The sequence below is a fragment of the Nelusetta ayraudi genome, unplaced genomic scaffold (assembly GCF_046127955.1).
Source record: "Nelusetta ayraudi isolate G7.1 ecotype Tasmania unplaced genomic scaffold, CSIRO-AGI_Nayr_v1 ptg000033l, whole genome shotgun sequence".
Taxonomy (NCBI): domain Eukaryota; kingdom Metazoa; phylum Chordata; class Actinopteri; order Tetraodontiformes; family Monacanthidae; genus Nelusetta; species Nelusetta ayraudi.
In genome coordinates, this window is record NW_027466083.1 from 5,686,492 (window position 1) to 5,756,857 (window position 70,366).

Sequence of the window (70,366 nt, forward strand, 5' to 3'; positions counted from 1 at the left end):
TACTTTCAAACATTGTAATACAAATGTAAATAATCTACAATACAAAATGTTTTTGTAATCTTTGCTTTGGCACTGGAGTTACTAAATATAGGCTTTAAATGCAACACGTAAATTGTTATGTGTTTAAATTGTTGATTTGTTGTTTCGAAACGTTAAACTGCGCATTCGTACAAGCACGTCAACGCAACATCTCGACCCGACACACAAGCGCGCTCCCGAGGCGTACGTGGCTACTCCCCCCGTCGTGCGTACGTGCGCGCGCCCCTCTATCGCGTGGTGGGGATCATCCATGTTGCTAGTGGTAGGGTTAAGGTTGTAATCCCGAGAGCCCTCCTGGACACAATTCTCAAGTTTTATCTATGTTTTAACTCGGCGTCGGCTGCTCTGCGTCTTAGACCGAAGCCGTGTTGATCGAAGGAGCGACGGAGGCGGTAAAAACCCTCAACATTTCTTCGACACTGAGAGCGAATTCGGGCCGGAGGGAGGACTGGTAATCCTAAAGGGGGGAAGAAAGACGGTGGTGGGGAAATGGCCACTCAGGTGGAGACTCGCCTGCCCGGCAACCCGCTCGCCAAGGTGGAGGAGCACGGTAAAGTGATCCACGCTGAGCCGGATGAGGAGGAGGGCGGCCGGGACGACGGGGCCAGGCAGCAGACGGGTGTCGGCGACCAGGGGAGTAGCAGCAGCAGTAGCAGCGGCAGCAACAGCAGCCTCGGCGTTGGGCAAGGAGGGACCCCCGTGACGGAGACCTCCGAGCGGGCGAGCGTGGAGGAGCGAGCGGGCGGTGACAGCGACGACAAGCCGAACGAGGAGAGTACCAAGAGCTGCGACAGAAAGGAGTTTGCCGAGGCTCCCCCGCCCAAGGTGAACCCGTGGACTAGGAAGATGAACGCGGTGACCGTGGTCAGCGTGAACGGACAGACACATCACGGTTCGTACACTCCCTTTCCTTCCCTACGTGTTAATTTCACTCGGCTGACCAGTTGTTTTTGTGGCCGCCTTGGCGTCCAGGTGCAGTCACACCAGACGTACTGGCTATTATCGTTGCTGGTTGTTACCGAGGTGAAGACGCCGAGTAGGGGCATAAGCACGCCGGTTTCACGCTCGTCCCCGTCTTGCACCCTTACGCTTTGGATATAATTGGAGTGAAACCCCTCGCTCCACTCCCCCCTCTCGGTGAACGCTATTCTTGGGCGTTCAGGGTGGCACAGTGGACCCATGGGTGGTTCATTTCACCAGGGATCACGCCCTTACGAGCAGCGACAGCGCAGTTGATGATCATTCACCGTAGCTTATTTTCAAAAGAACAAGACTTAAAGTTTCCCTTTGCCTTCACTGTTAATGACCAGGGTGCATTTACCCCCCCGCTGTTTTGAATTTATATGATCGGCTCTATCACTTTTACCTTATTTAATGTCTCTTATCACGTTTAATCTTGTACTGGATGAGCACAGGGTGCAATAAAGACGGGATTCCTTTCATGTCCAACACCGTGCTTGCACGTTAAAGCACACTTTGTGTTGTTGCGCTACGCCCGTAAAAGTGCGGTGCTGTGCAAATCTAATCACAGCAGATTATGTGCGTTTGTCCAACTTGTTCGTTTTTGGACGGCAGGAGGGATGTGACATTTCGGGTAGGCGAGTGTTAGCATTGAGGGCGTGCGTTAGCCTTAAAGCTAAAAGAAAACCGTGGTCGTCGCTTGAACGTTCCCGCATTCAATCTGCACCACCGTCGTGTCCATCATCTCCCTCGTGTGCTCAAGTCTCTTGTTAGCCACATATTAAAGCGACAACGTAGCCGACACACGTCATGTCGTGTGTTTGTACCGGCGGCGGCGGTCAGTTTTGGACTTTCACGTCTAGCGTCTGGGAGTTCAGCATATGCAACCACGTTAGCCATTAACAAACACATCCGCCCAGTGTCAATTAGAAGAAGTGGCACACGGTTGGCCGACTCCGTAGCTGCTTAGCCGGCTAACAATAGTGCTCAGTCTTTTTTTGGCCTAGTGCGTCGCCAAGCCCGTCCCATCCCTGCTGTTAGCCTAGCACCCAGGTTGCTACTGTTCTGTTGCAGTCGTCCGCTGCATAAATACGTCAGCTCTACATATTTGTTCGCCCAGTGGTCAACGCTGTGCTCCCCGCGCCCGATATAATGTTTGTGCTCCTTTATCCTTCAAAAGGGAGCAGGTTTGTTATGAGACATCACGTGTTCACTCCACGTGTTCCCAGAGCGAAAAGCATGGACGCCGCTAGCTCGGAGGCTAGTGGGTTAGCCAGCTTTTCCATTTCGGGGGTGAGCTGGGCCAGCGTAGCCATTTATCGCCGAGTTAAATTATGCTTTCTCTGGGTTTTGCTGTTAATAATACTGCTGTCAAGCAAGTTGCCCAACAGCGTCACAGAAAGCACTCTAGTCTTGCTAGTTTTCAATTAGCATAAAAGCTACCGGGTGAACCAGCAATATTTCAGTCTTTTTACGCTGATCATGGATTTTTAAAGGAGTTTTGTTCCTTCGTGTAAACTGATCACATGGAGGATATCATTACAACATATCAGCCGCATGGTTTCGGTGATTCATATGTATATACAAGATAACAAACTGTGCTCTATGGTCTTCACCTTACGGGCTTGTCTGCTTCAATTTGGCCTGTATTCTGTATTTCCCGTGTCTGGTCATCGTGATACTGCCACATGGTCTGACAGCAATTTGTATTGACTTTTTATTTGCCATCTGGTGTGTTTGCGTTTTTCAGGCACCTATTAGTACGTCCTGTACCCTTGATCTGCAGCTGCTTGGGTGAACTGGCTGGATGAGCCCCAGAAGCTGTCAGATCGGCACTAAATCTAACTTTGTGCTGAAGGCTTGGACCAATTGGCACTCCCCCTCCCCAGCATAGAAACTGTTTCAATAATAGAAATACAGTAAAGTACAATACAATGAGGATATTACGACACAAGAAACTAAACCATGTAGAATTTAACGAGGGTGGAGTGGTCATGGTGGTGTGGGGGTAGTGTGAGTGCATCATGTGGAAACATGGTTGACCTTCTCCTAAAGGCAGGCAGAAGAACACTTTTTTGTTTTTAGAGAAGCTGGTGAAATAAACTACATTACTACGGGCCCTGGTGTACTCACCATTCTCTGTGTTTTATTTGCTTTGATAGATCCTTTAGTAGAGCAGAAATTGCTGATGCTCCAGTGAGTTTTAAAACTGCACAGGGGACTATTTTGGTTTCCTCATGTCAGGCAGTGAGAAAGGAGAAAAAGGCAACTGACAGGTAAAACAACAAGTAAACACTGCCGAAGTGTTACAAATACACACCTACAACACCTTTTGCACACGTTTCATGTATTATTCAAATTTAAGTCATTAAATAAAAACAGGTTTCACTCAAATATTAAATACTGAATCTCAAATTTCATGTCCTGGGAAAAAAAATGGGTCTAGTACCAGATATTAACCTCAGAAATAGTTTTCCCTTAGTTGAAGGAGCTACCAAGACTCTCCAAGTTGCACTGCACTGTAAATGTAGCTTTTAATAAAGAAACTCCCTAAACAAGTTTTTGATATGTTGTAATCCTACTGTACACATCATAAATGGAAGAACAATGCTAGCAGTAAGACTTAAGGGATGTTAGTTCCTTGAATGAGTTAGTAGTAGTAATCAAGTGTTGTTTGTGAAGCTTTATATTGCGTCTTTTTCATAGCAGACCTTTAGGACCTGGGAAGCGCAAGATTAACAAGCTATTTTGCATTATAGTCAAGGTGTTGCACTGCTAAGGTTGGAAGGAGCCTTTGTGTGGCTTTTGTACGTCTTGGCTCTCTGAAAGGGCTGAACTAGAATGTTGCCTTGATGGATAATAGTTGTATCGGTATACAGAGGAAAGATCTTATCTATTTGGCCATCATGAATAGGTCTAACTATTTAATGATTGTTCTGATTATCTCACCTTGACATCCCTGTTCTTTGTCCCCACTTTGGTCCAAGACTGTTCTCCAGAAGACAATGATGTTGCAGTGTTGTTTACCAGATATTTGCAAAACATACAGAATGAACGTCTGTGTTTGTCTTCACCATAAGCCTTTACACTTTCCTTAAAAATATATATTTTATTATCACTCTGTGTTGCATTGCATGGTTCGTGTGCAAACGTAATTTTTCTGCCAGGCTTCTCAAAAGTTGTTGCCTTAAATCCAAAGGCATTTTGTTTTCCTCTACGTATGTTGTCATTTGCAGAAGTATTACAGATTCAGGTAGTCATTCACTCTGTCCATGGTATTTTTGTTGGTGTGAGGTCACATAAATACTCCATGGAAGTTCTTGAGGCTGTTGGAATTGCTCACTTAACTCAAGGATCTGCTGATTGTTTGCAGCACCTTCCTACTGTGAAGAATTGAAGTTCACCTCTTGTATTCTCTTTCAAAACAGTTTGGCACGTTGCGTTTACTCTGAGGGCTTTGAATGATTTTGCAACATTTAAGAGTTGTCTAATATTTGTGGTTAAGGCATGCAGTCCTTGGCAAATATTTTTGGCCAATGATAATAAAAAAAAAAAAGTAAAATTTTCTGAACTTGTGAAGTAAAAATGATGAAACCTTGAGAGTGACTGAGACAGGGAGTGTAATGTTTGTGCTGTATCTTTGAAACAGTGTTCCAGATGGTGAGAGAACGATATCTATGATTGGTTTGATACACTGACGCATCATTAACTTTAACTAAGTTTCTTATTTGGTCATATTGTTTTGTCTTGGCTTTACAAGAGGGAAAACTTTTTTTTTCATCGAGGAAGATTATACTGCCACAAATTAGGCCTCACAGTTTAAAAACCTCTCATACATGCTACACTAGACCCTTGCACAACAAAACCTATTTTAGGGGGAAATACTGTGACATCAATTCTTACCAAAACCCTCCCTGCTTTGTTGTAAAATATCTCCTGACACTCATCAGGGAGTCAGGACTGACTCGCCTGTCCATTGTGTGAATTCAAACTGAAGGTTTGGTGCAGAGCATTTGCATTCTGGAGGCCTGGAGGCCTTGGTCACACTTGCAAATGAAGTAGTTGGTGTCTCAAACTCAACCGAGTTGCTAAATGAAGCAGCCTCTTGTGAGTTAAAATGTTAAAGTTAAACATGAAAAATATTTTGTCCGTAGTTTTGAGTGTGTTTTAAAGCACAAAAGATTTTTGTTTGTTTGGCGTGTTTGTGTGTGTTGCTGCTTTACAATTAGCATCGCTGTCTCACCCCTCGAGCAGCTTTGTCTCTGCAGGCTGATCCTTCTCTGGCTTTGCTCACAAGGTGTTGGGACGCAGCATTGCCTTTTCTTTTTTTGTGTCAGCCGCTTATTTGTATATTGTCATAGGTTGACACATTTGCTGTCAAACGTTTTTACGGTAGCCTACATTTTAATTTCCTCCACATTCAGGCAGAGATAGTCAAAGTTTTTTTTAATTTCGTACAACTGAAAGAAAGTTAAGTTTCACCTGATTGTTGTGCCCTGAGGGGAAGGTGCTTTTGCATCACAATAAAAGTTGCCGCTATGCTAACTAGTGCAGCACAGGGCGGCCACCCTCTCTGCGAGGCGGCTCTGCGTATTTATCAGCCTGAATGTTGCGTCTGCTCTCGGTGATAGTGGCTCGTCCCTGCTGCAGGGTGTGGGCTGTTTGCATCTAGGATGTGTCTTGTTTGATGGATTAGCGTCCTGCTTGAACAATCCCACACCTCATGCTTGTCTAAAGGAGTCATGGTGAGCGCAGTGCTGTTGGACGGGGTGGGCAGAGGTGGGGTGGGCGTTTGATCCACGACTGAGCGACCAAGGTGTGAATGGATAAACACACCACAGACGTTTAGTAGAGTTATTTCAGTCTGGAATTTTAATTGGCCCAGTTTGTTGGTGGGATGACGTGCAAGCTGGCAGCAGTAGTTGAGTCATTGTTAACGGATTCAGATCATTAGCAAACAGGGGGGACCGGCTGTGCAAAGAAACTTCTATATATAAATAAAATAATGCTTTTTACTGTCAAAATCCCATTGAGTTGAGTGTGTGCGCATACAGCCAGTATTATGTGATAACAGCTTAACTTCAAATAAAAAGGAAGCTGCGCTAAGAATGAACATGTCAAGTATCAAGAGCATTTTAAATAAAACTGAAAGCATCATCAGCAGTTCAGCGTGGCGGCCCGTGTCTGGGGGAGGGGTTTTTCTTCTGAAGGCCCCACCCACTGACGCTGCATAAGCCGGACTTGACCAATGTGTGTCTGCAGTGTGGGGTGTCTGCGCACGCAGGGAAGACTCCTCCCAGTCTGTCCCATCTCGCTCCCGTCTGAGCGCCGACTGTGCCTGAGGGAATGTCACCACGCTGATCATGTGACACCATCAGGCAGCGGCCCTCTGCTGACTCGCACACTTCCCTCCTTCACCTTTGACCAACCAACGGCGTGCCATCAATTCAAGTTTTACACCAATCGAAACACACATTTCATTTTAGAAATGTGGGAGGACGGCGGGGGGTCAAGTAAGTAGAACACCTGGTCATTGTTTTTCCTTCTTTGGTCTGTTACTGGTTCTTCCAAGTCAGTTTTTGCTGTTACTTACAATTGCAGATGACTTTGTTCTGGATTCCAAGAGGGTCTGCTTGTGTTTTTGCCATTTAGTGTTGTGTCGTAGGAGGAAATGACATGGTGCAACAGACACAGCCGAGTCATTAGAAAAATCATGTTGCCTTGCTACCCACAGAAAGTACTAGCATCTGGCAGCGCACCAGGCCTGTTTCCCAATGCCGCAGCCTTGTTTGTGTAAGAGTGCTCAGCCGACGTGGCACTGAGTTTATTTTTAGGGTTCCCCAGCGATACCCTGTGGGATCAGAGCAGGTACCGTCACCGGTTTGCGCCGGAGCGGCCCTGTGGGAATCTGTCGTTGGAGACCACCTGAGGCAGAAACACCGCTGAGGCGTCACCAGGAGGAGGCGGAGAGGCTCCTCTGCCAAACTGTACTGCAGTGGAGGATTTCCAGCCAGGGGTCGTTTCATCCTAACCGGTCGGCGAGCACCGTGGTTTGCGACACTGAAAGAGCAATGTCCAGCGGTTGGTGTGACCACCTGCCCTGGTTTGCGGTTGCTCGGTTGCCACTGAAAGGCAAGTTGTTGAGAGGGCTCTAGACAGACCGCTGTTCACTCACAAACACGTGCTAAGATGTTGTGTTCTTGTGGGGGCTTCAGCCCCGGAAAGCAGAAATTGTCTTTGTTGTGCCGTCTTGACCTAAATTAATTGAAAGCCACCAGACAAGCACAACATGAACCAAGTCACAATTTCCACATTAGCAAGTCCAAACGTAACCTTAACATTGTTGAAAGTGTCCAACATCCCCACCGAGCAGTGATCAGGGTTTCGGCAAACTTTGTTGGCTGTCAACGGCTGCACTGTAATCCGTCAATCACAATTTTTCATCTCAATCATTTAGATTGTGTGTCCTTGTGGCAGAAAATCCTGCATCATGACATTTTCCATGCCAACCAGGTTCACTAGTTCATCGTGAGTATTTGTTTTGTCTCGGTGTATCTTGGACTAGATTCAAACGGCGAAAGTCCGAAGCTGGCCGTCCAATTTCTGGCCAACTCTGCCTCGCGAGGCCGAACACTTCGGGTATCAGATTATAGTCCAGTCCTGACCACACAGGGTCTTCCTGCTCATGCAACTTGTTGTGAGTCATTTGTGGTCAATTGTGGTCCTTTCCTTCTTCTCCTCTTGCTCGTGTACTCGTCCATGTTCTTCTCCAGCGCATATGCCGGCCTGCAGCTCACCTGATGCGTCCTTGAGCCCAAGAGACTGAAATGGTCGTATCAACGTTCTGCCGCAGTCCAGAACATTACGCTGTGATAACGCCGTTACAGTGAGAGCGACACGCTTGTCAGGCTCCTCTCATGCTGTTGCTGTGAGTTTCAAACAAACAATTAACTGGTGGTGTTTGTTTTGCAATTCTGGTGAGACGTGGACTGGAGCAGTAATGTCAACTTGCTAACAGTCCGAATAGATGCTGCACATGTTGCTGTTGTTGTTGCATGGTTTGAATTTGGATGAGTGACCACGTCAGGTGACGGTCACAGGAAGCCAATGTAGAAATTGTCTCAATACAGTTTATGTATGTACGTAGTTAAACTAGGCGTGGTTTATAAAGGCCCAGGCCGTAGACTGACATGTAAGCAAGAACAGATGCAGATACAGATACAGAACATTAGAATATCCTGAAAAGGTTGTTTTATTTCTGCAATTCAACTTAAAAGGTGAATTTGACATATTATATAAACAAATAATATGCAAATCAATATATTTCAAGTTTTTATTTCTTTGGATTTTGCTGATCAGGTCTTGCAGCTTAAAAAAAACCCTCAAATTTTTATAATAATTCTGAGTTTGTGGGTTTGTGGTTTTAATAAGCTGTGAAAATCTTAATCAGCAAAGTTACAACAAGGAACTGCTCGAGATGTCAATTTGCGTGTAATGGCTCAATAAAATGTGTTGGTTTCATCTTTTATGTTAAATTGCCAAAATAAAACAACTTTTACTTGATATTCAAAATTTTTTCTGGTAGTACCTGTATAACGGTGCACTTAAAGACGGGAGACTCCCATGAAACATGTTTAATCTCCATCAGTCACCATCCAAGAGTAAACAACAGTCAACAACAGTGCCCAGAGAGATCAAGGCAGGACCAGATGACCTGGTCAAAAAACAAACAAGCAAACTAACAAAACCAATAACAGGTGAAGAAGAGGAGTGGCAAAGAAAAGGGGGAAGGGAGGAAAGATCAGATGAGAGAAGGAGGGAGGGTGTGCAGAAAGTGGAGGTACACTTGAAAAAGAGCAGAATTTGTCTGTGTAAAGTGTTGTATCTTTAGACACAGAACGCAATGAGTTCTGGTGGGTTAAACCTTTGTCTAAAAGTTGTCCAGTAGAAATCAAAGTCAGCTCAGAGTTTCTGTGTCATAGTTGAGACGGAGAGGTTTTATTATCCATTGAATGGTGTGAAGCGCATACACTATAATTCTCCTAGAATCTCGTCCCGCGAGAGCCCGCCTTGAGGAGGATGGCGGTACTGCACACATCTGCATTTCAATGTTGTTCGCTGTCAAGAATGGTTGTTATATTTTTCTCTTTGATTACTTGTAAAAAAAAATATTCTGTCTCCTCCGCCATCCAAACGTAACGCACCATTTGTCTTGAGGCGAACTGGTCACGTGACCCTGTAAGTCACGTCCGGTGACGTGTAAATGCAAAAAAAAGTGTTTCCATGGCATTTTTGCGATATTCCTCTACACCGATACGTCTGAAAAACCACCTCATGAGAGAGTGAAAACCTTTTAGTGGTATTTGAGGTGTGAAGTTACAACGTTCATCTGTTCACCCGTCTTCTCATCACAATCATTGAAATTTATCTTCCAAGATGGATGCTTTTTTGTGCTAAAAATTGGAACTACTCCTTTTAAAAGCCCAGTGTTTTAAGACAAATTCTCTTCCAAGTGAAACCCTTTCATTCACGTGATGGGGACGTTCGTGGTCACTGTGTGGCCTCCCCAACCTCAAACGCTTCACCCAGCTGCATGATGAAGGACTTTCTGTCTCTGTTCTGACGACTTGGTAGATTTTTTTTTTTTTTTTTTGCCATTTCTTGAAAAACCATATAAAAAAAAGCTACAATGCAGCATTAAAATTTCAGCAGACAATGGCAGTTTTGACAATTTAAGTAAATATACATACAATAGTGTTTCATCAATCGCCCGGCTTCACCTGGTGAGTTAGAAATCTTAGAAAATTGGCTGCCAGGATCGGATACAAAGCTGCTCATGCGCTCGCTAATGAGACGTCAGTGACCACTGCCGCTGCCGTGAATCCCACAGTCACGACACTGCATTTGCATGTCAAACATGCTCTGTCATGCACCGTCAGCAGCAGCTGCAGCAGTAGCAACAGCAGCAGGGTGATTTTCATTTTTCTTTTCACGCCACTGCTGCTCGCGCTAAGCAGATAAGCGTGGATTATGACTGGAGGAATTCTACTGAGTCCTTGACTTGATTTACTAAACCACCGAGCTGGGACCGACCAGACCTCTACGTCGGGCTGCTGTTCTTTGCCTTAGTTGTGAAACTACGGCTCAGATGACGCTGCCTGTTTAGGATAATCTCCCTTCCTGCGCCATGAATAGCGCAAGTCAGAAAAGTGGACTACTGTGTGAACTTTTCAATGTGGGATTTTTGATGACGCTGTTTGGTTTGAGTTCAGGATTGTTTTTTGACAGCCTTTGTGTTTGTGATATATTACAGCGGAAAAGTCTCAGAAGCAGAGTCGATGCCAGTCTTGAAAACTCGGAGGTCCCAAATCGACTCGTTCTGCTTGATTCACTGCACCTTGGATGCATTTGTTGTATTTGTTTCTCCCCTCCTCCGCAAATGATCAACTCATTCACTAATCGTTTGTAGATTGACCGTATCAATCGATTAACGATTATTGATAAGCAGCAATTTTTCCTAAGAACCAAAATTTCACAATTAAAAATGTGTCAGAAGTGTTACAGAAGGCCAAAGTGCAAGGGAAGAATTCCACAAACTGCCTGTGGGTCACAAAATAAAAGAGCTTCGCTGTTCTTGGAAACTGATGCTGCGCTCGCTGCGTAATAAAAACCTGGAACACGTGGTTGTAAACAAACAGGAAGCAGAATTCCTCTCGTCACCTTGAGGAAAACTGGTTCTGGATGAAAAAAAAAACAAGCCCGCCCCCCGTCGACTGTAAATACTCGGCCTGCTTCCTGTTTTGCCGTCACTCTGCTCTGCTCTGCCTCAGCACGGCAGCTTTTTGAGGACATGATCTCATGTTGGCGAGGCCAATATTCAAACTCTCTCTCTTTGTGTCACTTCGGGGAGGAAACTCCCCGAAGGATACATGACTGCGGCACACAGCAAGCGGCTGTGTTAAGTTCTTGTATTTTTATAGGGCTGTGTGCTAGGAAGCTGCATGTAAGACCAAACATTCTGCTAATTCATTGCAGACAAACCAGTTATTATTTTAGTAGACAAATACATTTTGTGTCTGAGCTGGTGAGGTTTTTTTTCCATATCATCGAGTTGCTGGCGTTATTTTCATTCCACGTGATTCACACGCGCACACACACACACACACACACATAAAACATTTGAATGGATTAATGGAGCTTGGTCTCAACTGTAAATGTTTGCGGACAGGACAGTTTCCAGCACTGACGGCTCATCCAGTGTCTGTGTGGTGAAAACCTGCTGGAGGAAGTGAATTCTCCTGTTCTGCGTTCCTCTCTCTGTGTGTGTGTGTGTGTGTGTGTGTGTGTGTGTGTGTGTGTGTGTGTGTGTGTGTGTGTGTGTGTGTGTGTGTGTGTGTGTGTGTGTGTGTGTGTGTGTGTGTGTGTGTGTGTGTGTGTGTGTGTGTGTGTGTGTGACCCGCAAGCCAAGTGGCTTCAGATCAGATGATGTGCCACTGAAAAGCCTTGTGCTTTCACAAACATGCTTTTTTTTTTCTTCTTTTTTTTTGGATTCTTTCTATCCTTCCATCCTGGTCCGGCTTTTTAAAATCGTTTTACATCTTTACTTCAACTTTTAATACAGAGATCTTTAAAAGTGTTGAATTTTCCTTGGTGAGCGCTGTCACTCATTTCCAGTAATGATGAAAAGTAGGGATGCAAATTATCGATTCATTAATTAATCGGCAGTTGATTGACCACATCAATCAATTTTTCCTGAGAACCTAAATTTCACAATGAAAAATGTGTAGGGAAGAAAATGTTCAATTAATTCTGACTAATTCAACAATTAAATTCTTAATTGACAATCAATTGATAATCGATTCATTGTTAACGTCCCTAATAAAAAGTTCTGACCGCGACACAGCTGTTGTCTGTCGGCTCCAAGTGATTAGACTGTAGCAGTAACTCGAGCGAAACTGATCTGAGACAAAACATTTGAGTTTGCTCCCTTGGCTTTTTGAAGATTATTTGTCTGAGTTTTCTGTCTACAGTGTTGCAAATAATCTCATGCGGTGGTGTTTAATATCTGAATGTGTTTCCACAGAGTCTACCGGACCTGCCAAAGTGGTGAGAGCTGGGAACCCCCCAAAGACCAGACGTGGAGGGAAGGTGAGTGTCAGTCTGAGAAAATGATCCACACAGACTAGGGATGAATTCAGTGGACATCACTCACTGTGTCTGTTGCTCAAATGTTCTAAATCACTCCGTACTTTTGACACTTGAAAAAAACTGAATTATTTGCTTCGTCCAACTACAGCGAGACAACCGAAGTGCATGTGAACACGTTACTTATGTAACATATGAGCAAATTCTCCAGCTCCGATTGAGACGCATGGCTAAGGCCATTGGAACGCACGCGCGCTGGCGTACGCCCTCGCAACAAAAACACCCACCACGTCACCCAGTGGTACGAGCTTCTTCTGTGGTGACGTTTGAGGCGGTTGGATAAATATGTAGCGTTTCCTTGCCGTGCTGCGATTAAACAAAAAACACTTGATGCGTGTAACATTCATTCGACGTTGGTCGTCTTCTCCGAAACCGAAAAGCTTCCAGACCTCGGAATGTGATCTGAATTTCGGTACCAGGACAGTTTATTTTGTTCTCCCCAGGGGCCGACGCGTTTTCTTCTAAATCAATCTTGTTGACTGTACAAGTCTTCCTTTTAAAAAGCATTTCACGCGTTGACGTCGTCGGTAAAACAGAGCTTCTCACACAGCAGATGGTTTTCCCACCTGACGCCAGATTGGCTGGGCCTCCTCACGAGGTACATTTGCTGAGTGAGAAAGTAGGAGCGCTTGTTTTCGTGCGGGTGATGTGCCGAATGAAAATGTCGCAGGAGAAATTAGGAGCGCTTATCTTTTTTCAGCAGATGTCCCGAATGAAAAACACATGACGGAATCATCCCAATTCAGAAATGAGATCGCTGCAAGTACGAATCGGGATCACCTTTTTTTTTTTTCACAATAAATCGTGCAGCCCTACACTACACGTTGCTTATTGCTTTTTACGCGGCTGAACAGTTCGCAACCATCACTTCCTGAGTGTCAGTCCGCCCTCCCCTCATCCTTCAAGCCTTTGTTGGCCGAGCTCTGCTTCAGAGTTGTGTAGTCACACCTCTCCCATAAACCTGAAGGTTTGTTATTTCCTGTGATGCATTGTTAATGATAGATATTTATTACACAAGCGTTTGTGTCGTGGTGGCTAATTGCCCTGAGTGACGCTGCATATCATTTGCTGTGTGTGTTTGCTTTGCTCAGGTCGGAGACTTCGCCGACGCCAACAGCTGGCCCACACCCGGAGAGATTGCGACCAAAGACATGCAGGTAGGTGTCGGTGCCCGTTTTGAGAAGAGGCGTCTCATCGAAACTGTGCCTACGCTCACCAAGCGGCAGAACTTGGAATCTGCGGTGCGGAGACAGTTTTTAGTTCGGAATTCTACGTTGAACTATTTTACAAAACGTCGCAAGCGTCAAACCTTAAAATCACACCAGTCACAGGTAGAAGTGGCCCAGCAGGGAAGAGCAACAGATGTGATCGGGTTTTATTCCCTCTTTCAGTTGAAAGTGACGGACATGAGGTGCGTCTGGAGATGACCTGCTGGAGTAAAGAATAATTAGCTTTATTGTAGCATCTGGAGTAACCCTGTAATTTACCGTCACAGATGATAATAATTAAGCCATCAGGGGGAGCAGCCCACCGTCACATCCTCCCCGAGTAGAAGTCATCCATTCTTCTTGTTCTTCGTCTTCTTCCTTTTTTCCCCTTACAATAAGTATTTTGGTTTTGGTGGCTGTAATTACACATCAGCTAAAGGGCACTTCCAGTCAGCCAGTGGTTCTCTCCCGGCTTGACTGTTTTCAGGACCGACTCTTTCTATTTTTGCAGGCTAGTGTTAGTGCACACTTGCCACTATCTCAGCCATTTTTGTTTTTTTTACACGGACTGTTGGACTGAAGAAAAATGGCTGACCTTTGGCAACCGACCAAAAACCAAAAATTGGTTAGTCCTGTGTTGGGGTTTGTTCCTTCTAAACATAGATTCAATAGTTTTGAAAGCAAGTTGGAGAAAAATTGGCCGAAAATCTCGAATCTGCAACTTTGTGATTAAGTGATGAGCTGAAGACTCAAGTTTATTTATTATCTATTAAAGAACATTGTTTTTGTTAAAACACTGTAAACATTTTTACATTTATGAAGCCAAATTAAAGGCCAGACAGCACGACTTGCAGTATTTTACACTGTAATATTTTTGACTTGTTAAAGTGAAAATCACCCATATACGGATAATTTTCTTTTTCATTCTCTAATAAATTGTTAGTAAAGAGGTAAAATTCATTAGAACATTTTAAAACCTCAGTTTACTAAAAAAAAAAAAAAAAACAACAACAAAAAGAATTCCTTGTAAAGATCCTACACAATTTCCTAATGAAGCTGTGGTCCCACCGGGGTCAGACGCGGACCTCCACCTCCTGACCCCTACCCTCATTCCTCCGCTGCCTCGCTCAGCCTTCGGTCTGGGATGCGTCCAATGTGTGTCACCTTACAGTAGCCTCAGCGGTCAGTCGGGCCCTCGGCAACGCTGGCTATTCCTGGCCGGCAGTGTGTCAGTGGGGGAGCGACCCCTCTCACCTCCCCTGCTTTGGGCAGCTGGCTCTGGGCGGACATGACGGAAGGCGCCCGGGGCTGGGAAATGTGGGTCACATCATCAGCGCAGCCAGGAATAAACGGGCGGGTCGGGTGGCAGCAGTCGTAGGTGTGGTGCCCGGGGCGCTGCGAGGCCTGGGAGGGGGAAGGGGGGAAGAGGGAAGGGATGTCCTTTTAGGGATCCCCGTCAGTGAAGCACCTCTGGATGTGTGCGCAGGCTATTCCTGGGGAGCCCGAGCATTATGCAACGCCACAGATGATGCAGATGGAGGGTGGGGGGGGTGGAGAGCAGGCAGGCAGGCCTCACTTTGGAGGTTTTCACCGCTAACATGCACTGAGGAGTCGATCCCGAGACTGAATTTATATCTAATTGAGTTTCAAACTGAAGAATGTTTGCAGTCACCACATTTGCTACATTTTCTGCAGCGTTTCTCTGTATACACAGCTGCTGCACACATGCTTAGTATTTTAAACCTGTAAGAAGTTTGATTGAGCCCTGATGAGGTTCCATCCCCTTGGAAACCTTGTAAATGAGTCAATCATTCTTTTTATTTTTTATTTTTCCCTCATCTTCACAATAAGAAACGACAATCATACACATTTATTCCTCTCTCGTCGCCTCAAAGTGCTTTAAGGACTCGAATCCAGGCCTCGTGTCTCCATGTCCCACTCGCAGAATGCGTGCGTGGGCGGCTTGCGTCGCTGTGTGTGCATGTGCGCGCTCGTGTGTGTGTGAGCATCACATTCCACCTCATTGTCTCCTCTAAACTGCTCTTCCCTCCTTCTGTTCAGATGGAGGCAGTGACACGGACCGTGTCCTGCCCGCCGACTGTCAGGCAGGTCAGAGACACGTGGAAGCCCACTGTAAGTTCAACCCGGAGCCTGTCCAACCTGCAGCCGGCCTACCCGCTTGTCAAACCTCTTAATAAGTTACAGGCACCACGACAGACGCCCACCAGGGTGGATACGTTAGTCTCTGTCATCCTTTGGCGACTGCGAGGTCGTCCAGATTGGCACTTTTACTTTCAAATTCCTTTTTTATTCCAAAAAAATCCCCAAAACTTCCACGTTGTATCGTGTCTGCTGCTGACCTCCCGTCTGGTCCAGACCACTTCCCATGGAGGGAAGGCTCATTTCATCTCATCCTCTGTCACCTTTTTTCACACTTGTTCTCGTTGAGACGACGCCGTCGTGCTATTCTGTTCCGTTTACTTCCCCCTGCAGGATAGAAGCTGCGAAGAACAATCGCTCTCTTTGTGTTTGGGATCTGGGAATTGAACTTTAATTCTGGCCTTAATATTGAAGCCAAAATATTCCTTCCCAAAGGCCATGCTGAAGACATAACGGCAAATCGCTAACTAGGATGATCATTTTGCCCCGATTCTCCTTTGAGCTGGTTCCTCACTGGTTCTTCACTGGTTCCTCACTGGTTCCTCGACCGCTGTAGCCGTTCATTTGCCTGTTCTTTTCCAATGCCTTGGATGCAATAAAGGTGCAACAAACCAGCCTTTAGTGTGGAAAGGGGCAAATGAGGAGGTTTGTCTGTATCTTGCATTGATGTCAGAAGTTGAGTTTCTTTTTGAAGAGGATTGTCTTGAACGTTACAACATATGGATTTTGCCAAAGCCAGAAAAAGCTGCAGTTGCACAATCATAACGTTAAAAATATATTCATTAAATTGCTACACGCAGTAGGTTGACACTGGGTCGATAACTATTTCTTCTTTTTGAATTAGAAAATGAAAGTAATATTAAAAGCTATGATGCAAGAACGCAAAAAGAGAAATTGAAGAAAGAAGTGCGATGAGCGGAGGAAAGAGACACATTTGAATGAGTGCATTTCCTTTTCAAGTAACCCTAACATTTTAAAACGGCTGTGCTTGAATCCTTTCAGGTTTCGGTTGTGCAACACACAAAGGGCCTGTGCCTCTGTTTTCATGCATGTGTGTGTGTGTGTGGTGCTGCATTTGGGTTCACTGTGATTAGATTAGCGGGCCATGTGATACTCTGACCGATGATCTCATCAAGGTGTGTGTGTGTGTGTGTGTGTGTGTGTGTGTGTGTGTGTGTGTGTGTGTGTGTGTGTGTGTGTGTGTGTGTGTGTGTGTGTGTGTGTGTGTGTGTGTGTGTGTGTGTGTGTGTGTGTGGGGTCCGGTTTTGGAGCCTCATGTTGCTCTTCTCTTGGAGCCCAGAGTTGCTGATGTGGTCCTCAAGAGGGTCCAAACGGACTAAACCAATGAGGGGCTGGGCATTGATCAGCAGTCTGGACTCTAATACACAACAACGATAGTCGCTGTTTTGATAAGGACACAATGAGCCGCAGGTTTGAAACGAGCTGCTTCAGCGACAACCGGACTGTGATACATTTAATAAGAGCGTAGAAGGATGGCGTACTCTGCTATTAAAAGAGAATACTGTAACCACCACCTGATGCTACTGTGCCTACAAGGTTGGCTGCAATGCTAAAATTGAATCCCCATTTTTTTTCTTTTTTTGATCTACTGCCTGCCTTCCGCCGTGTGCATGTGATAACCGAGACAAAATTGTTTTCATGTCAAAAAAAACTTGCTCATTTCTTCTTCTTTTGACCGGAATTCAGAATCTCCCTCCTTTTTCCCCCTTTATAAATTAAATTCAGGATTGACAGGCAGCACCTCCCTGATTGTCTCATTTTTTACCATCCCCCCCCCAGGGCCACAAGAAGGCGATGGTGATGACCAAGAAGGAGTCGAAGGAGAAAAGGGAGATCATCGAGGAGAGCAAGGAGAACCTGAAGGCCAAGTCGGACGACTCTGGAGAGGAGAAGAATGGCGACGACGACTCCCAGAAGAACGGGCCCAAGAAGAAAGGTGAGGGTGGCACTCGCAGCTTTTTTTTACTGAGAGCCTCGTTGTATGAGGTTGTCCAGCGGAGGACATCACAGCGTATCATCTCGATAGGACAATTCAAACAAACTAACAAAACAATAACCTGTTGACCTGCTGCAGAAGTGATGAGCTTTTCATGTCTCTTCTCTGAATGAACTTCAATGAGGAGAACTTTCACAACTCTGATCTCAGCTTTAAGACCACTGAAAAAAGCACCTAAGAGGATTGTCACTGTTAAATATCCTAAACTACAGGCACCTTCTGCTCAGCTGTTCCTTCCTTTTCCCAGTTCACAGATTCACCAGAATAAAGGAAATTTAGCAAATACTGTCGCTTGTTGTGACTCATACCTCATTCCTCTGTCAGCTGACTCACACGGAAAACACAGACACAGACACAGAAATCTCTCTTGCCACCTAGACACCTGTGCAATAGGCCATAAGCAACAGTTTATTAATGCACCCTGCTGGCCAGCGACTGTACTGCAATAGATGTGTGCTAAATTAAAAACCTTACGCTGGCTGTGTTTATTTTGCAAAGGTTTCCCTTTTGCTCACGTTAAACAGCCAAATGCTGCTTTATTTTATTTTTTTCATTCATTCATTCATTCATTCATTCATTCATTCATTTACCCCGTGAGCTCAGGAATAAGCATGTATTGAAAATGGATTAATTCATTCATTTTAGAATATATTCCCCTTTGATTACTGAGCCCAACTGCTCAGTAATCCAGCAGACGTTTTTAAGACTCGCTGGTCACTGGGCGTCCGCCACCAACTGTCTCGCCTCTCTGTGTCCGTCAGGTAACAAGCAGAAGTGGGTTCCCCTGATGATCGAGGTGAAGTCGGAGGGTCCCAGGGAGCGCTCGGCCTCCAGGAACAACAGCAGACAGAACGAGAACCCCCGCCTGCCGCCCAACGCCAGGAACGACCTCCGAGGTCAGTGTCATCCTGCACCGCGGCAGCTGAGACATCCTGCTGCAGCTGCCACACTCAAACGTCTTAAAATAGGTTTTTATAGGAGCTGTAAATGCTGCAAGCTACGACTTTTTGACCTGAACAATGGAACAACTGATATCCTGTGAAATAAAGTTAAATAACAGTCTTTTTCTTTTGGTCATATAATATGTTGGTCAGTTGCACATCCGTCTGAAGAGCAGAACATCAAACTGGCCTGCGTGCACGTTCAAAATCAGCTACTACTGCTCTGCTCGTCCTTTTATAACAACCCGACTTCCTTCCATGCGCCACCGCTCGCACGCACGCACGCACGTGTTGCATCTGCGTTGACGTCAAGTGTGTGTCGTGTTGTGTCTCCCCGCTGCAGACTGGCACAGTCAGAGGTACGAGCGGGAGTGGCGTGACGACCACGACGAGGTGTCGAGCGTGAAGAGCGAGGGGGCGCCGTTCCGCGGAGGCTTCAGAGGACGTGGCCGTGGAAGAGGAAGGGGCCGCGGCCGGGGCAGAGGCGGCGCCAGGGGTACGTGCACGGACGCCGGCTCAGTTCAGAAAACGCCTTCCACCACCACCACCACATTTTTTTTCTCGAGAGCAGGCGTTTCCTCTCGGTGCTATATTTTACTCGGCACCGTGCTGTGCTACGAGTGCAGAAGTGAAGTTTCCGTCGCCGCGGCGTGAGAGGCTTTCATTTAGCAACACTTGACTCACATTCCAGCCCGACAGACTGGAGCTGAGCTTGGCCCGCTGACATGCTGCAGAAGTGATGAGCTCTTACATGTCTCTTCTCTGACAAAACACTGCTGAAGAGAACTTTCACAACTCTGATCTCAGCATTGACATTGCAAAGAAAAAAAAAAATTCCCTGTGTTTCGCCGCTCTGCGGCGAAACAAAGCGGAGGCAGACACTTCCTGAAACACACTTCTTTTCTTACTATGTTTTGTCTGGATTGGGGTGTTTGGGTTGAATGTAGGCTTTGGGTGGGGAAGGAGGGGAATGGTTGGTGTCCCTGAGGCAGCTTCAGTAAAAAAAAAAAAAGAAAAAGAAAAAAAAAGTGGAGGTAGTGTAGTAGCAAGCAGGCCGTACAGGGATGAGGAGGAGCCTCCAGTTTAGCAGGAGAGGCCTGTTGGTTTTGGCAGGATTCTCAGGGTCCCTCCCCCTCAGAGCCGTTTTGCACACAGTGCCCCCCCTCTTTCTTTCTGTCCCTCCCTCTACCTCCTCTTCTCGCTTTTTCAAATTGTTGCCTCTTTCTTAACTTCTCTACTGACTGAGAACGAGGAAGTTCCCCTTTTCGAAGGCACTTTTTCAGCTGCCTTGAATGATTGTTTCGAGCTTCGATGATCCTCCTTTCACACAGACGGCAACAACACAACGACCCACTCACATTATACGCAAAGAGACTCAAACTAAATTGGTTAAATGGTACAAATACATTTGCTGAACCCGAAAAAAAAAGTGGTTTACCTAAATGTTTCTAAAAATGACCTTTCCTCTCTTCCAAAGGCCACTTTGACTACAACTACGGCTACAAGTCCTATGACATGAAAGACGGGTCGTACGGCCAGAAGTTCTCCAACACAGTGACCTACTACTACGACAACATGAGCAGCAATGACCTTTACACGGTGGACCAGGACCTGCTGAAGGACTACATCAAGAGGCAGATGTAAGTTCTGCAACAAGCACAGACGTGGTGAAGTGTGAAACAGCCCCGGTGAACGTGATGTTCAGTCGAGTGGAGGTGCATTTCACCTCGGTTTAATTGACGGTCGTCACTCGCCGTTGTCGGCTCACTCCGCTGCTTCTCCTCCTCCTGCAGCGAGTACTACTTCAGCCTGGACAACTTGGAGCGGGACTTCTTCCTGCGGAGGAAGATGGACCAGGAGGGCTTCCTGCCCATCTTCCTCATCGCCAGTTTCCACAGGGTGCAGGCCCTCACCACCGACCTCGACCTCATCGTGGAGGTAAGCAGCCTGCTGTGCTGATTGTAGGCTTGTTACGATAATCAATAAGTCGATTCATTGTACCATATTTAATAAGGAACTTGGTCATTTTGCCTAAAACTTGGGCAAAAAAGTAGAGACGGGTAAAAAGCCGGAGAGACTGGCAGTCCAGTTTACTTATTGTTATTTACATTTCACTGTTGAATATTCTTGAGCAATGAAGTTTTGTTTTTGTTTTTTTAATGGGTGCACTTGCATTATTAGGCCATATTTATTATATTTGTGAAAACTGATCTTAGAACAGCGTTGGTGGAGAAATATCAATTATATCAATAATTTCTGGGACAATATATCTTCCGGCAAAATTTCCCATCGCGACAGGCCTTGTTGATTGGCTCAGACCTGAACATCTGGAAGTCGTCAGCGAGTGTGCGTGTGTGTGTGATTCAACCCTGAGCGAGCTGTGGCCCCTCCCCTCAGGCTCTGAAGGACAGCAAGGAGGTGGAGGTGATTGACATGAAGATCCGGCGGAAGGTAGACCCGGAGAAGTGGCCCCTGCCGGGCCTGGGCCTGCTCAACCAGACCCACACCGACTTCTCTCAGCTCATCAACTGCCCCGAGTTTGTCCCCCGACAAATGAGCGAGGAGCCCATGGGTAAACTTATTCTCCCAGACTGCTGCATTCACACAAACACGCTCATTAAAAATCACAGCTTTTCGCTCGGTTATGTAAACCAGTCGTCTTGTCTCGCCACCCGCCGCAGGTTCTCCAGGCGTCTCCACGCCCATAAAGCAGAAGACCAAGACCGACTCTGAAGTGTCAAACCTCAAGACCATGCCCAAGGGCCTCTCGGCCAGCCTCCCCGACCTGGACTCCGAGTCCTGGATTGAGGTGAAGAAGAGGCCGAGACCCTCGCCAGCCAGGCCCAAGGGCAGCGCAGAGAAGGTGAAGTCCACACTCATTCATTCAGCTTTTAATTATTTTTATCCGATTCAGCGGTTTTTCATGTTGTTTGAGTTTGTTTGTCTAAAATCATTCAGTTAATCATTTAATCCATAAAAAGTGATTTATTCATTAGAACTAAAAAATCAAATTGTCCTCATCTGTACAACAAAATATTAGTTGGACCAAGCCGTCTGTTTTACTGCAACATGCTGCACCAACTTCATGGCATCGTTTTTTTTGTTCTTGTCTTGTCATCTTCCATTCATCTTCCCTTTTTTTTTCTCCTCCTCCTGTGTGCTTGACTGACGCAGGCCCCCTTGTTGCAGGAGCAAAAGGAGAAGGACGACGTGATTCGCTCCCTGATGCCCCAGCTCAGCTTCTCACCCGCCGCTGCTACCTCAGGAAACAAGGTGAGCGCCACCAAGTGTTGAAACTGGCCAAGCAGCCTCTAATCTTTAGCGAACCAAGGGGGAGGAAAAAAACTAAGGATTTTTGACCGGACGCCTCCGACTTATCTCAGGACGGAGCCGAGCAGGACGAGCCGGAGGAGCTGGACTTCATGTTCGACGAGGAGATGGTGCAGATGGACGGCCGGCGGAACACGTTCACCGACTGGTCGGACGAGGAGACGGACGGCGAGATCGACGACCACGACGTCAACAAGATCCTGATCGTGACGCAGACGCCACCCTACCTGAGGAAGCACCCGGGTGGCGACCGCACAGGCCAGCACACGTCGCGCTCCAAGCTGAGCACCGAGCTGGTGAAGGTCATCAACGACGGGCTCTTCTACTACGAGCAGGACCTGTGGGACGACAAGTACGAGCCCGAGTACGCCACCATCAAGGTGAGAAACTACTTTTATTTCCATTTTTATTTAAACAAACGCGAGTTGTCTAGTTTGTTGTCGCTCAGCCGAGACGCGTGTCAGCGACGTGTGGCCGGCCGCCTTTTGTAGCGTCACAAAGGCTCGACTTCCAGAACGATGCGTTTCACACATCATTCTGAACAGAGGTGAAACAAAGAGAACACTGACGGACTTTTCTTATGATGCGATGGGTCAAAGTATTGGCTCGGCTGTCATTGTCTCCTTTGACAAACACGTTTGCGGTGTCGGACGACTTTGCTGGCTCTCCTCCTCAATGTACATCCTGCAGGTTCCTCGTTAGCCTCCTATACTTGTCTAGTATAGTTGACTAGTCCTCTCCACAGAGCCCCTCACCTGGTCTTGTGCAGAAATCACTCCGACGTGCCGGTGATGTAACGTGGAATCCATTGGAAGAGAAACTGGTGGCTGGTGTTTGTAAATCTCACTGTCTGGTTACTATTTTGGCCAGTTCCAGCCGTTTTTGTTGAAACTACTGAACTACTGAAAATTTTGCCCATTTTGAAAAGATAACCGGCGGCAAAAAATGAATCAAAATATGAATTTAAATTTGGGCAAGAAAAAGCTACTTTTTGCCAGTATGGAACACGGAGGCCTTGCAGGCCTTACAACTGAGCCCTGCAATGTCCTAAATAGTTGTCATCTTCCCCACAAGAGGGCCTTCTGTTCTGTGCCCCATACTGGTAAAAAGTAGCTTTTTCTTGCACAAAATTAAAGTAAATTTAAGTAATAAGTACATTTTGATTCATTTATTGCTGCCAGTCCTTTTTACAATGGGCAAACTCTATCATTTTTAAAACAAAGTCCAGTAGGTTGCAACAAAAACACCTGAAATTGTTGAGAATAAGCACTTTAACCAGAAAGTGAAATTTACAAACAGCCACCAGTTTCTCTTCCGACAGCTTCCACGTTACATCACCGGCAGTTTGGAGGAAGTTCTGCTCAAGACCAGGTGACGGGCGGGTTTGGAGCTGTTTCTGGATATGGAAAACCCAGCACACAACAGAGAGCGCAGAGGGCTTTTGTTGTTGTTGGGTTTTCTCTTTTTTTTTGTCGGCCCCTGAATCATTGTTGAGCTCATTGTGGCACCTTCACGCGGTGGCCAGCTCACGTCCAGCTGCGCGTGGAACAGAGGAGGCTTGTTTAAAAATAAACACGGGCGGCCCCGCGGCGAGGCCTGGGCCCGGTGGCCGGAGACCAGGATGGACTCTGGGAGACCTGAGGACACTTGGTTCAGCGCCAGGATGAGTGTGAGTCCCACCGCGGCGACCTCGGTGACGTGATTGAACTCTCAGGGAGATTTTGTTTTTTCTTCCTTTTTTTTAATGATTGTTTAAGCAGGATTTTCGCTCCATGAAGCTGCTGCTGCTGCAGCCACTGATGCAGCTGTAGGAGGAGCTCTGGCTGTTTTTGTTGTTCGGAGGTTTCCACCGGTAGAAACTTCAGGGGTCGGTGTTGTTGCGTGACTCACCGGCTGCTCTTTTAGTTGAGGTAGAGGGACGAGAATGAGGGTGAAAAGGGTTTTTATTGCAGCCATGTTTTGCTGCTACATCTCTATCTCCAGGTTACTGCAGATAAGGTCGGTCGGTGAAGTTGTTCATATTTGTTTTCTGTCTGATTCTATCAAGTTTTTCTCTTGAACTGTGTGTCGAGGTGTGTAAGCTGCCCAGAGGGTTTGGCTTTGGAGCAGAGGTGTTGGTCATTAAGAGATGCACATTGTGAGATTGGAGTGATGTGAAGCATTCCGCTAAATGTGGGAGGAGAAAAAAAACAGCTTCTCCTGAATCTTTACGGTCTGTTTGATTACAGACTGGGCAGAATAAGGAAAGAGCAGTCACTGACTTAATACCTGTGTTCTCCTTGGTGTCACAGCAAGAGGTGGAGAACTTCAAGAAGGTCCACCTGATCAGCCGCGAGGAGTTTGACTGCCTGACGCCGGAGCCCCCCGTCGACCCCAACCAGGAAGTTCCCCCCGGACCCCCCAAACCCCACCAGAGTGAGTACAGCACAAACACACACACACACACAGACCATATCTTTATGATAATTATGAGTTGGTTTCTATTTATTTCCTCTATGTCTTTTGGCCTGAACAGCTCTTGTTTTTTTTTCATTATTATTATTACCGCCCCTCTGTTTGACACCTCCTGCTGCGTCTTGTCCTCAGTCCCCACAGACGCTTTGGCGAACAAGCTCTTCGGCGCCCCCGAGCCGTCCTCGATAGCTCGCTCGCTGCCCACTACTGTGCCTGACTCGCCCAACTACCGCACGCCCCGCACTCCTCGCACGCCTCACCGGAAGGACCAGACCATGACGCCGCGCTTCTACCCGGTGGTGAAGGAGAGCCGGCCGGTCGACGCAAAGGTGAGATTTTCTTTTCCCCATGGTCGGGCATTGTTGTTGTTTTTTGTTTTTTTTAAGTTTGTTTTTCATTCCTGACAATCCCACACGTGGCTCGGTTTGCTTGTTGTGCCTTCTCAAATCTTCCCCTCTGACCCTGCAGACGCCGAGGAAGAGGAAGACCCGACACAGCTCCAACCCTCCCATGGAGTGTCACGTGGGCTGGGTGATGGACTCCAGAGAGCATCGCTCCCGAACCGCGTCTGTCAGGTGACGGTCGCGACGTTCAGCTCTCGGCTTCGACCTCAAGTTGCAGAAATAGCAGGAAAGTCACTTTTCTTCTCTCTGTGCGTCCCTCAGCTCCAACGCCAGCCCGTCCGAAGGCACCCCGGTCCTCAGCAACATCGGCTGCACGCCGCAGTCCCTCCCCAAGTTCCAGCACCCCTCACACGAGCTGCTCAAGGAGAACGGCTTCACGCAACATGTCTACCACAAGTACCGCCGACGCTGCCTAAACGGTACCCATCTCGTCAGCGTCCTCTTCTCAATCTGGTTTTCTGTGGTCGACTGCATCCAAATTCTCTTTTCTGCCACCAATCAGAGCGAAAGCGGCTCGGAATTGGCCAATCGCAGGAGATGAACACGCTCTTCCGCTTCTGGTCGTTCTTCCTGCGAGATCACTTCAACAGGAAGATGTATGAGGAGTTCAGGCAGCTGGTGGTGGAGGACGGAAAGGAAGGATACAGGTGAGAGAACCTGAGCCGAGCCCGAGCATGCCGGGTCGCCTTCCCTCTGGAGCCGCCCCTCACTGTTGCTGTGCTCTGCAGGTATGGACTGGAGTGCCTGTTCAGGTACTACAGCTACGGCCTGGAGAAGAAGTTCAGGCCGGACATCTTTAAGGACTTCCAAGAAGAAACCTCGAAAGACTACGAAGCTGGTGAGCGATCCGGGATTGAAGTCGTGATCAGGTTACGCACTTCAACTCATCCAGTGCAGCTAATGTTTCTGCTGCTTTCTGCCGACCTCAGGCCAGCTGTACGGACTGGAGAAGTTCTGGGCCTTCCTCAAGTACTCCAAAGCCAAGACCTTGGAGATCGACCCCAAGCTGCAGGAGTACCTGGGCAAGTTCAAACGCCTGGAAGATTTCAGGATCGACGTAAGTGGCATCTCCTCTGGTACTTTGGTGCTTTCTTTATTTTTAAATGTAGGAAAATTGTAAAGACAAAAGGTGTTTTTCATGAATGAACTCGACGTTCGGCCTTCTGACCTGCATTCGCTCCTCTTCTCCTCTTCCTCCCGCAGCCCCCCATGGAGGAAGGCGGCCGCAGGAGACACTCGTCCAGTGGGGACGGCCGCCGCCGACACCCCTCCCTGCCCTCCAGCCGGCCCCACAGCCAGGCTGGCTTCAACCCAAGCTCCGCCCCCAACGCCCAGGGCCCAGCAGCCAAGGATGATGCCAAACCCAGCAGCCAGAGAGCCGCCGCCGACGCCAAGACACTGAAGTAACGTCTGTGCGTCTCAGCCGGAACGACACTCAACAACGTTGCTGGTTCTGTCTGCGCCACTGGAGGAGGGTGGCGGGGTGCAGGGGGAGGGGCTTCTGTTTCTCTTTTGTTTGCAGAAAAAAAAGATAAGAGACAGATTATTATATGGCTTATTTTTAAGTTGTGCTTAAAAAAAAGAGACCTTTTGTCTTAACGAGGCAAGGCGCGGATGAGTCGGACACGATGGTTGCCAGTCCAACCTCTGGATGCTTGGGCAATATCAGTCTTTTTTTTTTTTCTCCTTTTCTTTAACCCCATTTTCTGTCAGCGTGATTGGAGTCTTTCACCTCAGTGGCTGCTGGCTGAAAAGATACTTGGTTCCTCGTTCCGATCTCAAATCTTTTCGTTTTGTTGCCACGTGTTGAGACTCGGATGACAGACTGAATTAAATGCCGACCATCTGAAAAAGCCCCGCTCAAGGGGAGCCTGCCGCTTCAGACATCCAACCGGACCAAAGTGGTTTGAACCGTTACGGCGACAGACATTTCCATCCACAGGACCCCGGTGAAGGGCAAAAAGAACAAAAAAAACAAAAACAACAAACGACAACAAAAAAAAAAAGAAATACACATATTTGATTTATGTTGTGGCTGGACAATGGGAGCGCAAAATATCCAAGCAACCAAATGATACAGACAGACTGGTACCAATCCCTCGGCCTGGGCACGATTAGTGCACGTTGCCTTATTTGGATGCTTTGACTTCCTCCTCACATGCAGACGCCGCCTTCAACTCCCCGTCAATCTGGGTGTCATTTCCCAGCAGTTGACCACCAGGTGGCGGCGGTGCTGCTGCCGCCGCCGCTGCTGCTGCTGCTGCCGCCGCTGCCTCCGCTGCTGCCAAACTATCCTCCACCCCACCCTGCCCCTCCCCCATTTCACGTCCATCTTGTCCAGTTTTTTCCGAAGCGTCTTCCAGCTGTCACTCTGTCTGTTACAAGTCCTGTATTTCCTCCCTGTTGCGTACACGTCGTGGCTTCTTGTGCTGAAATGCGTTGAACTGGTGAAAGTTTTATTGCCTATGAACCGCCCGCTCCCCTGCCTCCTCTTCCTGCTCCATCTCCCCCTTCCTACTCCCTCATCTCATCCTCCATAAGAAGAAGAAAAAAGAAACAAACTTATTTGCAGTGGAGAGTCCCTTCCTGTTTTTGGTGCTTCCTGGTTTATTCCTCCCTGGCAGACGGCCTACATCCATACCTCTGTCAGGTGACCCTGCTGGCGATTTGGACTGGAATCATCCATCTCGATTACTTGAAGAAGCGATGATTATTATTTTATTTTTCATCCTGGACCGAAATGCTAATCTGGCTAAAACCTTTGGGCCTGCGTGGTGGCGCCGTGCTGCGCGAACGTCTCCGTCAGGCCTACGGTGCTCGCCGCCACCTCCTCCTGTTTCTCTTCACCTGCAGGCACAAACGTTGACACTGCTACAGATGTAGCAGCGAGAGCCAAGCTGGATACAGGGGAAAAAAAACAACACACACACCAGATGTCTTTTTTCCCCACCCGCTGCAGAGAGAGAAAAGCAGGCCGAGTCGTTGGCCGTCACACTACCTACAGCCGGCAGCGCACATCATCAAAGCCTTTTTCTTCCAACAATGTAAATGTGAATTGGACAGATGAAGAAAAACCATTCTCACGGCTCCCTGCTACGTATTTTTGTTTATAGAACAGAATATATATTTGCCTTAAATGTATGTACTTTTTTTTTAAATGTCTCCTAATTGTGTTTATTTTTATTTTTAAGTTCCATTTACAGTGTTTTTAGCGATGTTATGACGGAGGATGGATGGATGGAGGTTTGTGTCAGGCTGTTTAGGCATCTGTGGATTTCAGAGGCTCATAATTCACAACTCCAAAAGGGAACGTTGACAGTTCACCGTCAACAGCTATTCCAGTGCAACCGTGGTTTTAATCTTACAGTATTTCATGTTGAAGTGAAACTTAATTTTGCTCTTTTTTGCAAAGAAGACTCAGTTGGATCAGCGGCTCTCGGGGTTTCTGAAAGCCTTCTCTCACTGAGGTCTATAAAATTGAAATTATTTAAGTTTTGGGGGGATTTTTTTTTTTCCTTTCAACAAAGAGGTCCTTGTCACGGCTTGACTCGCTTCACCTCACCGCATTTGTAAATCCGTTTATTTCAAAAGTTTTAAGTTGGAAGTTGGTTAAACTCGATCCATCAATATTTTTTCCTTTTCAACTCATAATCGGTATGATTGTCCCTCTGATGGTTCAGCTTATTGGTGGATTTCACTTTGTCTCGTGACCATTTCTGTTCTTCACTTTCTTGTAGTCCACAGTTGTTTAAAAACACACAAATGCAAATGATTGGTTTATCTTCAGGGAGACTTTGGATCAGTTTGGGAAGCAGGCAGTCGATGCTTCACGTTTACTGGAGCTACAGAGAAGACAAAAAGTCAACGTGCCGGGGGTTAAAAAAAAAAAAAGGAGTCATACAAGACCTAGTTTCATTTTTCAAAACCAGCAAACAAAAAAAGTTGCCACCACGGCTGGTGCGTTTGTCTGCAAACAAGGCAGATTGCCACTAGAGGGCCCTTCGCTTGTGACAGTCCCACAGTCTCCTGTGTTTAACTTTAATAATCACCTGGTACTGGACCTTGAAGGGGACTTCAGGTGTTGTGAGGGGTTCTTTCCCTGTCATCATGGATCTGGTAGCGGTCTAGATTCACTCTGGGTTCTTCACCCAGAGTTCCTCAGTCTTACACGGACTTGGCCGACTGGCCCCACACTGACAATGGAGGAAGGATGGAGGAAATAATAATTAAAAAAAAGAGCCTGAGTGGGACAGAGGATTATGGCGAGTTGTGATGCCTGGAGACTGAAAAAAGGACAAAAAAATTCCATAAAGCCATATGAATTAAAAACTGTATGAACCATTCAGAATGTTCATTACATCACAATATCCTAGGCTTGTCATGAGAAAAAAAGTTGAAATTGAGGAAAAAAGGAACAAAAAAATATATAAAATGGAAAAATGTAAAATACTTGAATGAGATCTTGTATAATAACATTTAATATTCATAATATCTGCTTTGTAGGCTGACGTGATTCGCTATTAGTGTTATTTGTAATTTGTAGTAATTATGCTTTTCCTTTAATAAAGAAAAAAAAACACAAAACGGACAAAAAAACCCTTAAAAACAAAAAAACCTGACTCCATGGTGATTATTTCATGTCTGAGAAGATGACTCTCCAACTGCACTCTACTTTACAGGCCTCTCTGAGCTGTGTGTTTAATGTTTAACGTGTAAATTAAGAAAATAAGTTGCGCAAGTGAGACGTTAATGCAGATTTATTTAACTTTCATACAGGATCTACGTTGATTTCAGTATGTAAATGTGTGTTAGACAATCCATTTAAGTCAGTTGAAAGTCAAAAGTCAAACTTAACAGAAGTCACTCAGAGAGAGCCTCAAGTAGGTTGCTCTCTAATCTTTCAGTTGAACTCTGATTGGCCATATTGTGACTGTGCCACCTATGATGACTTTATAATAGAGTGGATGGAGTAGAAACAGGTTATGGTTCTGGGTGAATTATGACCGAACAATTTCATTGAGAACTTCATCTTTATTTTGTTTCCTGTACAACCATCTCTGAGGCATTTCGTCAGTTACACACACACAATGACACTAAAAGATGTTTGCTGCAGCCACATGAAAAGTGCAAACAAACTTTCTCTCTTGAGCAGCAAGTGATTATAGACACAACATTTGAAAACATGACAGCGTTTTTCGCAGCACGTCCTTTAAAATAAATTACACACAGTCTTAAATCAATAAACCACAAGAAAATAATTCAACCATGTCACATACAACTTAATGTTTCATTCACTCTAAAATCGGAATTATTTGTACAGACCACTGCTGTATCTCCCACATAGAAATGGTTGCATTGTTTTGAGGTGCAGCTGTTTCCAGCTGCAAGATTCTGTAGAATAACAACACTTCCCAAAACGGATACGTCAAAATGTTTTTCTGGTTAAGGCAAAAACGTGGAATAAATATATTTATTTATATATGGTTTATCTCCAACCCACAAAGAAATAAAAACAATTAAAAAGCAGCTTCTCTTCGACACATCCATGAACTCAATTATGAGGTTATTGAGATAAAACCATGAGAGGAGAGACAAATTAAAAAACGTCGGTGGGAGGAGACCCAGCAACCACATCGGGGGGAATTGTAGGGACACCTTTGGCCGTCTGACCCTGGATTGTTGGCAGGTTTATCACAGGCCCTTCTTGGGAATGTCGGGAATACTTTCGGTGAGGGGAGTGAGGCTGGTGAGCAGCGTGTGGCGCTCGTACTGCTTGGTCTGCCGGAACTTGGCATCGGTGCCGTGGAGTCTGTCCAGGACGCCCAGCACACCGAAACACTGGTTGAACCTGCAACAAGGAAACAGTTAGTTAAGAGTTATCTTTGCATTGCAGGAAAATAGTTGCATGGATCTGGGAGGCTGCTTTTGTTTTTGTAGGTAGCTTTGGAGTTAGAGGGATCTAAGGCCCTGTTTTCACTTGGTCACTTGTAACCGTTTTGGGTGATTGGATCACAAGAACGGATCTCGCAGCATCTGTTCGCACTTAGCCATTAACATGCGTCTCTAGCGTGCCATTTGTGATCGCATCACACCCCCACTGCCGAACCTATGCAAATGCCACATGCGTCATTTCCGTTTTTAACGACTGGGGGCAGTAAAGCGCAAAACCACGGCGAGTTTTACATGACAGCGAATAAGAATCAACTTCCTGTTTGCGGACTATATCAAGTCACTGGTTTTAATTCTACTGCAGCTCGTATGGATCCGAACGAGGAGTAACGACTGGTGGGACAGAGTGGTGACGACTTTATTTTCGGATCAACAGTGGCTGGCAAATGTTCGGATGCAACGTCGCACATTTAATCACATATGTGGGAAACTGCGACCGCTGCTCCGCTGACAAAAGACGCTAATCCGGAATGAAATTTATTAGCATGCTAATAAACGAGTCTAACAAAAATGATTTGTTTTCGCTTCTTGTTTGTAACTTTATAATGACGACGCCGGAAGTTGGGGCGCCGACCAAGTACGTACACGGGAGAGGTGAGTGGAGTAGGCGGTCGTTAATGTGGACTGAAGTCGCATTCTGTTCGCACGTCCGTGACGAATGCGTTTTTATGGATGTCAAAACGGATTTGGACTGTTTGCACTTGGTCATTTCATGCGTTTTTCGTAATCTGATCAGCAAAAAACGCATGAAATGACCAAGTGCAAACAGGGCCTAAATATTGTATGGTAATAGGTTTGCAAAGGCCAGTGGCGCTGTTGGGTTTATTGGGTTAATTTTTCACAATTCAAAAGTTCAAACCTGTATCCATTTGTGTGTCAAATTTCATGACATGTGGATCATGTTTAGTGTTTCAAATGTGTCCTGGGAGAGCACTTCTGATTTAAGTGAAGTTAAAAATAAATAAATAAATAAAAAAGATACACTAGTGAATTGTAGGCCTTGATGAGACAAACACTTGAGTGTGGTTTCATGACTGTAGCTCCTTCCCAGGCGAAACTAGGATTGTTTATGTTGTTTTGGGTGTCACTCAAACATCTGCTTTGATTTTAAAGGACCATAAAATAAAACGGTGAAATGGAATGGTTATCACAGCAATATAGAGACAAATAACTTTTATCATCAAGGTTTCAAATTTTAATTAACGTTCCAAACACTTACCGTTTTTGACTGTTGCACTTTTATTTCGAACATGTGAAAATAGCTCACTTCTGGTTTGTTGGAGGTCAAACGTCAGCTATGAAATGTAGATCTTGATGAGACAAAGACGTGTTTCCCCCCCCCCCCCCCCCCCCATGTCCCTAAGACCTTCCTAGTGGCTGCTAGGGCCATTTAAGTGCTTTTTGGTGCCTGTAGGGAGCATTATAGAGCCACATTTTGTCATTTTCTCTTCGTTTTATGAATCTTTCCGCCAGCTCTGACCTGCTTTCCAAATTTGGTGAGTTTTGGAGCATGTTCAGGGAGTCAAATTTTGGCGGAAACAAGCGGCGGAACTACAATAAGAAGGACGAAACAATACGCTCTGTTCCAGAGCTGGTCTATCGCTAGGACTCGAAAAAGAAACATTTAAAACATCTTCACAAGAGAGAAGAAATAAGAACATTTCAACATTTCATGTAAACACTTTTTCCATTTTAGCTCTCCCAGGATTCTTTGGTCCGATATTCACACAAAAACTCTTTTCCTTAGAGTGCCGCTCTCACTTTCCCACAAAAGGTGGAAATGCCGGGCTTAAAAAACACTTAGAAAACACATTATTCTCTGAATGTCAAAGCCGGACTTAGAACAGGCACAGCCAACACAACAGAGACAGAGTGACTTTTTAAAAGCAGTCTTTTCAAAGCTCGTTCCACCTGCTCACCTGAGGTGGTGGAAGTCGTGGAACTCGGGCGAGGGCAGCAACGGCAGGTGGTATCCACAGTGGGAGACGGTGGTGCTGAACAGAGCCAGACAGTACCACAGGCTGGTGGTGGTCAGGTGGGAGCCCAGGATCACCGGCCCGATCAGCACCGGCAGCGTGTTGGAGAGCTGCAGCAGAGAGGAAAGACACACACATGGCTGATGGCTGGGAGGATTCTAATGTCGACTGTCACACACCATCAGAGCCAATCAAGTTCACATATCAAACACAAAAGTCGAGCAAAGGCTCCTGCCGCCTCTGTAAATGTCAACACGAGGTCAAGTAGTAGAAACAGAGTGTACATCACTCCATAAGGTCAGATTGCTGGTGCGACTGTGCACCTGTTTATTGTTCTGCAGCAATCAGAGGAAAATGACTATCTATCTATCTATTCATTCATTCATTCACTTTTAAATGTTTGAATTAAAGTGAGCATGGGTCTGGATGGATGCGGCTGAGGTTCACTCGCTCACCATGTGCTCCAGAGGATGAGCGTAGGTGGCAACGACTCCGATGGGCGCCGTCCACTCGTGGTGCTGCTTGTGGAACTTCTTGTAGAGGCTGGGATGGTGGAACAGCCTGTGAGGAGGAGACAAGGAGGAAATAAGACAGCACTTGCATTGCACTTTTTTCATTCGCAAACCCGATAAATCATAGTTTTAAAGAAAACCAGTCACTTGATAATCTTGATAAAAAAAGTTTCCTTTTTCATCAAAATAAAATCCACCGTCACATCCTGTTTCTTTGCCCTCAATGGCAGCGATGCATAACCTCTCCCTCCATTTCCCTCTAGTTGCCTGCTGGGGTTAAAATTAGAAGCTAAATGCTATTATAAGATCATCCGAGTGGATCCATACCTGTGTGAATAGTAAAACATGACCTCCTCCACGATGACGAAGAAGACCAGCTCCACCAGGGCCCAGTGGAAGGCGGGGAGCTCGGGTCCGCAGGGCTTCCCTCTCCAGCCCTGCAGGCGGTAGGCGGCCACCACCATCGGCCCGGAGATCAGGATCTTGTTGAAGAGGACGGTCTTCAGCGCGTGGCGCAGCTTCTGGGGATCCACCTGGAAGTCAGCGGCAGAAGACGGTCAGTCAGCACCTTCTCATGCACAACACATGTCCACTTTATTACGCAGACCTCGCGAGAATAAAGTGGCCATTGAGTGCAGATTCATTCAGAATTTTCACAAAGCTTGTTGTGTGTTCTGAAAAGGCTTTTATCGCCACAGTGTTTACACCACAGTTATTTCACATTATCACAGCGCACCAACTATTTCCATGCACCTGTTGCGACGTTTACAACTCTCGTCTATCTATTGCATTTACTTATCAGTGCTCAACACTGGAACGCAAACATATGCAAATCACAAAAAACAGTAGAAAAAAAAAGAACTCCTGTTGGTGAGGGCCACAACCAGCACCTGGCATTAAACTTTGGACCATGGTTGTAAACGTCAGAACCTGGGGAGATATGTACAGTATCTAAAGGTTGCACCACTGAACTTTTGCACAGTTAACATTTTGTAAACACAAAGTTTACAAAAGTACATAAAGCGCAGCGGCCCGTTCACTTCCAACCAGCAGAACCAGAAGCTGTTCATTGCTTAAGTTGTTTGAGGCAGCTTTTGGTTAGTTTAAAAGATCAAAAAAGTTTTGAGTTTTCAAATTCATACTCATTCATAATTCATCATTTCATATTTGATCTGAGGCCTGTGTGTGCAATTCAAGACCTGACAAGTGACTGCACGCTAAATACCTCAGTCTATGTAATGTTGCACGCACGCATACACACTCCATGTTCTCGGTCAAAGACCTTCAATATCTTGGCCTGCAGATAGAGACCAAACACTCCTGATAAGTCTGTAGATAATATGAATGATAATTGGAACACTGTTACCGTCTGGTTATAACTGAAGATAACGTGTGGGTGTGTGTGTGTGTGTGTGCACGCGCGCACACACACACACACACACACACACACACACACACACACACACACACACACACACACACACACACACACACACACACACACACACACACACACACACAACTGATCAATAATCCAGTTAGATTTAGAAATCCAGTCTCACTGCCTTGGTTATCAGCAGTGCAGGAGTTTATCTCCCCAGTCATGATCAACATCAACATCTGCTCTGGAACAGGGAGGACCTTGGCCAGAATGATGGGTGGACACGTCAACATGGCCAACTTGAAAGTCCGTCACCTGTCTGAGCGGCTGCTTTCAAAGGTTCAAAACACATTGGCACACAGCTTCCATAAAGGACTCGAGGCTTCGACTGGCTGAAATGATCCTTCCGGCAATTCATGAGTTGTTTTCACCTCAAAGGAGAATTTGCATCCTGCAGCTAATATTAAGTCTGTTTGTCAAACAACCACACCTGGAGCGTAAGATTAACTCGCTTAAAACAAACAAAAAAACAAAAACACACAACAGAAAAAAAACAGTTGGTTCAAATTGGTTCAAGTATCAACATGTAAGAGCAGTCAAGGTCAACGACGAAAACCTATTTTCCAGATACTATCTTTGGAAACAAACAAGAACAAACAGGGGCGACAAGTCCAGGTGCAGTTTGATTTCTGTGAGTCTGACACAACCTACCGGGTTGTTCTTGTCCACCTGGATTCTGTAGCGAGTAATGAAGGAGGGCTTGCCGGTGGTGTCGACCACCAGCAGGAGACCGTTTAGCAGCCAGAAGGTGATCGTGGGGAGCAACATCGTCCCTGTGGAAATGGTGCAATTGTTGATGATGGAAAATACAATAATCAAACGGCATGACATGACCCTGATGAGGGACTGCTGGGAGAACTGAGGCACCGATAGTAGGAAACTGACTGTTGGTCTTTTGTTTTGGGGTGCTGTGCTGTGTATTACTCATTCAGAACCACGAAGATCCTCCCACAATTACATCCGTCTGGATCTTGGATTTCCCAGAGGTGGGAAGTAACTAAGTACGGATACTTTGTGATTGTACGTCAGTAGATTTTTCAGGTATCTGTACTTTACTTGAGTATTTCTTTTTCTGACGACTTTAGACTTTTTCTCCCAACTTTTATGCACAAATATCTGTACTTTCTACTTCTGACATTGGAAAAACATGCTCGTTACTTTTGTATTTGTATTTGCTTAAAAGATACAAATTCTGTTCAAAGTAATTCACTTATCTTTATAGTTGTTGTTTGAAGTGGAGCTATGTGAATGACACTGTTGTGTCGTTCGATATAAAAGTGGATAATTTAGAGGAAGATTATTTTAGAGTACCTCGGCTTTGCTGTCACTCATTTCAGTACAGAGAAAAATAAAAATATAAAAAATATTATTTATTGTTATTAAAAGTATAAAAATGTACGTTTGCAAAATAAATGTGTTTTACTATTTAATTTAATTATATGCAATTCATAACCTGTACTTTCTTACTTTTACATGAGTAAAAGAGGTGAATCAGTACTTTAACCAGAGTATTTTCTTAGTTTTACTGAAGTATAGAATGTGAATACAATTTGGCTTCCTCTGGGATTACCTAATACATCAAAGATAAAGTACTGTTACACTTTGTGAGCAGCTTTTATGGCACCGTGAATCACATCCAGTACGACTTTATTCATCCACACTAGGTGATTGTAGCCACGCTGAATGAAAACTGCTGAGCACGAACTTCTTGCATACTGGAATAAAGAACCGATTCAGGGTGGCAACACAACCACAGGTACAAGTGAAAACTCTCAAGTCGCAAAAGATTGCTGTACTCCAGAGCCGGGCAATGACATTTCACTGTCAAAGGAATCACTGCTGTGTTTATTTTTTTCAATGACAATAAAGAAAGTCTAAATGTAAATCTAAAACATAACTTTACCTAAGTAGAACAGAGCCTCGTCATGGCCTTCGAAGGCCACATACAACTTGGTCCACAAGTTCTGCCAGAAATCTCCTGAAGCTCCCCAGAACCTCTGAAGATGCCTGGGGACGAGATAAAATGACATCGTTTGCAAGTTTCCTCTTCCGTCTTTATATCGGGTCGTCGTTGTTCTGTGCGTGACCCGACGGGACGGAGAACGATGACCAGGATATGTGTGTCTGTTCCGCCGCTCAGGCTCATTGATTAGTTGCACTTGGATGGAAATCCTACCATGTGAGTGAGTTTCCGAAGGCGGCCAAGAATAAGATGCCTGATCCAATCACAAAAGCGGCTTTCTTCACCGAGTCCAAAAGTCCTCCGGAGCCCTCCTGTGCACCGCGGAGAAGAGGGGGGAGAAGAAAAGAGACATCTATGCTGGTGATAGTGTGCAATGTGTTCAAATTGCTGTTTCCTTTATATATATGATTAGATTACAAAAAGCAACATCATGAACTTGGACGTCATGTCGCAAGATACGGTTTTGCAAGCGTTGGAAAAACATGAGCAGAACACAAAAAGCAACACGAGTCCTTCTTTGTTGTGGTACAAAACCAAATAAAGGAGATTCTGTGCTGTGGATATATCAAGTGCAGGTGTGAAAGCACAAAACAATGGAGTGATCACCTTTACAGGTGGTTTAGCCTATTGCTTAAGCTTGTTTCACCATATATACAGGCTTTTCAAGTTATGGCAGAGGACAAGCGTGCACGTTTTTTGTTTTGTTTTTTTCTTTTAAACACGAGGTGTTTTACTGAGCTTGAGGTGTCCTGCACATGGGGTGTCCTTGTATGTATTCAGTCCCTGCAGTGACTGTACACATGAGTCAAATCTCAGAACAACAGTGAAGGCTTCACCCTTCCCTGATCAAAAAACATTCCCCAACGTTCGTCATGTCTCAGCCCAGGCTAAAGTCATTGCTCGGTGTCTCCCTCTCCTGCTCCCTGCGGGGCTCCATAAAATTGTGCCGGGAGAGAAAATGCAACCTGTTAATCCTGTCCTGAACTGTAACCAGGCCTGCACCACAGTGATGGGAGAAAAACACACGATGAAGGTGTTTTTGTCCAAGCGTTGACAAAGGATCTGGCAACGCTAACTGCATATGATAACAGGCAGCTCTATAAAAAGGTGGTGTGTTCTTACATGTCTGCTGCTGATTTTGGCCTGGCCGCTCATCTCTGTAAGCACAAAAACAATGTGGAGTGAGAACAATTCCAAAGATATACAAAATATTTCATCACATCATGAATTTTTTTGCCTGTCATATGAAGGATTTTGTAAAATATCACATGGTCAATCCCGCAAAAAACAAAAAATTAAAACTACTTACAGAATAATAAACTTGATTTATATTATGAATTATTGGCAGAGATTTATTTTCACTGTTGGCACGTTTATCTGTTTGTGTGTAAAAGTGTAAAATATTTCTGTTTGCCTGCTAATACCATTGAAGAAGGCATTGTGCAGTAATCATATGAGTGCTGCAGCAAATTTACAGACAGGGGATTATAGTGGAGAGTAATTCCATTATAATCCACCCGTCTCACAGTTTCCAGTCAAATTCTTGAATACAAACACCTGCCTTCACTTTGCATCTTTGTTAAACGTCCCACTGAGGTTTGCCTTTATAGAATTACATATATTCTCTATTCAACAGTAGAATGATGTTTTCACCTGTGCTTTTACTGATAAGGAAAGACATGCAAGTTGATTTTGGCAAATCATACCAAAATCGGAACCTTTGACTATCGAGTCCAGAGTACCATTTCAACCATTTCAAACCACCTTTTTTTTCTTTTTCTCAGGTACATTTGGATTTTTATTTGTCCCCCATATATATATGGTTTTGGTCGAAAACACTGATTCTAGATACTTATTTTAGTGGATAATGACATTATTTTAAAGCCAGTGAAACCTTAATTTATCAAGTTGTTAATATGCCGAGGTTACTGAACACACATTTTAGAGCATAGCTACCATACTATGAAGGCTAGTTGTGACTATATTTTTCACATTCACCATATTTCTGTTGAACTTCAAAGCGTGTCCTATGAAGTATGATGGAGGGGGGAAAACATCACCACCTAACAACAGCAAAAGAAAGTTCACATTCTACGCAACCCTCTTCTATCTGTCCGACGCTACTAAAACCCAAACAGCCACCGCGTCTTAATTTAATATCACAAAAGTATATATATATTATTTTTTTTCCTTCTTCTTACCGCTGTTTCTGGTTTCCACCGCCATGCCTCTGTCGCTGCACTAGGCTTTGAACGTGACCCCACAGCAGCCGTGTATTTACAAAGGCGAGCGACTTGCGATTGGCTACTGCGAGGTCAGCTGACTCTAGTCCAAACCGGAAGTGCTGTTCCCAAAGGGGTGGACCACAGGACAACGCTCAGACGTAGCTCACTTGCGGACATATTGCGTCGGGTTAGTTCTGGCGAAACTCAATCGCCAATTTGGCGTGATTTCATTGCCTCGCCACGGTGCGCCTCGGTACGATTGTGTTTTCATTGGCTCTGTGATCACGAGACTGTGGTCGGAGTCAGATACACAATTAAAAGCCTTTTGACACACACATTCGCCCCCCAATAGACTGCGTTAGGGGTGCTTTAAACCAGATTTTCTCCAAGTTTTTTTTTAATTGGTTATGACACAGATTATTATTATTAGGTATAGTTTACACACCAATTCTAATCTGTATTTTTTTCAGTTTTTTAGGGGTGTTTTCTCACTTATTTTTAAGCCCGATGAGTTTTCGGGTGTGTGTGGCAACTCGTGCATGGAACTGGTGACCCGATGCAAGATGGCCATAATTTTTATGGGCAGGTGATAAGAATGCCTTTATTTATCGCCCATTTCTTTGGTCCAACAGTGTTTTTCCAGGTGAAGCCAAGCCAACAATATGAAATAAAATGTAAAAAATGAAAGTTTGACTGTTAATTTTTTTTTTATCATGTACTTCAGTATTATTGTCGAAGCTCACTGTGCCAGATAAACAATTTACCTCTGAGCTGTTGATTTTCTCTCTTTTCTTTTGCTAAATTTCCCCTAAATTTATTATTTTTTACATTTTCTTTTCTTTCATTTCTTTTTGCAGCACGAGACCCACTTAAATAACAGAAGTCATAAGTTTCCATTAGCAACAGTGATAATGCACTGTACAGCAGCTTTACTGTACACAAAGTTCCCTTGGCTTATTTTCATAAAGACTCTCAGTTATCAACTTCCCTTGACCCAGATAACCTCCTGGCCTGTTGGGTGCCGCTGCATGTGGCTCCTCTATCATCTCTAATGGTGATGAGTAAGGTTTTTTCTGTAATTTGTTATGTAAAATTTCACTTCCCAGCCACTTTATCTGGCACAAATGTTCAACTGCACATTAACGCCAACAGCTAATCAGCCAGTCACATGGCAGCCACTTATTCAGGCTTGTTGGCATGGTCACAATGACCTGCCAAGGTTCAAACTGAACCTAAGAATGGGAACAAAGGTGACAGATGACCTGAATGCTGCGTGGTTGTTAGTGACAAAGGCCACATTACATGCACAAACATTGTTTTTAGCAAGTAATATACATGAACTCCAAACATTTATTTATTAATTAAATATTATCTTGCCTTCAGGGGCGACACGGTGGCGCAGTGGTTAGCGCTGCCGCCTCAGAGCAAGAAGGTCGTAGGTTCAATTCCGGGCCTGGGACCTTTCTGTGTGGAGTTTGCATGTTCTCCCTGTGTCTGCGTGGGTTCTCTCCAGGTTCTCCGGCTTCCTCCCACACTCCAAAAACATGCATGTGAGGTCAATTGAACACTCTAAATTGTCCGTAGGTGTGCATGTGAGTGTGAATGGTTGTTTGTTCCTATGTGGCCCTGCGATGAACTGTTCCACTTGCAAATCTTAACGAAAGTAACTACTTAGTTCTGCCCTCTGCTGTAATTCCAATGCTATTACAGAAGCGTTTGTGTGTGTGTGTGTGTGTGTGTGTGTGTGTGTGTGTGTAGGGAATCGGGGGGTTTAAAAGCAACCTCTAAACTATAATGCCTTTGACATGGCTGTAGGGGGAAAATGACATGGAAAAAAACATGCAAAATCAGTATCAGCTGGATGTGTGCTTAAGTAGTTATGGATAAACAGCAGTTATGGATAAAGGTGCCTGCAACCACTGATGACATTTCTTGGGACAAATTGGACTAGAGTCAACTTAGCCTTTACTTTCTGCTAACCCTCTGAAGTTAAGGCCGTTTTCACCTGTGTATTGACTGCCTTGATTTCATGTGTGAAAAGGTGTTAAAGTCTCAAGTCGTGCAGAATTATGCAATAGACCCCTTTGTTGTACTAGCTTGACTTTCTTAATATGTGTGATGTATGAATATGAATTAAATGTGTAAATAGTTCTGTCAAAATTAATACAGGGGTTAAGTGAACAATAATTCAAAACAAGAAAATTTAGCACTGAGATTTACCACAAATTCCTAAACTTCATTATCACTGCATCTTGATTAGTCTTGATTCCTGATTAACAGGCATTAATGACTTTTAAAACAAAAAACAGAGAGCTTTAGTCTTCCTTCTAAAGTAGCAGTCAAGACAAATAGGTAATATTTGTCTTGATTGCTACTTTCATGTGCCACTCTCTCTTCATTTGATTTTAAATCCACAGATAAGAGTCTGACTCAGGCTGATAGTTTAAAATAATGACTCATTTAATTATTGATTTAATAATGCATAGATTAAAAATGGTTCTATTGTTCTACTGAGTACCGAAACTCTAAAATGAACTTTTTGGTCTTGGTTGAGTCTCAGGGACTGTACGGTCACTGGTGTTGTACAGCCACTGGGACGCAAAACATGAGTCATCATGGCAATGAAGTTTGAAATAAATCTTGGAAAACATTTTTGATCTATTTCCGTAACTTATTCTGGTTGATTTCCATTTCTACAAAACACACGAGCTTTGGATGTGGATGTGTTGTACAGGAGAGTTTCAGTATGAGACTAGTTCCCTATTGTTACAATTGTGTGGTAAATGTTACAGTGAAGTTGTATCGCATGGAGGTTATCTGTTACCTCGTAGTTTTTAATGTGCCACAAAGGTGAGGGAAAATTCTAAATATTGACTGAGTCAAATTGTCAAAACATCAGGATATGGCACCACCTTGGGAAATGTTTACATTGAAAATACAGGCCAAATGAAATTATAATCAATATTTCAGATTGATTCCTAGGCTCCAGCAGACCTCCGCAACCCTGAGTTCAGATGGACGGATGGATGGACTCCCACCAATAATGTATATAATGACGAGATGTTTTAATTTTAATTTTGATTATTACACATTGTATCTTATAACTGCTAGCAGTGATTGTTTTGGCGATAAGCTAAAACGAGATAAATGAATTTTACAACAAGCCAGTCTTTTGAACGGCTCTTCAAAGAGCCATAAATCCCATCCATAAAGACTATGTATCCTAATGCTTAATTCTTTGCTTCATCGTGTTTTTCAAATAATGTAAAACAAACAAACAAACAAACAACAACAACATTTGACCAACAACGCTGTATGGCACCAAACAAAACCACAACATTCTTGGTGATTAGTGGCGCCTGTGTTTAAACAGGACAGGAAATCGTTACTAAAAACATTCCAGATGTCTAAAGTATAAAGGGTTAAAGATCCCCTCCTCGGCAGCAGATTCACGTTCAGCAGCAGGTTTGCTCGTCGCTCGCTCTCCGCCAGCTGGATCGCTCCACAGGCAGCGCTGGCTCGCTCGCTCGCTGTGGATTGTGGGAGTCAGTCGACGACTTTGCCCAGGCTTGACACCGGAGACATTTTCCGCCGTGGCCTGTTCCTGTAAGTAACCGCCGATGCTTGTTTTAGGTTTTTGTTTTGATTTTCTTTTTTACGCCACTCAAACGCGTCGTATCACGTCTGTACCAGTGAGCCTTTTGTCGGCGGTGCCGCTTTTCGGTTCACCGAAGCGGACCGTAAACGGTGCCATTTCGTCGCACGAAGGCCGAGAAGCGGAGCCGCTGCTCCCCGCTGCCGCTGACAGGCGGGGAGCGGAGAGGAGGAGCGGCCAGCCGCCACCGCTCCGTCGGGGTTATTTACACCCCAAAAAACGTTGCTGACCCGAGCGTTTAAGCATGACCGACTCCCTTCTGAAGCTCACATTTTGCTGGTGGTCGTGTTGACGTGTGGGTAGATTCAACGCGATTTGCCGTGCAAGACACTCGGTGGTGGTGGTTGGCATGCGGAAATGGTCGCCGTGACAGCGGCCAGTGAGAAGAAATGCCCAGTGAGGCGGAGAAATGCACCTAGCTACACCTGACCGCAGCGGAGCCCCCAGCCGCCGCTTATCTCCCCCTCTCTCTGTTTTTTTTAATTATTTTTTTTTGGCGGTCAATAAGGTTGTAATTATTGCAAATCGGCATTTTTTTGTGTGCAAAGCGACACGATGCCGGCGAATTCCTCAGTATTGACGGCGGCGTTGAGTCAACAGATCGGTGGTCTCTGCTGGGGCTAATTGATTCAGGAGAAGGCAGCTAATTGGCGGCCGCGGCACGTAGAATAACGACGAATAAAATGGCTTACACAGTCACAGTAATTCTACACAGTATTACATTAACAAACCTTTTTTTTTCTTCACTTTTGGTTTAAACTTCCCTCCAGATTTAAACTGGTGACTGTATCATTGACTTGACTGCGCATTTGCAAATAAATCCATTTGCAGCTGTTAAAAGAGGTCTTGAATCTGAAACGTACACGCTATCACCTTCTGTTGAATGGCTTTTGTCCTTGTCTATTTAAAATGTTTAAAGAACAAGACAGGCAGATTTGAAATGTGTGCATGGCAATGTCACGTGTCTATTTGTGTCTGTAAATACAGCTGCCCCCTCGTGTGTGTGTGTGTGTGTGTGTGTGTGTGTGTGTGTGTGTGTGTGTGTGTGTGTGTGTGTGTGTGTGTGTGTGTGTGTGTGTGTGTGTGTGTGCAGTCATATCCAAATTGCAAAAGCCAGTGAGTGTAAGTCCTCCCTCAACCCAAGACCTGATATTTTTTTTTTGGTACCTAAAAAATATCAGAAGGATAACAGAGTCACATGACTCATCTGTGACAGCTCTCAAGCTTTGGAGCAGCAGCAAAACAAACGTGGCGGAGGCTGTTTTCACTCACCATGAAGTAAGCTCTCTTAATAGAATGTGGTTGTTCCACCTCAGAACCCAACACTGACACATTATCAGCAAGATGTCCAGCCGAGGGGGAAAGAAGAAGTCGACGAAGACGTCCCGCTCCACCAAGGCCGGGGTCATCTTTCCCGTGGGGCGCATGCTGCGCTACATCAAAAGGGGTTTGCCCAAGTATCGCATCGGCGTGGGAGCGCCCGTCTATCTGGCCGCCGTCCTGGAGTATCTCACGGGTGAGGTTTCCCTTTGAGGAGGAGAGAGCGTTAAATAGTCTGATTAAAGTGAATATTTCAAAGCATTAGTCAACAGCTAGCCGAGCTGAGGAGATGTGTGTTTTGTGACGTGAATGCTATTATCCATTGCAAATATTATTTTAATAGAAAAACCCCACAGAGACTCAAATGCCAATAAGAAGAAGGGCTAAAAGGATAGGAAACACTCACTGTCGGGCTTGACTTACCTTTATATTCTTAAATATATATTCTAAATAAACAGCTTCTTTCTCGAACGATAACCCCAAAACGTCCCGTGTTCTCAGGTGCAATGCTCTGGTTATGCTTTAAACTTTTGCAGTCTCCACTTAAGGATCAACATGAATGGTTTGCGATAAGCCAGACTTGCCGGAACGGTTCCGCATTGGTGACGTTGTGTGTTTATTTTCATGCAACCCTACACAATCCTATCAGATCTAGTTGTCACTTTCGCTCACTCAGACATCTGTGTGAATCATTCCTCTTGCCTAAGTGCGCGGTTTGCCCCAAAGCAACTTGAGCTGTTACTCATGGTGACTCAGCTTAGTCGCTGGTTCTCAGATTGCATCTTGGTTTAAATTCATTCATTCGTTTAGTTGCTGACAAAACATTCAGAGAGGAGGCCAAAGTGTCCACAAACATCAAAACTGTGAGCTGACATTTTAAAGCGGTGAAACTAGGGCTGCCCCGATACTATATTTTCACTTCGGATACGATACCGATATTTCAACCTTGAATATCGGCCGATACCGATATCAGCATGCTACAAATGAAACATACTTTCATTATTTATTCTGTAGTGTGGAGTGTTAAAAAAGGCAGCATCAAGTGATTCAAAACAAATTAACAAGTTTACTGCTCATATATTCTGAAAGCAACTGAGAGCAGGAACAAAAAAACAACAAAACAATATTGTCAGTTAACTAAACTCGTGATGACCCGGACTCCTCCATCTCCACTTTCTGCAGTCCGAGCATGATGTGGAGATTCTTTTTTTCGCCGGAGTAGAATGGACTGCTTTCTATGGGAGTGTTAATATCGGAGACTTAAGATGACGTCCGATATAACCGGATATTCCTTTTTTGGCTGATATCGGTCCGATATCAATATCGGATCGGGACAGCCCTAGGTGAAACACAGAATAGAACAGCAGTGAAACAGCAACAATAGTGAGTCATACTCTGTGGTTTCTCATGAGCCTCTGATTGGTCAGGCCTGGCAATACAACTCTGCTTCAGAACATCCGCTTGTCAGCCACCCCATACTTATTGACATATTCTAAATGTTTTTCTGCCCCCCCAGCTGAGATATTGGAGTTGGCAGGCAATGCAGCCAGAGACAACAAGAAAGGTCGCGTCACACCACGTCACATCCTGCTGGCCATCGCCAACGATGAGGAGCTGAACCAGGTCAGCTGCTGCACACCCCCGACACAAGACTCGTCAGTCTTGACTTCAGTGCCGTCAACACGAGAACTCTGACACATTCGTGTTTTACAGTGTAAGATCTTGTCTTTGGTCTCCCCTGGTAGCTCCTAAAAGGCGTGACCATTGCAGCGGGCGGAGTCCTGCCCAACATCCACCCGGAGCTCCTGGCCAAGAAGAGGGGAGCAAAGGGGAAACTGGAGACTCCAGTCTCGCCCGCTCCCGAGAAGAAGCCCAAGGCAGTCAAGAAAACGGTGGCCAAGAAGATGAGTGGGAGAAAGGCAGGAGGAAAGGCCAAGGTGCTGCTCAGTTAGTGTGTCTGTGTGTATTTTGGTTAAAGCAAAAACATCTTCTAAAGTTTTGCTCTGACTTCCTTCCGACTCGGAACACGTGTGATTGTGTGAGTGTAAAAAAGTGTCTTGGTGTTGTGTGCCTCCAACAGAAGCAGGGTGAAGTGAGCAAGGCTGCGTCGGCAGACAGCACCACTGAAGGTTCTCCAGGCGACAGCTTCACCGTCCTCTCCACCAAGAGTCTCTTCCTGGGCCAGAAGGTCAGCGTTGCATCATAATTATACACACACATCGATCAAAGTGCGAGTTGAAACATTTTTGTTCCTATTTATATTCAATAAAGTGATGAAAGTCTTCGATAACACAATGGAGCCCAGCTTTGCTTCCGCCCTGGTGTGTTAGTCATGTCAGAAGATTGATGTTGTAGCAGCAGCAACAGTCCTAATGTTCTAACTGCTTGTTTGCTGGACATGAGTTCTGACAGCGTTGCACACTGTGCTGCTGCTGCTGCTGCTGTCGCTGCTGCCGCTGACTATGACAGTACCTTCGTCTAATCTCTGAGATTTGGACATCAAAGTCTGATTTTTAGTCCAGTACTTTTTTTTCTTTAAGATCACATGACTTATAAAGATCAAAAGCTGGTAAAGATAGATCAGAGGCATCAGAATGACTCAAGAATGATGCAAGTACCGTCACCCATTTCCTTTCTTCCTTCGTTTTAAACGGTAATAATAATTTATAATTCTTGTTTGTTTGTTTTTTAAAATTAAACTTCTTTTTTTTAATGTTATATGTTATTTTTGTTTTTTGGTAATATTTTTTAATTAATACATGTAATCTGGCAGAGAAATTAAGACTCATACTTTTGCTTCCTCCACGTTTTACTTGCGCACATTTGATTTGCTCTTTTATATCATACTTGGCATCATGTGCTGAATAATTTGATCTGCAGAGACGTCAACAGTCGTAATTTGACCATGCCTCTGTCGATAACCTTTCTTCAAACAGTTGCAGTCAAATACTGTCATGCAGCAGCAGCAGCAGCAGCAGCATTATCTACCCCGCTGTTTCTTTCTCTTCATTACTGAACCGTCACGGTGCTTGATTGTGTTGCTAACAGCAGATCACACCAGCTGTTTAATTCCGAGGACGACGATTAATCAAATGAATGCGGTTGGCCTCCCGCTGGTTACGATAATGAACCCACGTTTCTTCATAGACCTAATTTTCATTCCTGCACTTTCCCCTGCAAAGTGTTCAGCTTCAAACACACGCACACATATGAAATCCCTGCACCGTTGCCGCTGCTTTTTTTTTTTTTCCTGTCACTGTTTTGTTTTGACGTGATTACAGCCCTCAGTTTAAACTAATGATGGTAAAATCAGTCGATTTGTGAGCCTCATCCTCTAAAATACTAACAAATTATAACTTGTCTTCGATGCCTCCAATGAAAACAACAGTGGAGGGATCCCTCAACATTTTGATGTTCTCTTTTAAAAAATCAAACCATTGAGAAATGCAAGTACAAACTCACTGGATGTATTCTGCCTAGCAAATATTCACTAGTAGAGCCTGTGGCCAATAATTGACCTGAACAAAGCTGGTTTTTGCATGATAGCAAGAAAAGCCATAACAGAGAAGTTAAAATCAAAATGTTGAGTCATCCCCTCATGCAGAGGTGTGAAGCTGATTTTTTTTCTTTTAACGGGCTTTGCTTCCTTCCCCTCCTTTTTTACTCTCTGTCCCCCTCGGCATGCTGCCCCCTCCCCGGCCCCGCCTCCCTCCCCGCAGCTCAACCTTATCCACAGCGAGGTCAGCAACTTGGCTGGCTTTGATGTGGAGGGGGTCATCAACCCCACCACTGCTGAACTTGAACTTAAAGATGATCTAGGTGAGACCCCTCCCAAGTCAACACGGATCACAGCGGGGAGCTTCGAAAAAAAAAATCCTTGAATGTTTCAGCAGTTCAATGGGTTCCCAAAGTCGAGTCACAATTCCATTTCAGTGTTTATTTTATTTAGTTTAATAATTTTTGCTCTGAAGACTCAATCAGTAGGACTCGTTCAAAATACTCCTTGTCTTTGTGGATGCATTCAAGGACTTTTTTCAAGGCTCCCCAGAGCGGTGCTCTTGTCTTCCCATGGTGCCCCCGCCCCACCCCAGGTCACGGTGCCTCCTTCAAGATCACCACCGCACTTTTAATGTCTTCTGCTTCATCGTCGCCACAGTTTCAACAGGAGCCGTTACATTAAAACATTAAAGTGCCCAAGTGTGAGGTCGGTGGCCTGGAAAGCAGTCACTACTTCACTACTGGGCACTGCAGCTGCGGCATATGGCTTCTTCTTAATTGGGGGAGGGGTTGACAAGGACGGCACGACTAGTCAGGAAACTGATTGTAAATCTAAAGCCGCGTTCAGACTGCCAGCCAAAATCCGATTTTTAGCCCATCCAGATTGAAACCGGATGGTGCTTTTGTAGTGTGAACAGTCACAAATCACATGAAATCCGATTTTTGCAAAATGGATTGAAACCACCTTCGGGAGGTAGTGTCAAATAGCACTTGGACAGATGCGTCTCAGTGTGAACAGCTCCAAACACACCAATGGGTTTTGACTGTCCGTGATGTTACTCTACGAGATGCAAGAGCCAATGCGCCAAACCCGAGAGAGCCACCAGAGAGCGCCATTGGAGGTGCGGAGCTGTAACGTAATGGAGCAGACAGAAGAAGTAGAAAACTTCTTATAGAGATGGCTCCATTCAAGCCAAGCTCCAGGTCAGGTATCGCAACATCCATTCAGTTTTTGCCACTGTCACAATGATATGACGTCACACACTACACGCTACTCTCGCCGACAGCCTCCGCTCTGACATCGTTGCTACAGCAACTTGTAATATTGGTCAATATTGTGGCCCAGTCTGAACAGAGCCACATCCCATTTGGACACTTGCTAAAATCAGTGTGGACAGTCAGCCCTAAAAATAGAATTTGAGAAGGAATCTGATTTGAATCAGATTCGCCTGCAGTCTGAACGCAGCCCAAATGTTTGCTTTCTCATTTGAACCAGTGAAGTAAATTTCTATTAGTATGACAGTATTTCTTAATTGCATCCGGCTAACTGTGCCGCCCCCTGGGCCCGCCCCCTCACAGCAGCTTCCTTATTTCCTCAGCCAATAAGGAGTGTTCTCACTGCTGTCTCTTCCTCTTGTTCTCCTCTCTCAACCCCCCCAGCCCCACCTCACCCCTCCCCACTTTGTTGCATCTACTTGATCCCAACCACTCACTCTATGTGTATATATATTTTTATCTATCAATCTTTTTTACCACCATGCTGTTTTGCCTGTTGTTTGTCATTGCTGTCATCCGTAGTTGCAAGTTGTCCAAGCCGACATTTCCACCGTGGAGAGCGACGCTGTCGTTCACCCGACCAGCTCCTCCCTCTATTCAGGTGGTGAAGTAGGTAAAGGAGCCTCTGACACCACAGAGACCGCCAGTGCTTGTCTGCTTTCTATCTGCAGAACGTTTGCACTGCAGGTTATGGTCCAGTATCACAGCAGCGCAGCTCAAACGCCTCATTTGTTATTTTACGCAGGACTCCTGCAGCTGGAGAAATATCAGCACCTGTAGTGCGGCTGCATGTCGTCCCCACAAACGCTTTGCTGTTCCGTCAATTTGAAACTGAATCATGAGCGACAGTTAACCTCCGACAGCTTGTAACGGGCACATTGTAAAATGCTCTGCTGGAAACGGCAACTTCCAGAGTGGAAGCTCAGCAGTTGGACAGCGCCGCAGTCGGCCAGCTTTGTAAGGATGTTGGAGATTTCACAGTTTTCTGGCAAAGCACTGACATGTTGCCTGAAGGAGGGTATAGAGACCCCACTGGCTGATCTGGAGTTTGACATGAGAGGCTGATGGAAACAACAAAAATGTAAAATAAAATTAACAAAAAACAATAAAGTAGCTGAACCTGCTCAGGCTTTTGCCACAGTTTTAACCTAAAGTCGACTAACAAATGAAATGCTGTAAAATGTAGAAGGCAGCAACACAGCCAGTCAGACTGAGTGGCCTCCTGTGCCGCTGCTGCACTCGTCCTTCAGACGGACTGGTGCAGTTGTAAGCAGCAGAGCAGAGTCTCGAGCAGAGGGCAGTCGATGCTCGCCTGCTGTCTCATGATGATAACAACGTTGCTGCTTGTTGCTTCTGCTGAAATGTGGGCAGTCTTTGCTTCCTGTAAACTCCGCCCCCCGAAAGATGGTCATCAGTCACAATCCATCAGCCCTGAAACTGACCCGATGATTACTGTACCGCTTCCACTGGAAGTTTTTTCCAATTATAACCAACAGTCTTGTTCCTCTGACTCAAGCTGATTTGACTCACCTCGCCCCCTGCTGGCTTCCTACTTGGCTTCTCTCTGTAGCGCTGAGAATCTGGGGGGGGGGGGAGAAGTTTGTTTGTCTTTTTTTTTTTTTAAAAAGAAAAAAGGTTTGTTGCACAGTTCTGCTGCTGCACAGTTCAAAAAGCCACTTTATGAACTGTGCATCAGACCTGCATTATTTACAGCAGCTGGTTAAAAAGTAGGAGCCTTTTTTGTACACGCTGCTGGCTGTTTGTCTTTTATTAAACATGGCCTCTGCAGTGTGCGAGTAAAAGGAAGCACCAGCGGTTTAATAAGCAAGCATGAGCACATGAGGATAGAGGCAAGAACGATCCATCCTCCACCCCACCCTGAGGGATCGGTGCTTTCATTGAACTGACTCCAATGAGTTGGAGGGGGAAGCAGCAGCAGCAGCAGCAGCAGCAGCTGCTGTGGAGTGCTGCATGTTTTGGGGATTTTCCCACAAATGGAGAGAGAAGCCAGGTGAAATGATGGACACCATTCAGTACCTGCCTGTCTGTCTGCTTCACTGCCTGCCTGTTTGCCTGCCTGCCTGCCTGCCTGCCTGCCTGCTTGCCTGCCTGCCTGTCTGTGTGTCTTCACTGTCCTGTCTGCTCTGCACCGCCTCCCTCCTCGCCGCCCGTCTGTCGGCGCTACGCAGTGACGTCACCACCGCTGCCCTCTGTTTGCAGGCAGTGCTCTGGAAAAGAAGGGAGGGAAGGAGTTCACTGAGGCCCTGCAGGAGCTGAAGAAGAAGAATGGCCCCCTGGAGGTGGCTGGAGGTAGGTGCCTTACATTCATGCTTTGAAGGAAGGGCCCAAAACTGGATGGGAAACTTTTCTTTTTTTTTTAAAAAACCTTACAGTGTGACATTGCACATGATGCCATGGTTCTGTTCCCAAAGTAACCAAAGCAACATTTAGACTTTTTGTGTTCTGCATTCATAGAAAGAAAGTCGAATGTCCAGTGAGTCAAAGTTAAGCAGGCTGGCTTGAAAAAAACAAAAAAAAACAAACCTAGAAAAAAAGTATTTTCTTTTTTCCCACCAATAAAGTACGAGTGTGTATTTGCAGCCGGTTCAGATACTGGACCTGCCACAGTCTCAATTTCCTGCTTGGCCTGAATTCAAAGACTGGAACCTCTTGGGCCTTTGTGTAAGTCTTGTTCTTCCGTAACGGCTGCATGCTTGTGATGAACGTTCTCAGCACAGCTTTCAAAAAGGCAGCAAGTCGAGAGGACGGACCAGCGCGTCTGTCGGAAAACACCTTCGCAAAGCTTCCCTCAGGTTTTCCCCTCCGACGACCTGAATGGACGGATTGATCTGTCAGCAGTCTGATCTGATCGCCTGCCGTGCGCACTCTTTGTTTCTTAACCCCCCCCCCCGCCCCCCCTTTCCTGGACCTCAGAACCGCAGCGCAGCTGAAGCGGTCCTGGCGGGTCACACATGCAGCGACTGCTCCTCCTGCTGCCGTGTGAAGCGCTCGCACGTCCTCGACGAGACATCTGGAAATGCGCTCGTCGCTGCCTGTTTCCTTTTTTCTTGAGGTCACTCCTGTCAGATGTGCACTTTGCGCCGCTGAGGTTTTGACTGGAGGCTTTCTCACTTCACATGGTCCGGAGTTTTTGGCAGCGGCGCAGCGTCTGCAGCTGCTTCTCCGGCTCCTCTTCAGCGCTCCTCTTCCTCCCCTTCTCTCCTCTGCAGCTGGGAAAGTGATTTTTCTCTCCCGTGTCGTTGTTCCTCGCTGGCCGAGACATCTAAAGGCGCCGGACAATTTTTCCCTGAGACAAAGTGTTATTTTAGCTTTTAAGCCTTTAAGTGTAACTTCTTGGTTTTGACTGGTGGTGGGGGGGAGTTTGGCTCCTTCAGCTGAGATGCTGCTCACAGTTGGACTTGGAGTTGTCGCTAGATGATGTTATTGACACTCAATGATTTGTACTTTTCATGGTTTCTAAAGGATGCAAGCAAGATATTGGCCAATTCCCCCCTAGTTTCTCTCATGCCAATGAGATCATTTTCATCCTTTTTTAAAAATAAAATGTTGATCAGATTTAAAATGTGGATGTTTAGGTTCACATTTAAATGCCATTTATTTGATCATATGTATATATTTGCTTAATAACTATATTTATCTTACCTAGAAAGGCAGTGTAGCTAATTTCAAGCATAATTAGAAGACAGCTGACTCCAGCACAGAAGTGCAGAATATGTGGTGATGGATGGAAGCTACAAAAGTTCATGTAAAAAGATTCTTCGCAGATTTGGATCGACATCAGTCCCAACCTTCTGCATAGCCATCATGGAATTTCTGTTAATTCTAGTCATTATTCAGATAAAATTACACTGCCAGCGCAAGTTTCTGCAAAGCATTCCCCCAAACGGTTTTCTGATTTATTTTCCCTAAAGATTCACTTTTTATTTGTCCCACAGCCGTGCTGACCTCCGGTTTTGGTCTGCCCGCCAAGTACGTCATCCACTGCAACAGCCCGGGCTGGGGCTCCGACAAGTGTGAGGAGCTGCTGGACAAGACGGTGAAGAACTGTCTGGCTCTGGCCGACGAGAAGAAACTCAAGTCGGTGGCTTTCCCCTCCATCGGCAGCGGAAGGTGAGAGAACCAAGAGTTGAGCAGGTGGCTTGTTTAGGACGTTGTCTCGGATCTTCACAGCCGCTGCTAACAGGAGATGCCGTTGACATAGTTTTCTTGAAGTACTCTTCTTCCTTGTCACATGTTTATTTTTATGAACGCATGTCCTTCAGCTACCTGAGTAAGAATGCTGGTCTTCAGCCCAGTGATGTCGCGGGTCGAGTTCAGGTTGAAAAAACAAAAACAAAAACCAAACTCCTCACCAAGTTTGCGTCCTTTTTCTCTTTGCCTGCATTTGTTTCCGCCAGGAACGGCTTCCCAAAGCAAACGGCGGCCCAGCTGATCCTCAAGGCCATCTCCAGCTACTTTGTGGCCACAATGTCGTCCAGCATCAAAACCGTCTACTTTGTGCTGTTTGACAGCGAGAGTATCGGGATCTACGTGCAGGAGATGGCCAAGCTGGAGACGAGCTAAGAGTTTGAGTTGTCCGCCTCCTTCCGCCCACGCTCTTTCCTTTTATTTTATTTTATTTTTATTTTATTTTTTCCTTGCAAGGAGCGGAGGACGACGTCCGTTAAGGATTCGGGGGAATCTGAAGAAAAGAAGATTGTCTCTAAAGGCCGGGAACTTGTTTTTTGCATTACGTTGGCACCTTTCCCCACATTGTTTTTATTTTTCTAGTTTACTTTTTACCTTTCGGCGTTCAGATGTACGACTGCACTGTTCTATCCTGCAGCCTTTTAATACAAAACAGTGCTGCACAAAACAGATTTAAGGAGTGGGAAGACTCACTTTAAGATTTAATTTTTAATGCTCTTTATGATGAAAAGATGTAAGGGATAGCTGCACCTCAGTTACCAGGCTTTCCGACGCGCTCATTGATTACGGGTTAACGCATGTAATGGCAGTACGGTTCATTGACAAAGGAGCTATTCTCTTTATTTTGGAAAAAAAAAGCAACCCAACAACTTTATCCCAGTGTACTTTATTTCGATATCAATAGTGGATTTTGGAGCGTCTCGTTTGTTCTGTAAAAGAAATGGTGAAGAGAGCATCGATCTTTAGGAGACTTGTTTAAAGAGTGACTTTTTGTTGTTTCTTGTGGTGTGTGTTGTAAATCCCAGTTTGTTTTTGTTCACACAGGCTCTATAATTGTTTTCTTGTGTACGGCAGAGACCTTAAAATTCCAAAAATGCAACAATACAAACTTGTATTTGACAAACTTTACAGGGGATCATGCACTAATAACTATTGGATGTCATCAGCAATGGAAAAAAAAAAAAAAATTCTGGATTGTAGATTTTTCCAGGACACAGGATTTATAATTGCCTGTTCAAATGAGTGTCTATATAGGTGGCGTATTTGTGAATTGTTATAATTTAAAATAATTGACTGAACATAATTTTATTTTCTATTTTAATTTTCAGAATTATTCTAAAATGCACTAATAATGTAGGTAAAACAAAAACAAAAAACAGCGATTTTTGTGTGTTTTGTCTGTCAAGCCATACAACAAATCTCAAGTCACTTTTTGTGGAATTGAAGACTTTTGGCTTTCGCATTTTTTTCCTCTTTTTCTCCACTCAGCCACCACTAGGTGGCTCCCTTCAATCAAAAATTGAATTTTCTTTCAGCCAGCCATTTTCTGTGCAGCTGCAGGGTTCTTCACGCTGACACGGGTCGATTTGAGTTGGATTTTAATTGGGATTGACGGACCTATATGAGGAACTGGCTGCTCCGCTGCATTTGGACTTTTTGACTTTCTTACAAAAAAATGTGTAAAATGCTTTCTAAAGAATTGCTACAATTGATGGAACAAAAAAATCAGTTAACACTCCAGTAATAAAATATATAAAAACAAGATGGCTTTTTATGTGTGTGTGTGTGTGTGTGTGTGTGTGTGTGTGTGTGTGTGTGTGTGTGTGTGTGTGTGTGTGTGTGTGTGTGTGTGTGTGTGTTTTGCTCAGCTCACTTTCAAAACGCACTAGTGTTGCACTTCTGCTCCTCACCAGAACCAAATGGTCTCTGGAAGATTTAGACATGCTCAACGTGATCCCGGCCAATTATAACAAGGCATTAATCAGATAAATGCCAGCGTTTTGATGAGCTAATGCAGACCAGTAGTTGTCTAAGTAGCTGTGGAAACGACAGCTGGGACCGAGCGTAAACAGTTTTGCACACAACTTCTGCATTTTTCCACTTTGGAGGTGCGAAAGCATTGGAAACAACAGTTTGAGGGAGAAATGACGAAGGCAGAACTGCAAACAATGAACCAGGAACGGCAGGAAAAGAAACAATATCCCCAGTCACACTGACAGACAGCCCTGCTGTTCTAGACACGCACTCGTTTGTTTGGTTTCCACCGACTCCTTCAGGAGTTATGGTTGAGAGGCATAATGATTCTCTGGAAACACCCTCATGTGATCTACACTTTGGTAGAAGTAACAGTAAATGTTGCTTGATAATTTAGAGTTTTCAGGTTTGCAGCGTGGAGGGATCGTGGACGATGTTCCCGGGATTTGCTTCTCCGACGGCCTCATTTGATATGCGAGTCATGTGACTGATAAATCAAACAAAACATGGAACGGAGCCTTCAAGTTCCTTGGCTGGAGACTGAGGCGAGTTTCGCTGGTTGTTTTTCTGAGATTTCCACTCCATATTTCTAAGCTCCCTAAATTAAAACACTCTCAGAGGTCACAGGTCAACATCTGACATATTTCCCCTTTGAAGTTGCTGCTTTAAAGCAAGAAAAAAAAAAAAAATTAAAATCAAAAATCCAACCCTCATTGTCATATTGTTTGCAACCACAGTGAAGGTGTAGATAAAAAGACAGAGCATTTCTCTGTGGGATCACAGTGCAACTGTAAATATACAAAATATATAATAATTACATTTTGTGTTTAAATTTGATCAGCAGACGGATGCTTGTTTTTGTTTTGTGTTTTTTTTTTTTTTTTGGGGGGGGGGGAGGGTACCATTTGAAATTAAGAGACTGCATCGCGACAGCGGAGCTAAGGGATTATTTAATAACCAGAAAGCTCTGGACTTGGACGATCAGAAAGAACGCATCAGCACAGTTGTTGACAATCCCAGAACTAAATCCTGCGAGTTCACTCTCACAACAAAGCTGTATATTTCAAAAGGCCATGCAGGTCTATCGATGTCTCAAGCTCTAATGATGAACCATATTCTTGTGTTACATTTTATAAAAGACATGAGGTTGAGTGTGAATCCCTGACGAGGGGTCGGTCTCACCGGCCGACAGAGGCCTTGGTCCCGTCCTGTCCCCGGGGCAACAAGCTGCAAGGGCACAGCACAGACCACAGAGTCAGCTGGGGGTCAGTTTCCCAGCCATCCAGGGAGGCCGGGACCTGAGACCTCCTCTGAGGGCACCCATCTGACGCCTAATCCCCAGGAAATACGGGCAGGTTTCTCCCTCTCCCACAACCAGCGCTCAACCCCCCTCCAGTCCCTCCAAACTGCTGCACCGTCCCTCCATCCCTCCATCCCTGCCCCACTTCTCCTCCTCGGAGGCACCAAAGCCCCGTAAATTCAAAGCATCTGTACGGGCAAGGGCCAATCCGAGGGCCGCCTTTCCCAGAGCCCGCGCAGATGAAATTTTATTCTTTGCACGAAAAAATTACAGGGGGAGGGAGGAAGAAAAAACAGAAAACAAAGTAAAGCAAACAGTGAGGGGGAGATGAAGGACTGGAGGGGTAAGGAGCTGGTCAGAGATCCCACTGCCATGTTCATAAGGGGAGAGCAATATTCTCTTCCTCACACGGTCCGAACTGAGCAGCTGACAAACAGGCAGTAGGTCGCAGGGATTTTACGTTTAGCTTGTGGATGACCCAAAAGTTCTGAGATTCCAGCCAAAAAAAAGCCAAGCAAGCCTCTAAGTGAAGAGCCTGTGGTTGAATCCATTGAGCGGTAGGAACGAGAAAACTTTGACTTGTGGAGCGCCCATTTCTTAAAGATGTCTGTTCACAGGTGAAGTAAAACTAAAGTGATGCAGCGTCAAATCAAACCAAACGTGCGGTCGTGCACACGTTCAGAAATGGGCTGGAACCCTGCAGCTAAGAGGACTGAATCACAAAACTCTGGTCAGACGTTTACACTGCAACGCCTTTGGTGTCGCCGTCAACAGAGGCTGTGAAAAGCCACTTTTTTCTGCACTAATGCTAAATTCTCCACTTTTAAAACATGATTGTTATGTAAAACTGGGTTTTTCCCTTCAATGTCTGATTTCCCTTTTGCCTGTGACCCCTGATGGCCTCTTTTTTTTAGGGAGGAAACTGGTGGACACATATCATGTTGGGAAAACCTCTTGAAGCTCCACTGCGGTGAGACCGGTTTTCTAGTTGAGCGTTGAGAGAGTTTAACAAGAGCCGTCGGTTGTTGTTTGGTCAAGTCGGGTTTTCGTTGTGGTCGGCGGAAAACTTCTGGCGTTCCAAAATTGTACATATCTTATGTAATTGATAGTTAGCTGTGCATTTTTATAGATGTAAATATACATATGTACAGATTTAAGGGTAGATTGGATTAGTCCTCACGTGACGCATTGTTTTGAGAAGCCTTGACAAATGAAAATAAATCTAAAGTAGAGCATCAGTAAGTTTATCATTGAATTGTTTACAAACTCTCAGCCCTATAAGGTTTAAAACGGTTTAAAAACGAAAAAAAAAGTGTAAAAAAAGAAACAAATCTCCAATTCTAAAATTGGTCAAATCAATAAAAACAACAAGAGTGCAGAGCAGAGCCAAAGAGTTTTCCTCGTTCTTTGGAGACATCGGGGAGGTTCTACGACACGATCCCACAACAGTGAACGTCGGCATCTGTGCGTCTCACGTTATGAGAGCCTCAGCTGGATTTTCAGAAAAGTGAAAGCAGTTGTGGTTTCTGGCCTCTAATCGCTCCTTTTTCTCTATATTTAATATACACCGAACGTGATACCGAACGTTGATGTTGGCCGAATTTTAAAAACCACGATCATTGTCAGCATTTTTTTGGGGCTGGCTGGGGGGGAGGGGGTGGTGTTGGGTGTTGTCTGCGCCAACTGGCCTTCAAGAAGTCTTTTTTTCCACAGTTACATGTAGTGATAGAGTTCCACATGAGTTTGGCGCTCTCTGCCAGACTGACAGAGAAAAAAATGTGACAAAATGGAGATGGATTCTTGTCTGCAGACAGTTTTGCCTGAGAGGCTACATCAAAAAATGGAATCATCCACATTGTCAAACTGTAGTTTAGCTATTTGTTTTCTGGTGAGCCTTTCTAATTACAGTATCACTGATTGATCTCTTGAATTTACCGTGTTATTTATCCATGTTAATCTTTGAGGAATCTTCATTTTAACGCTTTGAAATACGCCTCTGGATCTGATTCTGGACTTTATGGATAACAAATGATTGAATCATTTGATCTTTATCTTTATTCCCACTGCGCAGCTTCCCTTTCTCAGGTGAAAGTATTCCATTCCATGTCATCATTAGGTCATCATTTACGATTTAACAAGTTGGGAATCAGATAAAGGGATTTTTGTGGTCAACATAAACTTTGGCTCAGGGAGTGAAAGAGCCATTTGAGAACCTTTCAAAAAGCACGATGCAGTTTGGTTTTTGTGTGATCCACCGCGGACATGTTTCCTCAAAGAGCCAGCCGGCACCTCGGCGGGCACTCAAAAAAATAAAGGCCGCCCTCGACTGGTGCGGCCTACCGGCAGAGCTGCATCTGCAGCCTTGTTTACTCAACATGCAGCGACAAACACTGCGAGGCAGCGGCGCTGCACGCTGAGCCGCTGCTCTGTCATCCTAAATCCACAAGTGTCCCTGCGGCAGCGAGTGACAGCACATAAATCTGGCTGGACGAGGAGAGCTGCCGTCTGTGACGCCGGCCTCGCCACCTCAAAGGGTTAAGTCGGATCCAGAGCCGGCCACATCACACTGTTGGGCAATTGAGTGCAGGAAACCTGATAGTTTGGTTCCTTTTGATGGCCTGATTCCCAGGGCTTAGGAGAATAAATTAAATGCAATCCCCGCCGAGGCCTCAGCTGCAGCGGCGAGGCATGCTGATTTAGGATTTTCATCTGGGGAGCTTTCCCTTCTCTTCCTGCTCTCCTCTGCCACGGCCGCTCTTCCTCCGCCGCCTCTCGGCTCTCTGCACGGCAGAGAGAAAAAACATACAGAGAGAAAAAAAACCAAAACCCAACAACCCGGCAGACACAGCTTAAAATACGACATTTGTTTTTGCCACAACAGAGGCGTGCAGCCGTCAGTCAGAGCGAGGAGCCGCAGGGGGAGGAAGGCAGGACGAGGCCGGAGACCAGAGTCACCAAAGTGGCTCAAGAGTCCAAGATTAAGAATCTTCAGGCCTGATCCTCGGTGCCCGCGTGCCGTGTGAGGGGCTTTAGCAGAGCCGAGGGTCTTAGGGCCCAGAGGGCCACGACAAGCCTTTAATGTGTGTTCACGCCACCGATCCGAAAAACTGTGGAAGAGTCGGCCGGACCTTGTTGTCACGGTTTTAGTAAATAATCCAAAAGAAAGAAGAAAAACCGAGGGTGCTGCTACAATGCCAACAAGCATAATGTCATCGTTTTTGGCATCAAACGTGTCAGTTTTTTTTTTTTTCTTGTTGACAGATATGAGATTATAAAAAGATTGCTAAATGATAAACATATTTAAAAATAAATAAAATAAAACGATGGAATGAGAGGGGCGGCCTTTCAATAATGTCATTAGAGCAGAAAAAGCAAAAACAAGAACCCACCGAGGGCAAAATTATTTTCTGTTTGTCTCCCAACTGGCCTGCATCACGTGTTGGACTGACCTCGGCTTCAGTCCGGCAAGTGCAAAACTCTGGCAAAGGTTTTTGAGTCGCACAGACGCTACTGCAGCTGCGGCCAATCAAAAGCAGCGTCGGTGACCTCCTTCACGAGGAAGCGCTCGGCAAATCAGATTTAATGCCCCAATCTGCACTTGTCGGGACAGGTTCACCGGAGCAGAAGTAATCTAACTGCACTTGTCGTAAAGTTGTTATTTCTGGCACCGCAGGTACGAGGAGGCGACAGTGAAGGTGCAGATTGGAAAATTCCACTGTGATGTAATTTCATCTGAAAAAAAGAAGCAGGTCAGTTTTTGATCCACCAGCCAGTACAGGCGAAGGATGAGGGCTGGGCCAGAAGAAACATCTTGAGGAACCTGTGAGGACATGAACAGCGCAGGGCTGGGCAACAACAGCGCAGCGCAGTCATTGGCCGTTGGCGCGGCCAAATCATTTCCAAGAACTATTACATTCATCTGTTTCAATGCGCTTCATGGGAGGGTTTTATTTTTCCAATCAAGCGAGGTCCACGCCTGAAGTCCTTCTGCCCAATGGAAGAAAACTCTTATTTGTTCTGCATGAACATGACAGAACATCTGTAGTTTATTTTTTCAATCAAACGTGGAAGATGTTGCAGGAATAGTAACCGAGTCGTCTCTGGTTAGCTCTTTAGTTAGCTTGTTGCTGGCACTCAACCTTGGAGGCCTCATTTAGCTTCGGGCTCTTTCCAGGTTTGAACACACTGTTAGGCCGTTTATTGCCAGGAGGACGCTGAGGTCGGTGCGGAACAAGAAGGAAGAGCAGAGAGGAGATTTATGGATGTAGTGTTAAAGGACATGAAGGTCATTGAGAGAGAAACGAGGATGCAGGGGACTGGAGGAGGGCTGGACCAAGGCAGATGATTGGCTGCGGTGGCACCAGAAGGCAATGAGCCAAAAGAGAACGAGAAGAAGTGTCGATATCAAGACAGCGTTGATGATTTTGATCAATTTGAAGTCATTCTGCAGAAAAAAGAAAGTAGCATGAATCCAGTGGACTCCAGTGGACTCAGGTTGTGAGGCTCGGCACCAGCGGAGGGACCTGCGGCTGTAAAGTTGCTTTTATTGACCCCGGCCAGAGTCTGGAGGTCAGGCGGAGGTTATTCTTGGCTGCAAACTTCACCAGGCGCACTCATGTTGACGCACATGGTGTACACACACACACACACACACACACACACACACACACACACACACACACACACACAGGATACACACATGCGCACGCACTCTATCTCCTTTGTCTGCTGGGTTAATCTGAGGGCCCAGATCAAAGGGTCAGTCAGGTCCAGGAGATAAAGCGGCTCTGGAGGTTCCAGGGCCGCTTTCTCTCCCCACGTATCTGCAAATCATTACACTGGCGGTGATTCACGGCGGCTCGCCGGTCAGCCCCAGAGGATTGTGGGCCAGATATGGTGGGATTTGTTCTCGCCGTCGCTGCTGCTGTTCGGGCAGGAGTCGCCGGGTCGCCGAGCTCCCTGAGCCCTGCAGCGGACATGAGAGCCACTCAGTCGCCCCGGAGATAAAAGAGGCCTCACCCCCGACGGGACGGGATCTGGGTGAGAACACACACCATGCAAATGACACACACTCCCTCCTGCTTTGTTGCACAGGATCCTCCCCTGAAAAAGACAAATATTTCACCGGTTGAATGTCTGCAGGGTTTATTAAGCATAAAATTTTCAATGGGGAGACGAAAAAAAAGAAAAGAGAAGAGACAGAGAGAGAGAGAGAGAGAGAGAGGGCCCTGCTTGTTGCTGCTTGATTTGGTATATACACATCTGACAATGACGACAGGAGCAGATGAATGGGCGCATGTGTCATCGCTGTCGACATGCTAAATGAAGGGTATCAAAGCGCACAGGGCCGGTGTGGAGGCGGAGCCTCAAGTTGGCGAGAGGAGAGAAAGACAGAAAGAGCAGGAAAGTAAAAGCCCGGCGGCAGATAAGACGGTTAAAAAAAATCCCAACATATACTGTGTGTGTCAACTCGAGGTTGGGGAGAGTCCAAAAAAAGGAGGCCTTTCAGTGGTACAAACCGAAAAAAAAAAAAAAATCACTGAATTTGTCAGCTGAGGCGCTGCCTCGGTGTTTGTTTCCTGCTGACTTTGTGGCGGCGGTGGGAGTGTCGGCCTGCAGCTAATTGGGATCCCAACCTCTTTCTCTTCCAAAGAGGGCTCACCTTGAACAGAGGAGAGGGGTGGGGGGGTGAAGCACAGGAGACGGGTGACAGCGAGGGACCCTCCTCCAGCCTCGGGCTAAATGAAGGGAGGAGAAAAATGTTGGAGGAAGCCCCCCAAACTCCCACCTCCTCCATGAGAGAGGTTTGGAGCTGTGATTCAGGTTTGTGTTAGCCTGGAACACACACACACACACACACACACACACACACACACACACACACGCGCATGCTCGTTTGTATACATGTGGTAGCCTGCACGCCTCCGACACTGGGAGTGTGTGTATTCTACATCCGTCCGTGCGTTGCTCATTCCAGCTATTCAGCGGGGTGTGTGCACAGGGTGCGACCACTGCAACAAACACTGGCAACAATGACAAACCTTTTCCTATTTTTTTTCTTTTTTTTTTAAGAATCGCCTCATTTGGCCTCATGCACTAAATGTCTTTGACGCGTCTTTGAACGCTCCAACCGAAGGACACACCTGCAGAGGAACATCCTGCAGTGGCATTTCAGTTGCTGGCACACACACACACACACACACACCTTAGGATGTCACCCGACATAAATCGTGAGTAATGTGGGTGGAGCTCAGGCCCATTTATACATCGCTACAATAGGAGGTGCATTTTTCAACTGTTGCATGTACTTAGAATATGAATGACTGGCAGCCGCAGGGCTCCCTGTGTATATTTAGTGGTTTATGGAGCTAATTTGATGAAAAGCCATCAGTCATTCCATTGGAACCTATGTATTGAATGGTTAGTAGAGGCAGTAGGGATAAACCAATGGAATGGATAAGCACCTGCCAAAAATCCCCCTATAACCTAACCGCTCATGCAAATGCACCGTTTAAAGAGTCGACATAAGACCGCAGCCGGCGCCAGAACTTATGGCTCCCGACTCTAAAGAGGAAAGTCGAGCGAAGCACACGAAGCTGCGCTTAAGCAAACAAGATGCGGCACAACTCACCAACGTCCTCTCACATAGAATCCAAACGGTAAAACCGCACACTGATACAACCGCGTGGTCCTGGCAGCAGACATTTGCAGAATTTTCAATTTTGCTGATGAAAAACACAAAAGAATGCGATGGACATACAGGCACAACATTCTGTTGTCACTCTACAATGAAGGCAGAACAATCACCATTTTAGCACATTTTGAATAAACAAAAGGAAGGGCAGCAAAAAATTAGAATAGAAATAAAATCCCACCCATCAAATAATAGTTGAGGATAAAACTGACCAAGTAGCAGCTGTAAAGTACAAGTCGAGCCAACGGAGGATTAAATCCAAACAAAACAGATCCTGCACGGATCAGAAGAGGTCTCAGCTTTCATATGTGACACACACACACACACACACACACACACACACACTTTTCACAATGATATGAGATACATAAGTGTCTAAATTACCGCCTGTTCTGAACGTGTGCTTGACATGGCCAATATGATATATCACATTATAGCGTTTAAATGAATATTGGGTTTCACTCCCTTAAGACGGGGATTTCATGTATTCGTCCTGCGCCGGTTCCCACTCCTTGAAATCATTTCGATGCCCCGGGTAGACACAGTATCACAGAATTACCTCTTCCAAGTGGAATATTATCGGAAAAAGCTGGGGACCATTTGCAGAGCGCGTCTATCAGCATTTGGTCGGTGTTAGGCTGGTGTTCATTTCAAACGCTGGGTGTGACCCTAAATCCAGCCGGGCCGGTCTGAGCCACGCAGCCCTACCGACGCCGCCACGCTCAGCCAGCTGATTTCCTGACACGTCGGAGGGCCAGGAGTCAGATGGCAGCAGATGGCGAGAGCGACGGAGACGAGCGCGGCCACTTAACAACGCGACGTCACCGGCAGCATCGGGAGGAGGTCCACTGGGTGGAACAGCCCTTGACCCAACGAGCAAAGGCTAGCAGAGATTGGGCACTTCCAAATTGTATATGTAAATGTATTTATATATTTATATATACACACACATATATATATATATATATACATATATATATATATATATATATATACATACCTGTATATATACGCATACATATATATGCTATTGAGCAAATATATATGTATATGTATAAATATATTATATTATGTATATATCATTTTATATATATAAAGATGAGAGAAAAGAAGAGGAGTTGGTGGAAGTAGTTTCAGTGCAGGACAGTTAATTCAGCTGCGATGGACCAACCAGCGGTTTTCGTCTCTAACTGAATATTAATCCTTTCCTCTCTTTCGTGGGCTTGAATGTCAGGAAGAGCCGTTCACGTCAGAGACGACGGTGTGGTTTTCCAGAAACAAGGTATTTATTGTTCCCGTAACACTTGTGAACGTATTTGCGAGAGTGTCTCCTCTCCTTCGCTTTGTAGGCTGTTATTATGTGGTTTTTAATGGCAGGTAGGTATTCGCAGGGGATAATCTACGAACGTTTAGTGTCAAAGGAAAAAAGGTAATCACTCTTACCTGAGAGAAATCATCTTTATTTAGTAGGCTCATTATTCAACCGCCTCCGTCAGAAGGCGACACCTGTTTTACAAGAGAAATATCGACCGCGTGCGACCGTGCAGCTGCTGCCGACGTCTGCGGGCCTCAAACCATTGGCGAAGCCAGAAAGCGGGAGGGTCCAGACGGGAAATAACAAGAACTTTATTGGCATTAAAGCACCGTTGGATTTGACTCCACATGGATTGAATGAAGGGAGTCAGAACCAGAACTGAAATGTGCCTCGACTGAGGTCCAGAGCCGCCAAATCTGGCACCTGCTTCCAAGCGACGGGTGGAAACAGACACCAGCTCAAGCACTGGTGGGGAAAGAACGTTATGAGTTTACAGGGTTGTCACAAAGTTCAAAATAAGTACAAACAAGGACAACATCCCCTCAACACACACACACACACACACACACACACACACACACATACACACACACACACACACAAAGCCACGCATTCATAGTGAAAAAGTCAAAGAAGTAAAGCATTGTTCATTTTATTGTTCTTATTCATCTATTGATTGTGTGCTTACAAACACTCGGTCACTTTTGGCTCCTACACTGATTGACCGATAAACAAACAGCAGATTAACACACTCCAATGTCAGTTCCTCCTTTTTACGAGAACTTCTGCAATTCCATTTATTTTCCGCTGTCTCACAGCACAGCCTTCCCCCAAACATTGACCTCAGTTTGCACCCTCAAATTTACTGACAGGGTTGTGAGGATGAAGACGTACCCGCTACTCTCTCTCTCACACACACACACACACACACAGACACACACACACACACACACCAAAGCCACACTAGTGTAGAAAAGTGTCGCCTCATGAAAAGCAAGTACACTTTGTATGGTTCCAGCGCCACAGAGACTTGCTCCAATGATTCTTCCAACTCGAATCCCAATTTGAATCTATGAAAACCAGCAACCAACGTCAAAAGAATTGCGTCCGAAATCACAAAACCCTACTCCCTACAGGAAGTTCTATTTAGCCAACTCTATAGTGCACTTATTAGCCAGATAAAGAAACAAAACAACAACGTTGGAACATTACTCTCCGCACTGTTAATAACATCATTGTGGTCGCATTATTAAAACATCCAATCAGCTGGTGGTTCATTATTAATGGTACTCATCTATGTGTAGATGCTCATCACGTTATTTTCACACAATGATTACCATCAATGACTTAAGAGGGTTAGATACAGTTAATATCAATATCCAACACTATACTTCTATTAATCAGATTTTGCAGTGTTCACCTAAACTTCCGTATCATTTACTATCTTAAACTTTTAAGATATTGTCATTTTCGAATCTACATAAATGACAGTGTGAATACAAAAGAATAGCAACAGAATAAAATCTAATTTTAGAGTTGCTATTTTTAGAACAGGCCTGGTGACTCATGTGGTCCTTGTGGGCATCCTGGTGCCTGCGCTCACTGTGTTGGTGACCCCTGCATAGTGGGGTACACTCAGTAGACTCTATGCTCACTTAGGATTCGGACACCACTGCAAAATGGCGTAGCCCATTTTGAACACAGCGGCGACACAGTCAGGGCAAAAAAAAAAACAGGTTTTCAATGCATGTGTCGTGCAGACACCTCAGACAGATGTGCAACCACGGTGAGGTAAGAAAACACCCCTGAAGTTGGATTAACTGGGAGAAAATCTCCCCAGCAAGAGCAAGAGGGGGGGTTGGAGGGTGGTGGTGGTGGTGGTGGTGGTGGGGGGGGGGGGTGCAGGTGGAGCCGACACGGTGGTCCTCAGCCGCCACTGAAGGCCCAGGCAGGCTGGAGAGCTCCGGGATTGAAAATTGTGTTTATGCTTTGGTACGTAAACATGCGCCTGCGTGCACGCTGCGGCTGTGCGAGCGGCGTCTCAGCGCAGGCCTGAGTCGGCACGTCACTGCTGCGGCATTGTCTCGTCTCCCGCTGCGTGCCGGGGCCACACAGCCCAGCCTTTGTCTGCCTGCTTTCGGGTGTCAGGGTCTTGATGCTTTAAGCCTGCTCCCCACCATACCCTGAGGAGCACAGGGCTGTGTGTCACACACACACACACACACACACACACACACACACACACACACACACACACACACACAGCTCAGACAGAAGGTCTGGGTGTCATCTATTCCTCCTCAAGGTTCAAAGTCCAACAGAACAATGAGGCACAATTAGCAGCTTACAGAGGGGATCTCAGCCTTTTGCTGCCGGGTTAATATTGACGAAAGCCTGCAGACACACACACGCACACACGCACACACACACACACACACACACACACACACACACACACACACACACACACACACACAGTCTTGGTGTGAGTGTGTGCGTCTGCTTCTTGTCTTTTTCCTTCCGTCTGTTCTCGCTTTATCTTACACAGGTTTCCAAAGGAAGTATTTTTTCCCCCCAAAAGGAGGAAGCTGACACAGAAAAATTCATCAGCACAAATGGGGTCGTTGTAATTCCGTCAAGTGGCTGAGATAAGAACGGCCTCTCTCTGATTTCCATTAAGATGATTGCTTTTTTGGGGGAAGACGTTGGGTGGTCCGGAAGAGAGATGGGCTTCATTTGAAGAGCGGGACGTGAGTGCATGCGAATAAAGTCATTAAAGCTCAGTTAATTTCTCAGCCAGTGTTAAAGTTGTCTAAATAAATGCAATAACAACATGTTCTACATCATAAACTGTGCTGAATTAAACTGAGTGTCACTCATGTTGTGTTTAATGAGGTACAGCAATTCAGTGATGAGACTAATGATGCATTAGCGCTTGATTTTTTTTAATTAAAATGCGAGCTTTATGTGGGCATGAATGGAAATGTGTAACAAAAAATGTTGCATTATCACCTTAAAGCAACAAACCAATCGACAAATTAATAAATAAAAACTTTTTTTTTTTTTAGAGGCCAGAACAATTCAGATAAAGGCTGATTAAACTGAAAAAGTATCAACACAACAACAACAACATAACAATAGAAAATGAGCAGCAAATGTGCTTCCCTGGTGTCCCACAATTTTGACTGACGATGCAAAGATAGAATGTGACAAACACCTTCATCTTTACACAGCAAGCAGCACAGAAATATGAAATTATACGCTAAAAGACCAGCAAGGACACACACACACACACACTCACACACACACACACACACACACACACACACACACACACACACACACACGGAGGCATCCCTACAGCCTCCACCCATTAGGAGCATTGTCCCCAACACCAGCCTGAGTCCCCATCATTGTGTGTGTCCAGTGTAACCGGAGAGCAGTCTAGACTGGCTGGCTACTGGGCCTAATCCTCCGAAACATGCAGCTGAATCAATCTGAAACCAGAGAGTCGCCCGCCGTCGCCCCTGCTAGCAGCCGCGCCGCGCAAAAACGCTCATTCACAAACACAAACACAAACAGGTAAATGACAGACATTTGGCAGCAGACAGCAGCAGCTGCTGCTGCTGCTGCTGCTGCTGCTCCCAGACCAGCTCAGTGTGTCTGTATTACTGGCATCAGCAGCGGCCACGCAATCATATATTTATGTATTGACACAGTGGTGGAAATGGTGATCATTGGCGTGGAGCTCGAGGTCTTTGTGCGACGGTGACAGAAACCAGAGTGGCTGGAGCGCTGGCCCGTCCAGACAGAAACAGCACCAGAGCAGGCTTCTAATTGGCCGCTGTCGCCCTCAACACCTCCTTTTCCTTTAATGGCTATGTCTAGATATGGCGCAAAAAAACTAAAAGGATAATCTGATTGGAATGCTCTTTCTCCTTAAAGGTGAGTCTCGTCAGACCTCCAACTAGCGCAGCAGCTCGCGGCACTCGGGGGCTTTGAATAGAGGCACTTGTCCTTGTGTTATGTAAACATGTTGGACAGGACGGAGTGAGAGAGTCGTTGACCCCAAGAATCTCACCGCCAAGATGCCAAAATTCAGAGCAGTGACCGTGCCAGTGCTAGACAGTCCTTGGCTAACGCTAGCAGTGCTACCGTGCTAATGTCAATCAGCATCACAAAGGGTCACAGAAGAAACAACAACAGAGATATTTCTCTTTATTTATACGTATTGGTCTTGTGTTTATCGATATTTTCTGAGGAACACGACTGAGAGCCCCGGCTATTTCATCAGACAGTCAGTATTCTGATATTGCATTTCAACCTTTCAGTGGTACTAAAGTGAGTGGCGAACCAAGTGGGTGATTTGGCTTTGCTAAGGTCATCAGGGCAGGTTTAAGATGCCGCATGGTGAAGTGTCTATAACATGAACACGTCTGGCTCCATCTCCAAGTTCCCAACCACCGACAAGAACAAACTCATGGATGTATTATCAGAACTGTGTACCGCTCTGGCAATATGGCAGTGCAGGAACTTTTTACTAGTGGTCACTTGAGGCACTGCAGGCAAAATTCCATGTGACCCAGAAAACATTTCTCCCATAGATTGCAATGCAAAAAGAAACACCTGTAAAACCGTGGACCTCTGACCTACAGTAAAACACAGTTCACAGCAAATCTTTCTGCCGTGTATTTGGAAGTTATGCAATTTTAAACTTTCTAAAAATGTTCTGAACACCAGAAAATCTGCAGAAAAAATACTTTATTTTCAACGTGACATCTTGGCATCGTACGGGCGGTGTCTCGGCTCGTTCTGATTGGCTGATGCGTTCTGATGTATCATGTGAATTACTGAGGCATGATGGCAAGTGACACTACTGCTCATGCTCTATGGGCTCCAGTAACTCCACTGAAATGAATGGGTCTCCATATTGAATCCTGGGGGTCTGACCAAACTCCACCCACCACTGCTTGTGTATGATACAACAGCTCCACAACCAAGACCCTGTCATGCAATGTCGACAAGCATTACAATTCTTCCATTCCCTCAACTGAAGCATCAGCTTCATCACATCTTTGTGGGAAACGTTTGACGTTTTTTGATGGCATGGAACCCGCATGGTGCCGCCCTCGCTACGCCTTCTCTGTCAGCAGCAACAGGAGAATGTGTCGGCATCAGCATCAGCGTCATCGTCACTGCAGTGGAGGAATGTGTCAGTGGGACAAGTCGGTTCCTGTGACTGGGCGCCAGCAAGTTGGCCTGGTGTCACCTGTCATAAATGATTTAACTGAAACAATGAGGAAGATCAAAGCCCAGAAGACGTTGATGGCCAGAGACATGTGGCGAGGAGAGAGACCGGCCACCGTGACTGAAGCCCTAGCCTGACCGCTGATCATCAGGTCTCTGACTTATTCCACAACGTGACACTGAGGGATGCTGGGAGTCGGGGAGGGCAGACGAGTTTAAATGGCTTTCAATCACAGACAGCTAACACGGGTTATTTGTCTCCCCCCTCCCCACACTCTCTAACTCTGCTTCAAACTGAGGCTCTGAGTGATCCATCAGAAGATGTGCCTGTTACTGAGAACCATCATTAGTTTGTAACCAGAACCTGGTTACAAACTAATGAACCAGAAATACAGACCTGCTGTCCATGCAGAGACACACAAAGACAAAATGTTTTAAAAATATGAACGGTTTCTTTAGATATGAAACATTAAATAGAATATAATTCTTTATTGTCATTAGACAGGGGTACAACGAAATTTAACATTTGAATTCGCTTTAAATCCAAGATAATTCAAAATTACATATATAAATATTATATATATTGTTATTAAAGTTAAATGTGAACCTTGCAGCTTCCCCATTTTCTGTGATATTCTTTTGCGTATGAAGGAAATGACACAGTAAGTGCCAACAGGGCAACACCGGCTGAAAAAAAATGGTAACTCAGTAGGAATATTTTCCCAATCCAGGATCAGCCAGCAGATTGATCAGAATCAAATCCTCATGGTCCACAGCTGAAGCTCTTTGGGGCTCCTGCTGCACTATTTGTGTTTGCCACTTGTTTATTTACACCAGGCGCGAGTTAAAAAGACTTGAGGGACGGAATGAGACCGTTGTGTTGTGGTGGGTCCGGCCTGAAGTCTGGAGACCGCAGTCTGACATCAAATCCAAAACAAAATATTAGACAGAGAGGACCTCTCGCTGACTCCAAGACACTGACCAGAGCTCCTGGAACTGCTTCCAAATGACACAAAGAGCAAGGCAGAATCCGTCTATTTTCCACCGAGTAGGTGATCAGCCAGTAACTCTACGACCTCTGAAGCAGCCATGGCA

General features: G+C 45.4%; 3 protein-coding genes and 1 long non-coding RNA gene across 13 annotated transcripts; 3 read left to right on the forward strand and 1 right to left on the reverse strand.

The window, feature by feature from the left end:
• Positions 1-253: 253 nt before the first annotated feature.
• On the forward strand, positions 254-27,639 carry larp1 (La ribonucleoprotein 1, translational regulator). Of its 5 annotated transcripts, XM_076031878.1 has the most exons (22): positions 254-931; positions 12,083-12,147; positions 13,296-13,361; positions 15,474-15,545; positions 17,373-17,529; positions 18,351-18,485; positions 18,874-19,026; positions 20,008-20,170; positions 20,324-20,361; positions 20,404-20,468; positions 20,928-21,102; positions 21,212-21,393; positions 21,705-21,803; positions 21,914-22,240; positions 24,152-24,275; positions 24,447-24,643; positions 24,783-24,889; positions 24,980-25,137; positions 25,221-25,365; positions 25,447-25,556; positions 25,648-25,775; positions 25,922-27,639. In XM_076031878.1, exons 1-22 carry the CDS (start codon positions 529-531, stop codon positions 26,123-26,125), a joined length of 3,273 nt encoding a protein of 1,090 aa, XP_075887993.1. In that variant the 5' UTR covers positions 254-528; the 3' UTR covers positions 26,126-27,639. The 5 variants fall into 5 exon arrangements, with proteins under 5 accessions (XP_075887993.1, XP_075887991.1, XP_075887992.1 ...); XM_076031876.1 differs by having other exon boundaries at positions 20,324-20,468; XM_076031877.1 differs by having other exon boundaries at positions 20,324-20,468; positions 21,720-21,803.
• LOC142891941 (uncharacterized) lies at positions 16,127-16,493 on the forward strand. The gene is made up of 2 exons (XR_012927341.1): positions 16,127-16,173; positions 16,204-16,493. It is a non-coding gene; the product is annotated as an uncharacterized LOC142891941 (long non-coding RNA).
• A 2,090-nt stretch (positions 27,640-29,729) lies between the features above and the next one.
• On the reverse strand, positions 29,730-38,881 carry faxdc2 (fatty acid hydroxylase domain containing 2). The gene is made up of 9 exons (XM_076031881.1): positions 38,761-38,881; positions 37,682-37,716; positions 36,773-36,870; positions 36,500-36,603; positions 35,248-35,369; positions 33,483-33,688; positions 33,099-33,204; positions 32,587-32,753; positions 29,730-30,566 (listed from the first exon to the last, which is right to left on the reverse strand). Exons 1-9 carry the CDS (start codon positions 38,783-38,785, stop codon positions 30,410-30,412), a joined length of 1,020 nt encoding a protein of 339 aa, XP_075887996.1. The 5' UTR covers positions 38,786-38,881; the 3' UTR covers positions 29,730-30,409.
• Positions 38,882-42,168: 3,287 nt separating this feature from the next.
• macroh2a1 (macroH2A.1 histone) lies at positions 42,169-54,503 on the forward strand. 6 transcript variants are annotated; one of them, XR_012927343.1, is made up of 9 exons: positions 42,169-42,390; positions 43,756-43,955; positions 45,276-45,382; positions 45,505-45,696; positions 45,840-45,947; positions 47,479-47,578; positions 49,055-49,141; positions 50,753-50,842; positions 52,489-52,517. XR_012927343.1 is itself a non-coding variant. In XM_076031883.1 (9 exons), the coding sequence occupies exons 2-9, from the start codon at positions 43,784-43,786 to the stop codon at positions 53,114-53,116; spliced, it is 1,110 nt and encodes a 369-aa protein (XP_075887998.1). In that variant the 5' UTR covers positions 42,194-42,390; positions 43,756-43,783; the 3' UTR covers positions 53,117-54,503. The 6 variants fall into 6 exon arrangements, 4 of the variants coding, with proteins under 4 accessions (XP_075888000.1, XP_075888001.1, XP_075887998.1 ...); XR_012927342.1 differs by having other exon boundaries at positions 42,174-42,390; positions 49,055-49,145; positions 52,489-52,536; XM_076031883.1 differs by lacking the exon at positions 49,055-49,141 and adding an exon at positions 52,951-54,503 and having other exon boundaries at positions 42,194-42,390; positions 52,489-52,663.
• Positions 54,504-70,366: the final 15,863 nt, after the last annotated feature.

Coding starts and splice junctions, on each gene's coding strand:
- larp1 (XM_076031876.1), top strand. CDS start 529: ATGGCCACTCAGGTGGAGACTCGCCTGCCCGGCAACCCGCTCGCCAAG. Junction 13,362..15,473: donor TTGCGACCAAAGACATGCAG/GTAGGTGTCGGT, acceptor CCTTCTGTTCAG/ATGGAGGCAGTGACACGGAC. Junction 25,366..25,446: donor GACGGAAAGGAAGGATACAG/GTGAGAGAACCT, acceptor TGTGCTCTGCAG/GTATGGACTGGAGTGCCTGT.
- faxdc2 (XM_076031881.1), bottom strand. CDS start 38,785: ATGGCGGTGGAAACCAGAAACAGCG. Junction 37,717..38,760: donor GGTGGAAACCAGAAACAGCG/GTAAGAAGAAGG, acceptor TTGTGCTTACAG/AGATGAGCGGCCAGGCCAAA. Junction 36,871..37,681: donor CCAAAATCAGCAGCAGACAT/GTAAGAACACAC, acceptor CGCGGTGCACAG/GAGGGCTCCGGAGGACTTTT.
- macroh2a1 (XM_076031883.1), top strand. CDS start 43,784: ATGTCCAGCCGAGGGGGAAAGAAGAAGTCGACGAAGACGTCCCGCTCC. Junction 45,948..47,478: donor GTCTCTTCCTGGGCCAGAAG/GTCAGCGTTGCA, acceptor CCCTCCCCGCAG/CTCAACCTTATCCACAGCGA. Junction 50,843..52,488: donor CCCCCTGGAGGTGGCTGGAG/GTAGGTGCCTTA, acceptor TTTGTCCCACAG/CCGTGCTGACCTCCGGTTTT.